The sequence below is a fragment of the Ascaphus truei genome, chromosome 19 (assembly GCF_040206685.1).
Source record: "Ascaphus truei isolate aAscTru1 chromosome 19, aAscTru1.hap1, whole genome shotgun sequence".
Lineage (NCBI taxonomy): Eukaryota > Metazoa > Chordata > Amphibia > Anura > Ascaphidae > Ascaphus > Ascaphus truei.
This window is the reverse complement of record NC_134501.1, coordinates 22,318,514-22,387,457: the sequence shown is the minus strand read 5'-3', so window position 1 is coordinate 22,387,457 and position 68,944 is coordinate 22,318,514. Positions and strand designations below refer to the sequence as shown.

Genomic DNA, 68,944 nt, shown 5'->3' with positions numbered 1-68,944 from the left:
TAATAAGGTTAGTTTGGCATGACCTAACCTTTATAAGTCCAAGCAATCACTAATAATGTTGTTTTCCATTAGGTATGCCTGAATATTATCCTGTACTAAACCTTCAAGTTGCTTCCCCACTATTTATGTCAGGCTTACAGGTCTGTAATTCCATGGTTGTGATCTAGCACTCTTTTTAAATATAGGCACCACGTCTGCTTTACACCAGTCTTGTTGTATTGAGCCTTCGGAAATTGAGTCCTTGAATATTAAATATAATGGTTTGGCTATTACTGAGCTTAACTCCTTGAGAACTCTTGGATGTATGCCATCGGGGCCTGGTGCCTTATTTACTTTCATTTTATCAAGCCGCCTATGAACTTCTTCCTCAGTTAACCAATTGTTCATTAATATGGAGGTTGTGGCTTCCTCCTGCGGCACTACTATTACAATTGATTCTTCCCTGATAAATACAGAGGCAAATAATTTGTTTAATTCCTCTGCTTTTTCCTTATCTCCAATAATCTGCCTACCCATCTCCCACTGAAAGGGACCTATATTTTCTTTTCTCATTTTTTTGTTATTAAGGGGCTTCAAAAACTTTTTATGGTTGATCTTACTTTCTATTGCAATCCCTTTTTCATTATCCATTTTTTCTCATTTGATTGCCCTTTTGCAATTTTTGTTACATTCCTTATAATTGATACGATGTCTCCGTCCCTTCTGACTTTAAGAATCTAAACGCCTTCCTCTTCTTGTCCATTTCCTCCCCAACCTGTTTATTTAGCCACATTGATTTAGACTTATTTATTTTATATTTATTACCCCAGGGTATACACTGATAAGTGTGCTTTTCTAACAATGTTTTAAAGACTGCCCTTTTGTCTTCCACATTTTCCCTGTATAAACATCATCCCAATTTATTTCTTGTAGATTAGACCTCAGTTAATTAAAATCTGCCTTTCTAAATTTAAAGTTTTAGTTGAACCCAAGTAATCTGTTTTTTGATATTTTATTTCAAACTAGCTGAGAGACCCGGCGTTGCCCGGGATGTAAATGCGTAATAGGTAGTATTATTTATAAATGGTGGAACAATAGGTGAGTATTTGTTGTAAAGGTTGGATAATAATGTTGAAAAGAAAGATGGAAGAAAATGTAATACGATGTTGTTTAAAAATGGTTTATTGTAAACACACCACAGTACAATGTATATTTTGGTGACATAACAGATGTAAAAATGTGAGGCGTGTGTCCTGCTAGGGTGTGAGGCAGCAGGTGGCGCGTGGGTTGTGAGTGCTGTCTATGAGTGGGGGTCCTGCTAGGGTGTGAGGCGGCAGGTGGCGCGTGGGTTGTGAGTGCTGTCTGTGAGTGGGGGTCCTGCTAGGGTATGAGGCGGCGGGTGGCACATGGGTTGTGAGTGCTGTCTGTGAGTGGGGTCCTGCTAGGGTGTGAGGTGGCAGGTGGCGCGTGGGTTGTGAGTGCTCTCTGTGAGTGGGGGTCCTGCTAGGGTGTGAGGCGGTGGGTCAGTGATGTCGGTGCGTAGGGGCGGGAGGCAGCAGGTGTGTGTGGCGGCAGGTATGTGTCGAGTGTGGCGGGTGTCTGTTGAGTGCATGCAGCGGCTGTGAGGCGGTGGGTGAAAGGCAGAGGCGGGTGGGCGCGAAAGGGGGGAGGGGAGGCGGTGGGAAGGGGGGAGGGGAGGCGGTGGGAAGGGGGAGGGGAAGCGGTGGGAAGGGGGAGGGGAGGCGGTGGGAAAGGGGGGTGGCAGTGGACAGGAAGGGGGGGCAGTGGACAGGAGGGGGGGGCAGTGGACAGGAGGGGGGGGGCAGTGGACAGGAGGGGGGGCAGTGGACAGGAGAGGGGGGGGGCAGTGGACAGGAGGGGGGGGCAGTGGACAGGAGGGGGGGCAGTGGACAGGAGGGGGGGGGCAGTGGACAGGAGGGGGGGGCAGTGGACAGGAGGGGGGGGCAGTGGACAGGAGGGGGGGGGGCAGTGGACAGGAGGGGGGGGGGCAGTGGACAGGAGGGGGGGGCAGTGGACAGGAGGGGGGGGGCAGTGGACAGGAAGGGGGGCAGTGGACAGGAGGGGGGGGCAGTGGACAGGAGGGGGGGGCAGTGGACAGGAGGGGGGGGGCAGTGGACAGGAGGGGGGGGCAGTGGACAGGAGGGGGGGGCAGTGGACAGGAGGGGGGGGCAGTGGACAGGAGGGGGGGCAGTGGACAGGAGGGGGGGCAGTGGACAGGAGAGGGGGGGCAGTGGACAGGAGAGGGGGGGCAGTGGACAGGAGGGGGGGCAGTGGACAGGAGGGGGGGCAGTGGACAGGAGGGGGGGCAGTGGACAGGAGAGGGGGGGCAGTGGACAGGAGAGGGGGGGCAGTGGACAGGAGGGGGGGACAGTGGACAGGAGGGGGGACAGTGGACAGGGGGGGGCAGTGGACAGGAGGGGGGCAGTGGACAGGAGGGGGGGGCAGTGGGCAGGAGGGGGGGGCAGTGGACAGGAGGGGGGGGCAGTGGACAGGAGGGGGGGCAGTGGACAGGAGGGGGGGCAGTGGACAGGAGGGGGGGGCAGTGGACAGGAGGGGGGGCAGTGGACAGGAGGGGGGGCAGTGGACAGGAGGGCGGGCAGTGGACAGGAGAGGGGGGGCAGTGGACAGGAGAGGGGGGGCAGTGGACAGGAGGGGGGGGACAGTGGACAGGAGGGGGGGGGCAGTGGACAGGAGGGGGGGCAGTGGACAGGAGGGGGGGGCAGTGGACAGGAGGGGGGACAGTGGAGAAGGAGAGGGGGGGCAGTGGACAGGAGAGGGGGGGCAGTGGACAGGAGAGGGGGCAGTGGACAGGAGAGGGGGGGGCAGTGGACAGGAGAGGGGGCAGTGGACAGGAGGGGGGGCAGTGGACAGTGGACAGGAGGGGGGACAGTGGACAGGAGGGGGGGGCAGTGGACAGGAGGGGGGGCAGTGGACAGGAGGGGGGGCAGTGGACAGGAGGGGGGGCAGTGGACAGGAGGGGGGGCAGTGGACAGGAGGGGGGGGGCAGTGGACAGGAGGGGGGGGCAGTGGACAGGAGGGGGGACAGTGGAGAAGGAGAGGGGGGGCAGTGGACAGGAGAGGGGGGGCAGTGGACAGGAGAGGGGGCAGTGGACAGGAGAGGGGGGGGCAGTGGACAGGAGGGGGGGCAGTGGACAGTGGACAGGAGGGGGGACAGTGGACAGGAGGGGGGGGCAGTGGACAGGAGGGGGGGCAGTGGACAGGATGGGGGGCAGTGGACAGGAGGGGGGGTAGGGGGGGGCAGTGGACAGGAGGGGGGGGCAGTGGACAGGAGGGGGGGCAGTGGACAGGAGAGGGGGGCAGTGGACAGGAGAGGGGGGGCAGTGGACAGGAGGGGGGGCAGTGGACAGGAGGGGGGGGCAGTGGACAGGAGGGGGGGCAGTGGACAGTGGACAGGAGGGGGGACAGTGGACAGGAGGGGGGACAGTGGACAGGAGGGGGGGGGGCAGTGGACAGGAGGGAGGGCAGTGGTCAGGAGGGGGGGGCAGTGGACAGGAGGGGGGGGCAGTGGACAGGAGAGGGGGGGGCAGTGGACAGGAGGGGGGGGCTGTGTACAGGAGGGGGGGGCAGTGGACAGGAGGGAGGGGCAGTGGACAGGAGGAGGGGCAGTGGACAGGAGGGGGGGCAGTGTCGCACACACTCAGTCACACACACACACACACACAAAGTCACACACACACACAGACACACCGTCACAGACACACACACAAAGTCACACACACTCATGTCTCAGTCCCGTGATGCGCCCTTTCTCAGTTCCGTGCGGCGCCGCAGGTGGGGGGGAGGTGGGGGAGCGACACACGCGACACCTACCTGTACTTCCGGCCGCCGCCATCTTCTCACTCGGCGCCTCGAGGGAGGAAGGGGGTCCGCCATCTTACGCGCCGCGTGGCAGCCTGTTCCCCCGCCGGGGAGGGAGTGGAGCGGGAGGGAGGTGAGTGGAGCGGGAGGGAGTGGTGTGTAGCGGGAGGGAGGTGAGTGGAGTGCGAGGGAATAGAGCGGGAGGGAGGTGAGTGGGGAGGGAGGTGAGTGGAGCGCGAGGGAATGGAGCGGGAGGGAGGTGAGTGGAGCGGGAGGGAATGGAGCGGGAGGGAATGGAGCGCGAGGGAGGAAGGGGGTCCGCCATCTTAGGCGCCGCATGGCAGCTGCCTGTTCCCCCGCCGGGGAGGGAATGGAGCGGGAGGGAGTGGTGTGTAGCGGGAGGTAGGTGAGTGGAGCGGGAGGGAGTGGAGCGGGAGGGAGGTGAGTGCGGGAGTGGAGCGGGAGGTGAGTGCGGGAGTGGAGCGGGAGGGAGTGGTGTGTAGCGGGAGGTGAGTGCGGGAGTGGAGCGGGAGGGAGTGGTGTGTAGCGGGAGGGAGTGGTGTGTAGAGGGAGTGGAGCGGGAGGGAGGTGAGTGCGGGAGTGGAGCGGGAGGGAGGTGAGTGCGGGAGTGGAGCGGGAGGTGAGTGCGGGAGTGGAGCGGGAGGTGAGTGCGGGAGTGGAGCAGGAGGGAGTGGTGTGTAGCGGGAGGGAGGTGAGTGGAGCGGGAGGTGAGTGCGGGAGGGAGTGGTGTGTAGCGGGAGGGAGTGGTTTGTAGCGAGAGGGAGTGGATTGGGAGGGAGGTGAGTGCGGGAGTGGAGCGGGAGGGAGGTGAGTGTGGGAGTGGAGCGGGAGGGAGGTGAGTGCGGGAGTGGAGCGGGAGTGGAGCGGGAGGGAGGTGAGTGCGGGAGTGGAGCGGCTTCCGGGCGCGTCTTAGGTGGGCGCGTGTCCCCCCGCCGGGGAGGGAGTGGAGCGGGAGGGAGGTGAGCACCGGGGAGGGGGGGAGGTGAGTGTGATGGGGGGGAGAGGACAGAGATAGATGTGTGTGTGTGTGTGTGTTTTTTTTATTTTTTTTGGACCTTTGGCCCATCACTCCGCCTCAGGCCAATGAGAGGTGTGGGGGGCGGGCCAAGGGGGTGGTGTGAGTATGTGAGCCCAATGAGAGGTGTGCGGGGGCGGACGGGCCAAGGGACCAATGAGATTGCCGCTAGGGACGCAGACATACAGTGCTTTCAGAAATATATAGTAGATGAGACCATGTTATGATCACTGTTACCCAAATGTTCCAGGACTTGAATATTTGTTATTACTTCTACATTGTTTGATATAACCAAATCCAGTACTGCCCCTCTCCTGGTTGGTTCCTCAATAATTTGGGTCATGTAATTATCTTTGAGCACCCCCAAAATCCTGTTTCCTTTGATGTAATGCTAACCTCATTGCCCCAGTCTATGTCTGGATAATTAAAATCCCCCATTAGGCAAACATGACCCAGTTTTGATGCCTTCTCCATTTGCAAAAGTATTTTAGCTTCCTCTATCTCACAGATATTTGGCGGTTTATAACATATCCCTACAAACATGTTCTTTGTACTTATACCTCCACTGCTAATTTCTATCCACAAGGTCTCTACATTTTCATAATTCATTCATAAACATCATCCCTTATAATAGGTTTTAGATCCGGTTTAACATGTGTAACACTCCTTCTCTCCTTCTTAGGGTAATTTGGGCGATACGGGTGTTATGGTGCTAACCTGTTAGGCTTACAGGAGGCCTAAGCCTCCGTGCTTGGGGGGTGGGGGCTGGTGCAGCGCCTCCATCAGTGAGGATCCCTGCGTTGGCAGGATAGCCCCACACAGGAACCGGTATGCCTATATGGTATGCCTCCAATAACCACAATCCACACAAAGTATATGCAACTATGGTACCATAGTAGGAAACACAAAATGGACCTGCTACAGCTAAATAGAGTGGAGTGAGGTGCTCAGTAGGTAAATACTTAATGAATACACGAGAACAGAAAACCTAGTTTCTGAGCACTTAGTCACTGATATGGTTCCTGAATTTATTAAAAAATATTGTTTTCATGTCACAAAATAATGGGTATTAAAACTATGAGTAGTGTAAGCCGTCTGTGACTCAAGGAATCACGTACTGTGAGCTGTATCTGCTCTAGAGTATATGGTATAAGCGGAGTACGTAGGGATATACCCGGTCAACCGCTTGTCCGTGAGGGGGTGTTGAGAGCAGACCCGATCTATGCGGGATGTAGCTGCAATAACGGTAACGGTATGGAGTGCAAGTACTCACTATTGTACCCGTAGATCCCTTCCTCTGTCGGCGTAGCGGAGCACTTGGGCTGGGAACCGGTATCCCCTGGCGTGACCAACTAATATGTGTCTCCAAATAAGCTATATAGATAGACTTTCCCTCATATAGGCATAAGGTGTCAGGTCAAGTACACACACATACCTCATAATCCTGCAGTGGTGATTCTTATAAGTCCATAGGCTCTCTCTAAAGGTGAGTGGAGATGATACAGTGGCACGCTCCTATACCAATGCTCAGTGTTCGACAAACCTATACATTTGCACGCCCCGGGCAAGTGGATTTAACATCGTGGCGAGCTCCTATTGGCCCAAGCAGCACACGTGTGGTACTAGGTGGCGAGTTGATTTTTTTGTTCGGCGAGTTGATTTTTTGGTGATTTGTCGACCACTGCCAATGCTGATTCAGGATCTTTATCAGTATCGGTGATACGTGAGAAGGTGCAGTAATAACAATACTGTGTTGGTTTAGATGGCTGATGTTATTATCAATATGTCGATACATGTCCGCCTCATGCCCCTTAGGCCGTGTTAATAGTGCCGTCGACGGCGACGAGAATTCGCCCAAAAACAAAAGCATCGCCGTCGCCGCGTGCGCTGATAGTGCACGCAACGGCGCGAAAACCCGCCGCCGGCAAAATGTGATTTTTCAAAGGACGGCCCTTTAACAAATCAAATTGCGGGAATCCCGCGATGCCGCCGACCGGCGAAACATAACTTTCGCCGGTGGCGACGGGTGATGTCACCCATCGTGTCGCCGTCGGCGGCACTATAGGCAAAGCCTTAGTCAGGGGTTATGTCTGTGTAGATAGCAATAAATGCATGTATCACAGTGGCTCGTAGGCTTGTAAACATCAGGAGGAACATTTCAGTGTTGTGCATATGTCCAACACAGTATCTGATGAGCTTGTAAACAGCTGGCTACCGAGACAGAGTTACAAATAGAGGCAGCTAAGTGAACACTGCCACAGGATGCGGTAGTACAGAGCACAGCGAACAACAGGACTCCACAGGACAGCAGTGATGAAGATAAAAAGTTTTCTTTATTGGCACGTCATGGTGCAGACAGGTATGGGTGCAAAATCTCCTCTTACGCGTTTCACGCCTGTGTTAGGCGCTTCGTCAGAGACTCTCTGACGAAGCGCCTAACACAGGCGTGAAACGCGTAAGAGGAGGAGATTTTGCACCCATACCTGTCTGCACCTGTCTGCACCATGACGTGCCAATAAAGAAAACTTTTTATCTTCATCACTGCTGTCCTGTGGAGTCCTGTTGTTCGCTGTGCTCTGTACTACCGCATCCTGTGGCTACCAGAATATCCATTTTACCCAGCAGAAGCACGCATATTCAGGAGGAAAACGGGCATGGTTCACGTGAGTTTTTGGCATTATTGCATTACTGGGAGGTACTATACAGGTGACTTGAGGCGGTCTGAGACTGTGTCCTTATTGGGAGTGATGTGGTAGGGTTTATATATCTCTGCTAACAACACTCACCAGGGCTACATACATACATGTCTCTTATATACGCCCACCTGCATACCCCAGCACTCACTTGTGTACAACCTACCGTTGATTAACGCTCTTGTTTATATATATTGCCATCAAACCCGGTCATTTGTAGCACTATACTAGAACATTGTTCTTTTACCCTACAGGAAGTGAACACTGCCCAATGAGCCCCTTTGCATCCACGGTTTTGCGCTCTGTGGTTAAACAGTGACAGTCTCACATAACGGAGCCCAATACTATTATCCCGCAGCCGGATCCCTCCTCATCACACCGACCCGGCGTTTTCAGTATATAAGAAGTTACTTTCATTAATAGTGAACAGTGCACAGTACGACTATTACCCCCATTACTGCTAACACCACGCCTTTATTTTATGTTGTGTTTCTATTAATTATCACATTTATTTTAATAGTTATTATTAAAGATGATTTTAATTACTAACATAGTATCACATTCTAATTAGGCTATTGAGTGCAATAAGAGCAGTGATCTTGATTGTGTGTGTATATGTGTGTGTATATTTGTATATATGCATGCATGCATATGTGTGTATGCATGCATGTGTATGTATGCATGCACATATACATACATACATACATACATATATATAGATATATACACACATACATACATATACATATATACACACATACATACATATACATATATATACACACCATTTCCAAGCAGAGAAAATGATTGTATAACATATGGAGCGCCTGGTTTTACAAGGCAAACTCGCCACACGCCATGCAACATGTGGAATGAATGGTCACCCTAGAAATGGTCACCCTAGGAATGAGGCCTCACTTGGCCGAGTCAGTAACTCCTCAGGTGACCGGGGCAAGATCTAAAAGCCGAGCCCTTTATCAGAACACAGCGTGAGCCAGACGAACTCAGTGAGAAAAGAAAGTTTATTGCATTTGGGCTGTCTGTAAAACTATACAAATTTACAGCGTAGTGCAAACATGTGGCACACAGGCAGTCGCTTCAAGTAGAATTATCAGTGTTTGTAAGGCCGTCAGAACACAGTCACACACACAGAGGGACACCCTAACCCCTGCAGTGCCGGAGGAGCGTGCAACGCCCTGCAGAGCAGACAAAGGGATAAACATTTCAACAAAACCTGAAGGAGAAAGAATTGGGATTACAAATGGAAGTTAATGCACCAGTCCCACAAAGCAGGTGATATGGATTATGTATATAGGCAAAGCACTCAGCCATTTAACACACACACACACTGAAACTTCATGTACGTTTAATAATGTTGAAACACTACACCTCAAAAAGTCCTGGCTAGTCCAGAAAATAACACATAACGCCCAGCTGTTCATTAGCATGCAGATTAACTATAGATCAGTGTGCTGATTTCCAAGGACGCAATGGGGCAGCCATCTTTAAAGATCCCGCTGACTACTATTTTCAGCAAGTTTTCTCCGAAACATGCAATGTTAGTATTAGGATGAAATAGTCACGGGAGTTAGTAGCACAGGTGTGGGCGGGGTACAAGTGAGCGGTGCAGTGACAGGTATAGCCGTTAAACCAGATTCGGTAAAAGGTCTTTCGGTGCGGCATTACACACGCCTCTGAACTGATCAGCAATCTGGGCCGTGCTGAAGAGCTTACACTTTAATCTTTAGCACCGAAGGCCAATAAAGGCTGCCCAGAGGGGGCTCCCACTTCAGAGGGCAGTGCATTAAACAAAAGGCTCCTCCCTTGTCATTATCCCTTTTTACCATGCAGCTGTTCACCCCCCCACTGCTGCAAGCCCCCCTGATTTCTAACGACCCCTCTCGTACAGAGAGAGCTCGCTCCAGGATTGCAAATGCGTAATAATAATAGTAAAAACAATAATTAACCCGTTCAAGGCCAGAATGCGGGATGGAAGGGCCGTGTACTTGGAGCGTGCGGGCGTCGCGGTAAACGCCGTTACATTTTTCACAGTCTTAGCAGCTGAAATGAAGATTTGCGCACTCGATCCTTAATACAATTAGCCGGATCCGTTCCTGCTGACTCCAGGTCAGCGGAGGGACTTGCATCCAGTCCGGGATTTCTGCTCCATTCTCTGGCCTCTCCAGAACGTCGGTGCCAGCGGGGCGAGTTATGACGAACACCCGGCCTGGATCATGGTGACGCTGTGACCCGGCGTCCGTCGGCAGGCGAGAAAATGTCATTATGACGAGACTGCAGTTGGCAGTGCCGTTGTTTAACTCTTTGGCTGCCAGCAGGGAGACTGTTAAGGCTGTGTCTGCCACAATGTGTTAATCAGAATACTTGAATACTGCAATAGGTAAAAGATCTCACTGTATATTAGGATATAGTCCAGGGCTGGGCAACTCCAGTCTGCAAGGGCCACCAACAGGTCAGGTTTAAAGGATATCCCTGCTTCAGCACAGGAATATCTGCTGAAGGGACTGATTGAGCCACCTGTGGCCCTTGAGGACTCGGGTTGTCCCCATGATATAGTCATAAAGTCTTAAGTACAAGTGCTACCGTTCTGCAGGTAAATATATATAAATATACAAAGAAAACAAAGCTCAGCTTTGTTAAAGCGGAAAGTTATATCTAACCTTAATCTTCAGAAACCACAAGAAAAAAAAAAGTCCCCTTTCCCAGAATCCTCAGCAGCCGGCGGCAGGTTCCGCGTTACATTCACCCTCAACCTGTCGCTGCGGCATCACCGGGGGGCGATGCGGGTCACACAGGCAAAGAGCAGGTGCGGAATTAACCCCGTCAGTGCCAGGCGGAAACCCAGCGTCGCAGCTGCTTCCGGCTCTGATGGAGGTTACGCCGCGTTGTGGGGGGGGTCGGACTTTTCGCGTTCTCTTGGTGACCTGCGCCGGTTTCAGAATCCCATTCTTTTTCATACATTCAAATCTGTGCGGGCTCAGATTTCCCCATTTGGGGGAACCCCCTCTCCCCCATTTGGGGGAACCCCCTCCCCTACGGCTGGAAATGAACATAATGCGAGATAAACAAATGGCAAACCCTTTATAATGTCACCTACTTAGAGATCAGTGACACTAAGCCAATTACTGGAGTCCTAATTACAAGCGTTGCTCTCCACTGCCACCGGTAATGCCCTACACCAGGACTGGCCAAATCCAGTCCTCAAGGGCCACCAACAGGTCAGGTTTTCCAGATATCCCTGCTTCAGCACAGGGGGTGCAGTCATTATGACTGAGCCACCTGGGCTGAAGCAGGGATATACCGAAAACCTGACCTGTTGGTGGCCCTTGAGGACTGGAGTTGACCCCCCCTGTGCTACAGCTCTGCTCGATGGGGTGGGACCCTGGGGTTTGAAGATAGTAGGGGTGTGGGGGAAGTTAACACTCAAAATTAACAGGAGCAGACCCAGCAAGGGTCCGCGGCAGGGGGCGTTCAAACTCCGCCTTCAAGGGCCAGCAGCAGGTCAGGTATTAAGGATATCCCAGGACAGTTGGCCTCACTTGGTCAGAGGCTGGGACTGTCCTGAAGCCGGGACATCCTAAAAACCTGTCCTGTTGGTCTCCTTTGAGGACTGAGTTTAGGCCCCACTGGTCCAGGTGTTGGGGCTAATTGGAGATCTAGAGGTGAGGAAGTGCAGAGGGAGACTCGATATAATTATACGGCGCAGTATGTTCATTTCCAGCCATCAAACATGCAGTGCTCTTGTATGAAGGCACCACGCGTGTGTGTGTGTGTGTGTGTGTTAACGTCACTCGATCCTTTCGTCTGCAGAGCGCAGGCTGAGGGCGATGTCCCCGTGAAGAACCCCGGAGGAGAGGTAGGACACCACGGTCTCATCCGCCGCAAACAGAGACGACGTCCCAGCCTCGTTCACCATCTCCTCTGCCAGGAAAGAGGGCGAGTCCTGGAGGGTCGGATCTCTCCCTGGGAGGAGACGGGGGGGGAAAATACAGATCAATTCGGAACGAGGCGAGGAGGGTCAATTGTGCGCGTTCTGCCGGCGCGGAGCCGGGAAGTCACATAACCACGTCCCCGTGTTACTATCTCTGCCCCGAATACTTCCAGCATAAATGCAGGAGGGGAGCACGTCTCCGTATAATGACCTCTGAACATTAGGATTAGTGGAAGCACTGAGTAGCCTCCCAGCGGAGGTGGTAGGGCATTCATGGGTAAATAGGATAGACACAAAGGGGAACACAACATGGCCAGGAATACAGTGTATATATCAATATGGAACATGTAATCTGAATGCCTCGCTCAAAGAGCTTGCAATCTAAATCCTGGTGTTTAAGGCACAGTGATAGAGGGAATTTTATTAGGAATTGCCTCAGGCACCAAAAACATAGATTGTAAGCTCCACGGGGCAGGGACTGTGCCTGCAAAATGTCTCTGTAAAGCGCTACGTAAAACTAGCAGCGCTATACAAGAACATGCTGTTATTATTAGGAACCGGAGCGCTTGCACTGCACAAAAATCCGGGCCCATGAACAGACAACATTTCCTGATCAGCCCAAGGGATTGTCCTGCCGCACAGTAACAGCTCAGGAGAGCGCACCGTGCTCCCATCAGTCACGCAGCAGTCCTGTGATACAATGTAACCACACCAGGACTTCTGGTACCCAGCAATCACCGACGCTTCAGCACACAGTGCGAGCCACTACCCTCAGCTGCGACGCTTCAGCACAGTGCGAGCCACTACCCTCAGCTGCGACGCTTCAGCACACAGTGCGAGCCACTACCCTCAGCTGCGACGCTTCAGCACACAGTGCGAGCCACTACCCTCAGCTGCGACGCTTCAGCACACAGTGCGAGCCACTACCCTCAGCTGCGACGCTTCAGCACACAGTGCGAGCCACTACCCTCAGCTGCGACGCTTCAGCACACAGTGCGAGCCACTACCCTCAGCTGCGACGCTTCAGCACACAGTGCGAGCCACTACCCTCAGCTGCGACGCTTCAGCACACAGTGCGAGCCACTACCCTCAGCTGCGACGCTTCAGCACAGTGCGAGCCACTACCCTCAGCTGCGACGCTTCAGCACACAGTGCGAGCCACTACCCTCAGCTGCGACGCTTCAGCACACAGTGCGAGCCACTACCCTCAGCTGCGACGCTTCAGCACAGTGCGAGCCACTACCCTCAGCTGCGACGCTTCAGCACACAGTACGAGCCACTACCCTCAGCTGCGACGCTTCAGCACAGTGCGAGCCACTACCCTCAGCTGCGACGCTTCAGCACACAGTGCGAGCCACTACCCTCAGCTGCGACGCTTCAGCACACAGTGCGAGCCACTACCCTCAGCTGCGACGCTTCAGCACAGTGCGAGCCACTACCCTCAGCTGCGACGCTTCAGCACACAGTGCGAGCCACTACCCTCAGCTGCGACGCTTCAGCACACAGTGCGAGCCACTACCCTCAGCTGCGACGCTTCAGCACACAGTGCGAGCCACTACCCTCAGCTGCGACGCTTCAGCACACAGTGCGAGCCACTACCCTCAGCTGCGACGCTTCAGCACACAGTGCGAGCCACTACCCTCAGCTGCGACGCTTCAGCACACAGTGCGAGCCACTACCCTCAGCTGCGACGCTTCAGCACACAGTGCGAGCCACTACCCTCAGCTGCGACGCTTCAGCACACAGTGCGAGCCACTACCCTCAGCTGCGACGCTTCAGCACACAGTGCGAGCCACTACCCTCAGCTGCGACGCTTCAGCACACAGTGCGAGCCACTACCCTCAGCTGCGACGCTTCAGCACACAGTGCGAGCCACTACCCTCAGCTGCGACGCTTCAGCACACAGTGCGAGCCACTACCCTCAGCTGCGACGCTTCAGCACACAGTGCGAGCCACTACCCTCAGCTGCGACGCTTCAGCACACAGTGCGAGCCACTACCCTCAGCTGCGACGCTTCAGCACACAGTGCGAGCCACTACCCTCAGCTGCGACGCTTCAGCACACAGTGCGAGCCACTACCCTCAGCTGCGACGCTTCAGCACACAGTGCGAGCCACTACCCTCAGCTGCGACGCTTCAGCACACAGTGCGAGCCACTATCCTCAGCTGCGACGCTTCAGCACACAGTGCGAGCCACTACCCTCAGCTGCGACGCTTCAGCACACAGTGCGAGCCACTACCCTCAGCTGCGACGCTTCAGCACACAGTGCGAGCCACTACCCTCAGCTGCGACGCTTCAGCACACAGTGCGAGCCACTACCCTCAGCTGCGACGCTTCAGCACACAGTACGAGCCACTACCCTCAGCTGCGACGCTTCAGCACACAGTGCGAGCCACTACCCTCAGCTGCGACGCTTCAGCACACAGTGCGAGCCACTACCCTCAGCTGCGACGCTTCAGCACACAGTGCGAGCCACTACCCTCAGCTGCGACGCTTCAGCACACAGTGCGAGCCACTACCCTCAGCTGCGACGCTTCAGCACACAGTACGAGCCACTACCCTCAGCTGCGACGCTTCAGCACAGTGCGAGCCACTACCCTCAGCTGCGACGCTTCAGCACACAGTGCGAGCCACTACCCTCAGCTGCGACGCTTCAGCACACAGTGCGAGCCACTACCCTCAGCTGCGACGCTTCAGCACACAGTGCGAGCCACTACCCTCAGCTGCGACGCTTCAGCACACAGTGCGAGCCACTACCCTCAGCTGCGACGCTTCAGCACACAGTGCGAGCCACTACCCTCAGCTGCGACGCTTCAGCACACAGTGCGAGCCACTACCCTCAGCTGCGACGCTTCAGCACACAGTGCGAGCCACTACCCTCAGCTGCGACGCTTCTCTCATAAGATTTCTACACCCCTTATATTTTATACTAGACTACAGGCATACCCCGCATTAACGTACGCAATGGGACCGGAGCGTGTATGTAACACAGGCATACCCCGCATTAACGTACGCAATGGGACCGGAGCATGTATGTAAAGCGAAAATGTACTTAAAGTGAAGCACTACCTTTTCCCCACTTATCGATGCATGTACTGTACTGCAATCGTCATATACGTGCATAACTGCTGTAAATAACGCATGTGTAACAGGCTCTATAGTGTCCCCGCTTGCGCACACCTTCGGTACAGGTAGGGAGCCGGTATTGCTGTTCAGGACGTGCTGACAGGCGCATGCGTGAGCTGCCGTTTGCCTATTGGGCGATATGTACTTACTCGCGAGTGTACTTAAAGTGAGTGTCCTTAAAGCGGGGTATGCCTGTATTACAGATTATTTTGAAGTAACACTAGTATTGAGGACAAATTACATTGGGGCAATCTACAGTATGTGATCAAACCTCCACGCTCACTACTGTACCATACCCCATTTATGTGGGATACTGAGTGCATGTAACTTTGGGGACACTCTGATATTCTGGAGCTCCTTCGCTGAAGCAGGACATATCAGCCCTCTCTCGACTGAACCTTCCCCTAATGCACCTACCCCACATCACTACATCACAGAAGTGCTGATGTTACCTTCTCTAACGATTGTCCGGCAGGCCGCAGATTAGGGAGATAAGAGCAGAATCTTCTTCTGAGCACTGGGAGATTATAACGCATTCATTGCCTCCCAACCCCCCTCGTTACCTGGGCAAGGGTGGCGAAACGTCGGGGGTAGTTCTCCTCTGTTCTTCTCCAAATCCACCGTGAGCTGCTGCATCTGGGGGCAAAAACACACACCACCGCGTGACGTTTCCCAGCGTTAACACCGTGTGGGGAGAAAGTATTCAAGCAGAGAGAGCAGCATTGGCGTAAGAACTAGCAACCCATTCAAGGACAGCCGCTGAGCGATGAGTTGGGGCAGCGTTTAGGTTTAGCAATGAGGGCCCCCTGATGGAGGATATTATTATTATTATTATAGAAGGTACCGTTGCCGCTTCTCACCGGGGAGAGGTTGGTTTCCAACCCAGAGAGGTTCCACTCGCTCGCAGACAGACCCGCGCTGAAGACCTGCAAAGAGAATTACTCACTATTACCAGTATTCCTCCAGGGGGACCCCAAACCAGAGAGGGGGTGATGGTGTCATCGCACAGTAGTGCGCGGGGGTGGGGACACCCCAATATTCCCAGAGCTCAAACTCCAGGATTTCAGGGCCGGGAGGAGGGGAAGGAAGAGAGGAGGGGGAGAGGGGGAGAGGGGAAGGGGGCAGGGGAGAGGGGAAGAGGGCAGGGGAGAAGAGAAGAGGGCAGGGGAGAAGAGAAGAGGGCAGGGGAGAGGGGAAGAGGGCAGGGGAGAGGGGAGAGAGATGAATCCCACAATGCTGGGAGGGAAGTATATACCAGTGGGTTTGGAACGTGGACAATGTGTTGTGTCCGTGGATAGATTTGCATGTTTGGAAGGGACAGTCGCCCCCATAAGGGCTAAGTGCCATTTTGGGGGGTTCACCACCATACCATGAGGCTATTTAAGTCTGGCACTCGCTAACAGGGGGAGGAAACCTTCTGACTACAGGCAGGCCCGGGGACAACTGGTAGCCCAGGGCCTCCCCAGTCCACGGCCAGGTGTGTAAGACAGACGGGGCTTAAATACCCAAGGTGCCAGCTTTAGGGACTAATAATGCTCTGAGTTTCCCACCCATCCCCAGAAAGGTGTTACTTTATGTTGCACCAATATGTTTACGTTTGTGCCAACAGGTCTATCATCACAACGTCAGCGGCAGTCTCGCCAGCCTGCGTAATGGCAAGAAGAAAGGCGCCAGCTGTACGGTCGGGCCCGTGGTCAGTCCCCAGAAGAGATTGGGCAGGCAGGTGGCTGCGGTCAGTCCCCAGAAGAGATCGGGCAGGCTGGTGGCTGCGGTCTGTCCTGTGGTCAGTCCCCAGAAGAGATTGGGCAGGCTGGTGGCTGCGGTCAGTCCCCAGAAGAGATCGGGCAGGCTGGTGGCTGCGGTCAGTCCCCAGAAGAGATTGGGCAGGCTGATGGCTGCGGTCAGTCCCCAGAAGAGATTGGGCAGGCTGGTGGCTGCGGTCTGTCCTGTGGTCAGTCCCCAGAAGAGATTGGGCAGGCTGGTGGCTGTGGTCAGTCCCCAGAAGAGATTGGGCAGGCAGGTGGCTGCGGTCAGTCCCCAGAAGGGATTGGGCAGGCAGGTGGCTGCGGTCAGTCCCCAGAAGGGATTGGGCAGGCAGGTGGCTGCGGTCAGTCCCCAGAAGGGATTGGGCAGGCAGGTGGCTGCGGTCAGTCCCCAGAAGGGATTGGGCAGGCAGGTGGCTGCGGTCAGTCCCCAGAAGGGATTGGGCAGGCAGGTGGCTGCGGTCGGCTGGGCCCCTCTCCAAGTAAGTTGGAAAAGCCGGGTATCAACTGTGCGGTTGGGCTCAGGCAGCCACAAGGGGGGGACTGAGAGTAGAGCATTGCTGAGCAGGGCAGGAAGGGGGGGCGCGGCAGGGATCAGCCTGTTGAGGGTCTCCCCCTATACTAATTGCAGGACGCACGGGTCATATGTGGGCTAGCGCCTGATGGACAGGTTATCACATCATGTTAAGCCTTTCTGCGTGTAACAGGAGACACACCTGTGTTAATCTCTGCAGGAATCTCCCCAAACAAGCATTGTGTATTCTGTGTCCATACACAGGGCATATACTCCGGTGTACATACTCAGTGCACATACTCCGGTGTACATACTCAGTGCACATACTCAGTGCACATACTCCGGTGTACATACTCCGTGCACATACTCCGGTGTACATACTCCGGTGTACATACTCAATGCATATACTCCGGTGTACATACTCTGTGCATAACCTTGGCCCCCGCAGACACACTTACCAGAACACCCTCCTACTGTCTCTGTACGTTCTTCCTACCTACCAATTAGATTGTAAGCTCTTAGGAGCAGGGACTCCTCTTCCTAAATGTTACTTTTATGTCTGTAGCACTTATTCCCATTATGTGTTATATTATTATGTGTTATTTATATGATTGTCACGTGTATTACTGCTGTGACGCGCTATGTACATTAATAGTGCTATATAAATAAAGACATACACTCCGGTGTGCTGTGTGCATATACTCCGGTGTGCTGTGTGCATATACTCCGGTGTGCTGTGTGCATATACTCCGTTGTGCTGTGTGCATATACTCCAGTGTGCTGTGTGCATATACTTCGGTGTGCATACTGTATACTCCGGAGAACATATACTCCGGTGTGCAGTGTGCATATACTCCGGTGTGCATACTGTATACTCCGGAGAACATATACTCCGGTGTGCAGTGTGCATATACTCCGGTGTGCATACTGTATACTCTGGAGAACATATACTCCGGTGTGCGGTGTGCATATACTCCGGTGTGCATACTGTATACTCCGGAGAACATATTCTCCGGTGTGCGGTGTGCATATACTCCGGTGTGCATATACTCCGGTGTGCATATACTCCGGTGTGCATATACTCCGGTGTGCATATACTCCGGTGTGCATATACTCCGGTGTGCATATACTCCGGTGTGCATATACTCCGGTGTGCATATACTCCGGTGTGCATATACTCCGGTGTGCATATACTCCGGTGTGTTTTTAGGGCGGGGGATACTCACATCAAGAACACCAGAAGAGTCTAGATTATAATGCTGACTCCTCAGCAGTAACTGGAGACCGTCCAAACTCACATCAGCGCTGTCCAGGGTGTCTGGCATCTCCGGCCTGGCAGGACACACACAATGGATGCTTACAGTATATACATACACATACAGATGCATATACATACAGTACATATAAACATATATACAGCTGCATACATCACAAATACAGAGACATGCATGTATATATACACTGTACATACATACAGATGCACACATACATACATGCATTATTGCACTCCTCTGCCCCACCATATATCTCCCCTCTGATCCCTCGTTACCCTGCTCTGCACTTCCATATATATCACCTGATTCCTTGTTACACCCCTCTGCACCTCCATATATCTTATCTCCGATCCCTCGTTACACCCCTCTGCACCTCCATATATCTCACCTCTGATCTCTCGTTACACCCCTCTGCACCTCCATATATTGTATCTCACGTTACACTCCTCTGCACCTCCATATATCTCACCTCTGATCTCTCGTTACACGCCTCTGCACCTCCATATCTCCCCTCTGATCCCTCGTTACACGCCTCTGCACCTCCATATATCTCCCCTCTGCACCTCCATATATCGCCCCTCTGATCTCTGTTACACCCCTCTGCACCTCCATATATCGCCCCTCTGATCTCTGTTACACCCCTCTGCACCTCCATATATCTCCCCTCTGATCTCTGTTACACCCCCTACTCGTCTCTTACGTTACCAACAAGGTTGTCGCAACTTTGCACCGTTTACCTCTACAGCCCTCTCCCATCTTAAACCTCTCTCCCTAATCTCTCCCTACGTATGGAGCGCTCTTCCACTCAATATTCGGCATACTGTACACCTTCACGTTCTCCGCTCAAAGCCCAGCTGAAAATCCACCTCTTAAAAGAAAGCATCTCATTCAATTATCCCCCCCCCCCCCCCACCGCTATGACCTCCAGATGTCCTTGACATTCCTGACTGCACTTCTACTCCTAATGTGTCTGTAAGCCTCCCAACATACCACTTAGATTGTAAGCTCTTCGGGGCAGGCATCCCTTTGCCATATGTTGCCATTCACCTGTACTTCATTTTGTGCCACAATATGTATGTATATCTTTATTTATATAGTGCGCACAGTGTACTACAGTACTAATAAGTGCATCACAAAAAAGGAAATGAAATCCCTGCCCCGGGGAGCTTACAATCTAAGTGCTATGTTGGGAGAGTTACAGAGGCAGCAGGTGAGGGAATGAGTGCAGTAGATGGCAGGGCTTGGGCACAGTGGTTGGTAGGAGAGACTGTGGGTGTGGGACAGCGGCCATGTGTCCAGGCTATTCATACGCTTCATGTAAGAGGTGAGGTTTAAGGTTTGCCTTAAGGGTGGGGAGAGACGGTGCTCGGCTTATACTGAGTGTGAGAGAGTTCCACAGGGAAGGGGCAGTGAGGGGAAGGGGTTTAAGGCGAGAGAGCAGTAGAGGTGAAAGGGGTGGAGAGGAGACAGTTATGGGCAGAACGCAGGAGACGAGCCGGGATATAGCGAGAGATCAGAGCTGATATGTAGGGAGGAGCAGATGAGCGGAGAGATGAAGGTAAGGAGGAAGACTTTGTAGGTGATCGGACACTTGATGGGAGGTGAGGAGAGGGATTTAAGGAGGAGATGACCGTTTAAATAAATAAATATGTATGTATGAATAAAATTATACACACACATTACAATAAACTATGTTAGAGACACGGTGTGGGTCTGGATAAGCAGAGGTACAGTATGGGCTGTGACTATACTATACTCTATATACTATACCCACATCCCCTTTACATTATCAGAATATTAGAAAAAATATGAAATGTTTTAATATAAAATCATTAAATATTATATGAAATTGGTAGGGTTTTAATCTTGGAGTTTAATGTTTTGCTGTCGAACATGGATCGGAAAATCTACAAACACTCCACGTTATATAGAGGTGGGCACCCCCGCTCACCTCTCCAGTAGAATCTTCCGACCGTGTCCCTCCAGCTGCTGAGGGGGGCTCTCTTTCCCTTCCAAAACAGACTGAACCATTGCAACCGGCAACACGGGAGGATCCAAGCAAGCACTGCACCCACTCAGAGATATGTCTGAGTCTGCGGCCCCCTTCACTCCAGGACTTATGGGCTCCTCCTTAATCAGCATCGAACCCCTAGCCCTAAATTACAGGAGAGACGTCAGGAACCCAAATCACACAGATACTCTGTATATACTGCCCTGTGTGTAACATATACCGAGTGTGCACTGCTCTGTGTGCAACATATACAGTGTGCACTGCTCTGTAACATACTGTATACCGAGTGTGCACTGCTCTGTGTGCAACATATACCAAGTCTGCACTGCTCGGTGTGCAACATATACCGAGTGTGCACTGCCCTGTGTGTAACATACCAAGTGTGCACTGCTTTGTGTGTAACATATACCAAGTGTGCACTGCTTTGTGTGTAACATATACCAAGTGTGCACTGCTCTGTGTGTAACATATACCGAGTGTGCACTGCTGTATGTGTAATATACAGAGTGTGCACTGCTCTGTGTAACATATACTGAGTGTGCACTGCTCTGTGTAACATATACTGAGTGTGCACTGCTCTGTGTGTAACATATACCGAATGTGCACTGCTCTACGTGTTACAGATACTGAGTGTGCACTGCTCTAAGTGTAACATACAGAGTGTGCACTGCACTGTGTAACATATACCGAGTGTGCACTGTTCTGTGTGTAACATTAATATAAACCGAGTTTGCACTGCTCTGTGTGTAACATATACTGAGTGTGCACTGCTCTGTGTGTAACATATACTGAGTGTGCACTGCTCTGTGTGTAACATATACTGAGTGTGCACTGCTCTGTGAGTAACATACTGAGTGGACTGCACTGTGTGTAACATATACCGAGTGTGCACTGCTGTGTGTAACATATACTGAGTGTGCACTGCTCTGTGTGTAACATATACTGAGTGTGCACTGCTGTGTGTAACATATACTGAGTGTGCACTGCTCTGTGTTTAACACATACCGAGTGTGCACTGCTCCGTGTGTAACATATACCGAGTGTGCACTGCTCTGTGTGTAACATATACCGAGTGTGCACTGCTCTGTGTGTAACATATACTGAGTGTGCACTGCTGTGTGTAACATATACTGAGTGTGCACTGCTCTGTGTGTAACATTAACATATACCGAGTGTGCACTGCTCTGTATGTAACATATACCAAGTGTGCACTGCTGTGTGTAACATATACCGAGTGTGCACTGCTCTGTGAGTAAAATATGGCGTGTGCAGTGCTCTGTGTGCTACAGATTCCGAGTGTGCACTGCTCTGTGTGAAACATATACTGAGTGTGCACTGCTCTGTGTGTTACAGATACCGAGTGTGCACTGCTCTGTGTGTACACATAACATACACACAATGCTCTGCACACCGACACACACACACACATACAGACGTTGCTCTGCACACACTGCTCAGATCACACACACACTGCTCTGCACATGCTGATTGCTCTGCCCACACACACACACACACACTGCTCTGCACAAGCTCATTGCTCGGTACATGCACACTAATCTGCACTTGCTCATTGCACTGCACACACACACACACACAGCTCTGCACATGCTCATTGCTCTGCACACACACACACACACACACACACACACACACACACCAGCTCTGCACATGCTCATTGCTCTGCACACACACACACAGCTCTGCACATGCTCATTGCTCTGCACACACACACACACACACAGCTCTGCACATGCTCATTGCTCTGCACACACACACACTGCTCTGCACATGTTGATTGCTCTGCCCACAAACACACTGCTCTGCACAAGCTCATTGCTCTGTACATGCACACTAATCTGCACATGCTCATTGCTCTGCACACACACACACAGCTCTGCATATGCTCATTGCTCTGCACACGCTCATTGATCTGCCCCACACACGCTCATTGCTCTGCACACTCTGCTCTAACCCCACACACACGTTGCTCTACACATGCTCATTGCTCTTCACACACACACTGCTCTGCACACACACACTGCTCTGCACAGACACACTGCTCTGCACAGACACACTGCTCTGCACACACACTGCTCTGCACACACACTGCTCTGCACACACACTGCTCTGCACACACACACTGCTCTGCACACACACACACTGCTCTGCACACACACATACTGCTCTGCACACCACCTGACCTCATACGCTCTGATCTCAGTTACCTCTCCCCGTCTGTCGTGGGCGGAGCAATCCCTGGATTAGTGGGCGGAGCCTCTGTCACGTCCGATATGATTGGCCCAGCGCTGCTCGCGGGGCTCCTCAGACAGGGGGCGGGATCTGTCGATGGCTACAAGGAGGAGGAGCATTGTATGTGAGACCCGCCCGACACACGCGAGTGCCACGTGCCAACCGCGCTCCCTACTCTGCAACGCCAGACCCTCCCCCCAGCCCCACGTCATTATCTTAGGCCTGGGACATAGTAGTGTGAGCAAGGCTGAGCCGTGCTCACACTCGGCACTGAGCCCCTGCAGTCGCAAAGAGAGCGTTTTTAGCAGGGGCTCGCGCACGCGTCCGCACGCTTGGGGAAGTGTGTGTCTCATGAAGTTTTCAAATTTGGCGCTTGCTGGAGCGCAGGGCCGGTCACGTGAGCGGTTCCGTGATGTCACTGGCCCGCCCCCAGACCTGCCCCCGACACGCCCACGGACGGCCAGGGAAAGCACCGCTTTCCCTCAGCCTCAGCGTGCCTCCGCCCGGATAAAATGACTATCTCCCAGGCCTTAGGCCTTGTTCAGGGTGCCAGAGGCAGGAGTTGGAGGGCGGGCGTTCGCGAGGGAGGGCGGCAGTCTGCTGGGCGATGTGTGTTCATCCTCGCAGCAGACTTTTTCCAGAGTTGAGGAGGCGGGGAGGGGGAGGGGAGGGGGCGGGGCTACAGACCTGAGGTTAGGGATCCAAGTTGCAGTCTTGAAATCATTCTCAAGAATGATTTCATTGGCTGCCGAGGTCCCAGTGACGCTGCTGCAGCTTCAAAAAACAAGTTGGTTTGTTTATTGAAACTGTAGCCAGCGTCAACTCCCTACTTCGGAGACAGGGCAGCTGCTACCCTGACAACCGCAATTCCCTTTAAATACATTGTGTCGGACGGCCGCACGCACGTCAGCACGCCCTCCCTCCGAAGCCTGCACCCTGAGCGAGGCCTTAAAGGTTTAGCCCCAAAGAGATTGGGCCAGATTTACTAAGCGGTGCTATTCTATAAATCACCATCCCGCCCATTCACTTAAATCCGAGTCCCAGCGAGAATGTCGCTATCTCTGTATTAATATGTCCCTCTTCCACGGGATCTCCGGCTCAGTCCCAAGGCTTCCTTCCGGATATAAAGTAACAATGTCAGGCACTTCAGACATTATGCAGCCGTCCTGGACTGTGAGAGGGATTTCTATATGTCATGTTATCAGAACAATAAGACCCGTGCTCAGCTAGTACACGAGGTGCTTAGCTAGTACGCGGGGTGCTGCTCAGCTAGTACACGAGGTGCTTAGCTAGTACGCGGGGTGCTGCTCAGCTAGTACACGAGGTGCTTAGCTAGTACGCGGGGTGCTGCTCAGCTAGTACACGAGGTGCTTAGCTAGTACGCGGGGTGCTGCTCAGCTAGTACACGAGGTGCTTAGCTAGTATGGGGGGTGCTACTCAGCTAGTACACGGGGTGCTGCTCAGCTAGTACACGAGGTGCTTAGCTAGTACGCGGGGTGCTGCTCAGCTAGTACACGGGGTGCTGCTCAGCTAGTACACGAGGTGCTTAGCTAGTACGCGGGGTGCTGCTCAGCTAGTACACGGGGTGCTCAGCTGGTACACGAGGTGCTCAGCTGGTACACGGGGTGCTGCTCAGCTAGTACACGAGGTGCTCAGCTAGTACGCGGGGTGCTGCTCAGCTAGTACACGGGGTGCTGCTCAGCTAGTACACAAGGTGCTCAGCTGGTACGCGGGGTGCTGCTCAGCTAGTACACGAGGTGCTCAGCTAGTACACGAGGTGCTGCTCAGCTAGTACACGGGGTGCTGCTCAGCTAGTACGCGGGGTGCTGCTCAGCTGGTACGCGGGGTGCTGCTCAGCTAGTACACAGGGTGCTGCTCAGCTAGTACACGGGGTGCTGCTCAGCTAGTACACGGGGTGCTGCTCAGCTAGTACGCGGGGTGCTGCTCAGCTAGTACGCGGGGTGCTGCTCAGCTAGTACGCGGGGTGCTGCTCAGCTAGTACGCAAAGTGCTGCTCAGCTAGTACACAGGGTGCTGAGTGAGTGCTGTCTGTGTGTGAAGTTACAGAGTGAGTGTTGTGTGTGAGGTTACAGAGTGAGTGCGGGCGGTGTGTGAGGTTACAGAGAGAGTGCTGGCTGTGTGTGAGGTTACAGAGTGAGTGCTGTCTCTGTGTGTGAGGTTACAGAGTGAGTGCTGGCTGCGGGTGAGGTTACACAGTGAGTGCTGTCTCTGTGTGAGGTTACAGAGTGAGTGCTGTCTCTGTGTGTGAGGTTACAGAGTGAGTGCTGTCTCTGTGTGTGAGGTTACAGAGTGAGTGCTGTCTCTGTGTGTGAGGTTACAGAGTGAGTGCTGTCTCTGTGGGTGAGATTACAGAGTGAGTGCTGTCTCTGTGTGTGAGGTTATAGAGTGAGTGCTGCGTTTGAGGTTACAGAGTGAGTGCTGTCTCTGTGTGTGAGGTTACAGAGTGAGTGCTGGCTGTGTGTGAGGTTACAGAGTGAGTGCTGCGTGTGAGGTTACAGAGTGAGTGCTGTCTCTGTGTGTGAGGTTACAGAGTGAGTGCTGGCTGTGGGTGAGGTTACAGAGTGAGTGCTGGCTGTGGGTGAGGTTACAGAGTGAGTGCTGGCTGTGGGTGAGGTTACAGAGTGAGTGCTGGCTGTGGGTGAGGTTACAGAGTGAGTGCTGGCTGTGGGTGAGGTTACAGAGTGAGTGCTGGCTGTGGGTGAGGTTACAGAGTGAGTGCTGGCTGTGGGTGAGGTTACAGAGTGAGTGCTATCTGTGTGTGAGGTTACAGAGTGAGTGCTGGCTGTGGGTGAGGTTACTCACACGCAGTAGAACATGTCATTTCTCTGCCTGTACGAGGGAAGTATGAGGAAGTGCAGCTCCAGTGTCTATCATTAGCGCCTCAAATGACAAAGCCTCAGTAAATCATTGCAGGGAAGAACAGACTTTAAGATGACACGGCTCAGCACCATTTAGCGAATAAGGCCCTTAATGTCCAATTACATTCAAGGTTCAGGTGTAAAGCGATACGCAGGTGCAGGTGAAACCCCCAGGGGTCCCTGGAGACACACTCACACGTCCCCCGCTGAGCTGGGCTCCCACTGGAGAACGTGCGTCCGTTACACGCGTGTTCACTGCATTTTTCACATGTAAAATGATCACTTTGGTAACGTTCACGTTTCACACATCAGCTTCTTCTTCCTTTAACCCAGGGATGCATCACAGCTACGTGTAAATGGCTGGCCATACCCAGGGGACATTGTACTGCCCATTCGGACACGGATTCTGTCCGCGCCCTGCCCGGGATGTCAAAACTGACAAGTATGTATCTCTCACCGGAAAAATGAAAAAGATGTGCGCTCCGTAACTAGACACTGGTTTGGTGATGGGTTACCTCCCGGCACAGGGGAAACTCCGACCACAGAAGCCGGATACACGCAGCCACAACGTCACTTCCGGTACAACGGAGGATGAGCCAGAGAGACCAGCCGCAGCGCAAACAAGCTCCAGGCAGGAGCGCGACACCCCCTGAGTAAGGCTGCGCTTATAGTGCTGGCGACGGTGACGCGGCGTCGCTTCAAAACAATTGTATTGGTGCCATCGCATGCGCTTATAGTGGACGCGACGGTGCTACCAAAATCCTTGTAGTCACTAGAATTTTGCAGAGACGGTCTCCCCATGTGACTGCCTATAAGCCAATCACATGGCCCCTCTGCCTTCCCCCTGGCTGACGTCACTCCCTTTGTAGCCAGCGACGTCTCCAAACCAGATTACAGCTTTCGCAATGGCGACGGGTGACGTAATCGGTCGCGTCGCCATCGCCGGCACTATAAGTGCGGCCTAAAGCAACCCAGAGGACAAGCGCTACAGCAGGAGAGAGAGAGTGCAGCGGTATAACAGAGGAGCTTAATCAACTCACAGGCAAAGGTTTTATATTTTCCATGTTATTATTCAGCGTGTCAAATTAAATCCAGATATAAATAAATATTTGATACAAAAGCGCCCCTTTTCTTGTTTGGTTTTTGCTATGTATGTATATCTTCCTTTATATAGCTTCATCCATGTACACAGCGCGTCACAGCAGTAACACACGGGACATAATAATATAACATAGTGGGAATAAGTGCTTCAGACATCAAAGTAACAATAGGAAAGAAACGTCCTGCCCCGAAGAGCTTACAATCTAATTGGGAAGTAGGTGGAACGTACAGAGGGAGTTCTGGTAAGTGCGTCTGCAGGGGGCCATCTTTATGTATCGTGTATAATATCAGCCACAGAGCTATTCACATGCTGCGTTACAGAGGCGCATTTAAGAAAGATCCTAAAGGTGGTTAGAGAGGGTGCTAGTCGGGTATTGAGGGGAAGGGCATTCCAGGGGTGCGGGGCAGTCAGTGAGAAAGGTTTAAGGAGGGAGAGGGCTTTAGATCAGCTGTGCGCAAACTGGGGGGCGCGAGACAGCTGGCGGGGGGCGCGGGGTTTACAGAGGCCCCTCGCGCTTCCCGAAGGCACTTAAATTAAGTGCCGGGGGAGCTGCAGGGCCTCTGTAAACCTTTACTTACCTTGGCTCCGGCGGCTTCCTTCCCGCGTCACCATGGCAACGTGGCATCAAGGTCATGTGACGTCAACGTGCCGGCAGGTTGCTATAGCAACATAGCGTCACGTTGCTATGGCAACGTAACGTCATGACGCAGGAGCGGAGGTAAGTGGGGGTTAGGGGGGGGGGCGCAGGAGTGAGGGGACTGCCGGCAGGGGGGCGCAGGGAAAAAAGTATGCACCCCCCTGCTTTAGATACAAAAGGGTAGAGAGAAGATATCCTTGTGCAGAACACAGGAGTCGGGCAGGTGTATAGCGAGAAATGTAAGCTAAGATGTAAGGAGGGGCAGAGGAGGGTATAGTGAGAGATTAGGGTGAGATGTAAGGAGGGGCAGAGGAGGGTATAGTGAGATATTAGGGTGAGATGTAAGGAGGGGCAGAGGAGGGTATAGTGAGATATTAGGGTGAGATGTAAGGAGGGGCAGAGGAGGGTATGGTGAGATATTAGGGTGAGATGTAAGGAGGGGCAGAGGAGGGTATAGTGAGATATTAGGGTGAGATGTAAGGAGGGACAGAGGAGGGTATGGTGAGATATTAGGGTGAGATGTAAGGAGGGGCAGAGGAGGGTATGGTGAGATATTAGGGTGAGATGTAAGGAGGGGCAGAGGAGGGTATAGTGAGATATTAGGGTGAGATGTAAGGAGGGGCAGAGGAGGGTATGGTGAGATATTAGGGTGAGATGTAAGGAGGGGCAGAGGAGGGTATGGTGAGATATTAGGGTGAGATGTAAGGAGGGGCAGAGGAGGGTATGGTGAGATAGGGTGAGATGTAAGGAGGGGCAGAGGAGGGTATGGTGAGATATTAGGGTGAGATGTAAGGAGGGGCAGAGGAGGGTATGGTGAGATATTAGGGTGAGATGTAAGGAGGGGCAGAGGAGGGTATGGTGAGATAGGGTGAGATGTAAGGAGGGGCAGAGGAGGGTATGGTGAGATATTAGGGTGAGATGTAAGGAGGGGCAGAGGAGGGTATAGTGAGATATTAGGGCGAGATGTAAGGATGGGCAGAGGGGGGTATAGTGAGATATTAGGGTAAGATGTAAGGAGGGGCAGAGGAGGGTATAGTGAGATATTAGGGTGAGATGTAAGGAGGGGCAGAGGAGGGTATGGTGAGATATTAGGCTGAGATGTAAGGAGGGGCAGAAGAAGGTATAGTGAGATATTAGGAGATTAGGGTGAGATGTAAGGAGGAGCAGAGGGGTGTATAGTGAGATATTAGGGTGAGATGTAAGGAGGGGCAGAGGAGGGTATGGTGAGATATTAGGGTGAGATGTAAGGAGGGGCAGAGGAGGGTATAGTGAGATATTAGGGCGAGATGTAAGGATGGGCAGAGGGGGGTATAGTGAGATATTAGGGTAAGATGTAAGGAGGGGCAGAGGAGGGTATAGTGAGATATTAGGGTGACATGTAAGGAGGGGCAGAGGAGGGTATGGTGAGATATTAGGCTGAGATGTAAGGAGGGGCAGAGGAAGGTATAGTGAGATATTAGGAGATTAGGGTGAGATGTAAGGAGGAGCAGAGGGGTGTATAGTGAGATATTAGGGTGAGGTGTAAGGAGGGGCAGAGGGGTGTATAGTGAGATATTAGGCTGAGATGTAAGGAGGGGCAGAGGAGGGTATAGTGAGATATTAGGGTGAGATGTAAGGACGGGCAGAGGGGTGTATAGTGAGATATTAGGGTGAGATGTAAGGAGAGGCAGAAGAGTGTATAGTGAGATATTAGGCTGAGATGTAAGGAGGAGCAGAGGAGGGTATAGTGAGATATTAGGGTGAGATGTAAGGATGGGCAGAGGGGTGTATAGTGAGATATTAGGCTGATATGTAAGGAGGAGCAGAGGACGGTATAGTGAGATATTAGGGAGAGATGTAAGGAGGGGTAGAGGAGGGTGTAGTGAGATTAGGGTGAGATGTAGGGAGGGGCAGAGGGGTGTATAGTGAGATACAAAGCTCTATCCTGGAGCTCATCCTACCTCTCCCATCGTACTTTCAGTGTCTCTTCTGCTAACACCTCCTCCTCCTCTATTGATCTCTCTGTGGGGGTACCCCAGGGCTCTGTCCTGGGACCTCTTCTCTTTTCTCTGTACACACTCTCTCTAGGTGACCTAATAACATCTTTTGGGTTTAAATATCACCTCTATGCTGACGACACACAAATATACTTTTCAACACCTGACCTTACACCTGCTATACAGACCAAAGTTTCTGAATGTCTCTCTGCTATATCATCCTGGATGGCCCTCCGTCGCCTTAAACTCAACATGGCTAAAACAGAGCTCCTCATACTTCCTCCCAAACCTGGCCCTACTACCTCCTTCCACATTACTGTTGGAACTACGATCATCCACCCAGTAGCCCAAGCACGCTGCCTAGGGGTCACACTCTACTCCTCTCTCACATTCGCCCCTCACATTCAAAACATTTCTAAAACTTGTCGCTTTTTCCTCCGCAATATAACAAAGATACGCCCTTTCCTCTGTTGCTCAGAATAAAGGGTGGAATGTCCTCGGGCGCGTCACTCTGCTTGCGGCTCCACGGCGTGTATTATATGCAAGGCAAAGGAGAGAGAGAAGGGCCACAGTGAAAAAAGACAGCTCAAAGTTTTGCACACTTTTTCAACAGGGTGGAGGGAAGGGGGGGGGGGGGGTTTGGAGGGGTGAGAGATGAAGACAAGGGATGGCTGTTATTAATTCAAACTTGTTGACTGGGGACACACTCACATTAAAAACTCTCAAAACTTGAATTGATGTCTCCTCCTCTTCTTGTACTTGGTGTCTTCAACAGATGTCTTCTCTTCTATGTGCAGGTGAATGGATTGAGGCCGAGGAAATGCCTCCTAAAATCTTCCTTAGTAAAAAATAAAAGGGAAAAAATAGTGCAGAATCCTGCAATAGAAGAGAATCCTTCTGGATTTTCACACTCCAATCCCTGGCACCTCCGGAAGTCTTGTTTGAAGAAGCCACTGCAGATCCATATGACGCCCTCATGGAGATGTGTGTGATTCAGGATTCAACGGTTGCCTCAACCATGGATGATACTGTGTGCCTTCCTGCAGCGAGCACTTGCTGCCAAATCAGTTTTGACTTCTCAGTAGTAATTGAGTGACTGTCCCAGTCTTCCGAAATCCACAGGAGATGAGTAAAGATCCCAAGGAGGTCCAGGCAGGAGCAGCATACAATGGTAGGACATGCAGGAACCGGAGGTGCCAGGGATTGGAGTGTGAAAATCCAGAAGGATTCTCTTCTATTGCAGGATTCTGCACTATTTTTTCCCTTTTATTTTTTACTAAGGAAGATTTTAGGAGGCATTTCCACGGCCTCAATCCATTCACCTGCACATAGAAGAGAAGACATCTGTTGAAGACACCAAGTACAAGAAGAGGAGGAGACATCAATTCAAGTTTTGAGAGTTTTTAATGTGAGTGTGTCCCCAGTCAACAAGTTTGAATTAATAACAGCCATCCCTTGTCTTCATCTCTCACCCCTCCAAACCCCCCCCCCCTTCCCTCCACCCTGTTGAAAAAGTGTGCAAAACTTTGAGCTGTCTTTTTTCACTGTGGCCCTTCTCTCTCTCCTTTGCCTTGTATATAATACACGCCGTGGAGCCGCAAGCAGAGTGACGCGCCCGAGGACATTCCACCCTTTATTCTATTCAAATCCACACAGAGGTTGGTGAATAACCTCTGAAAGACTCAGGCAGCGAAATCACTCTGTGGAAAGGACTGGAACCACATATTGAACAGTAGGAAAAATTCTTTTTTTGGCGCAAACTTTCCCCCCTTTTTTCCTTCCTCTGTTGCTCGACTGCTAAAACTCTGACTCAGGCCCTCATTCTCTCCCGTCTTGATTACTGTAACCTCCTGCTGTCCGGCCTTCCTGCCTCTCACCTGTCTCCCCTACAATCTATCCTAAATGCTGCTGCCAGAATCACTCTACTCTTTCCTAGATCTGTCTCAGCATCTCCCCTCCTGAAATCCCTCTCCTGGCTTCCAATCAAATCCCGCATCTCACACTCCATTCTTCTCCTCACTTTTAAAGCTTTACACTCTTCTGCCCCTCCTTACATCTCAGCCCTAATTTCTCGCTATGCACCATCCCGACTCTTGCGTTCTGCTCAAGGATGTCTTCTTTCTACCCCCTTTGTATCTAAAGCCCTCTCCCGCCTTAAACCTTTCTCACTGACTGCCCCACACCTCTGGAATGCCCTTCCCCTCAGTACCCGACTAGCACCCTCTCTATCCACCTTTAAGACCCACCTTAAGACACACTTGCTTAAAGAAGCATATGAATAGCACTGTGGATATTCTGAACACATGATACATAAAGCTTGGCCCCCTGCAGACGCACTTACCAGAACTCCCTCCTACTGTCTCTGTACGTTCTCCCTACCTACCAATTAGATTGTAAGCTCCTCGGGGCAGGGACTCCTCTTCCTTAATGTTATGTTTGTCTAAAGCACTTATTCCCATGATCTGTTATTTATATTATCTGTTATTTATTTGATTACCACATGTATTACTACTGTGAAGCGCTATGTACATTAATGGCGCTATATAAATAAAGTCATACAATACAATACAATATTAGGGTGAGATGTAAGGAGGGGCAGAAGAGGGTATAGTGAGATATTAGGATGAGATGTAAGGAGGTTATAGTGAGATATTAGGATGAGATGTAAGGAGGGGCAGAGGGGTGTATAGTGATATATTAGGGTGAGATGTAAGGAGGTTATAGTGAGATATTAGGATGAGATGTAAGGAGGGGCAGAGGAGGGTATAGTGAGATATTAGGGTGAGATGTATGGAGGGGCAGAGGAATGTATTGTGAGATATTAGGGTGAGATGTAAGGAGGGACAGAGGAGGGTGTATAGTGAGATGTAAGGAGGGGCAGGTGTACAGTGAGATATTAGGGTGAGTTGTAAGGAGGGGCAGAGGAGTGTATTGTGAGATATTAGGGTGAGATGTAAGGAGGGACAGAGGAGGGTGTATAGTGAGATGTAAGGAGGGGCAGGTGTACAGTGAGATATTAGGGTGAGTTGTAAGGAGGGGCAGAGGAGTGTATTGTGAGATATTAGGGTGAGATGTAAGGAGGGACAGAGGGGTGTAAGTGAGATATTGGGTTGAGATGTAAGGAGGGGCAGAGGAGGGTATAGTGAGATATTAGGGTGAGATGTAAGGAGGGACAGAGGGGTGTAAGTGAGATATTGGGTTGAGATGTAAGGAGGGGCAGAGGAGGGTAGAGCCTTACAAGTGAGGAGGCCATGCAAGGTAACGCTAACTGCTAAAGTGCCTGAAACGGAAAGAGAAGACTCACCGACTGGATGTAATATGGATCTTGCAGAGAATCCATCGGCAAGTGGCGGCTGAATTTGGACATCGGGAGAGCAGTATTTCCATCGTCCAACATGAGAGCGCTGCAAAGAGACAGCAGAGTTACATCATCCAACATGAGAGCGCTGCAAAGAGACCGCAGAGTTACACCATCCAACATGAGAGCGCTGCAAAGAGACAGCAGAGTTACATCATCCAACATGAGAGCGCTGCAAAGAGACCGCAGAGTTACACCATCCAACATGAGAGCGCTGCAAAGAGACAGCAGAGTTACATCATCCAACATGAGAGCGCTGCAAAGAGACCGCAGAGTTACACCATCCAACATGAGAGCGCTGCAAAGAGACAGCAGAGTTACATCATCCAACATGAGAGCGCTGCAAAGAGACCGCAGAGTTACATCATCCAACATGAGAGCGCTGCAAAGAGACAGCAGAGTTACATCATCCAACATGAGAGCGCTGCAAAGAGACCGCAGAGTTACATCATCCAACATGAGAGCGCTCCAAAGAGACCGCAGAGTTACACCATCCAACATGAGAGCGCTGCAAAGAGACAGCAGAGTTACATCATCCAACATGAGAGCGCTGCAAAGAGACCGCAGAGTTACATCATCCAACATGAGAGCGCTGCAAAGAGACCGCAGAGTTACACCATCCAACATGAGAGCGCTGCAAAGAGACAGCAGAGTTACATCATCCACCATGAGAGCGCTGCAAAGAGACCGCAGAGTTACATCATCCAACATGAGAGCGCTGCAAAGAGACAGCAGAGTTACATCATCCAACATGAGAGCGCTGCAAAGAGACCGCAGAGTTACATCATCCAACATGAGAGCGCTCCAAAGAGACCGCAGAGTTACATCATCCAACATGAGAGCGCTGCAAAGAGACCGCAGAGTTACATCATCCAACATGAGAGCGCTGCAAAGAGACCGCAGAGTTACATCATCCAACATGAGAGCGCTGCAAAGAGACCGCAGAGTTACATCATCCAACATGAGAGCGCTGCAAAGAGACAGCAGAGTTACATCATCCAACATGAGAGCGCTGCAAAGAGACCGCAGAGTTACATCATCCAACATGAGAGCGCTGCAAAGAGACAGCAGAGTTACATCATCCAACATGAGAGCGCTGCAAAGAGACCGCAGAGTTACATCATCCAACATGAGAGCGCTGCAAAGAGACCGCAGAGTTACATCATCCAACATGAGAGCGCTGCAAAGAGACAGCAGAGTTACATCATCCAACATGAGAGCGCTGCCCCCTCTCTGTCCCTTTTGTGTATCTCCCTGCCCCCCCCCCCTCTCTTAGTTTGGGATATCTCCCTGCCCCCCCCTCTCTCTTAGTTTGGGGTATCACCCTGCCCCCCCTCTCTAAATGTGGGGTATCTCCCTGCCCCGTCTCAGTTTGGGATATCTCCCTGCCCCCCTCTCAGTTTGGGATATCTCCCTGCCCCCCCCTCTCAGTTTGGGGTATCTCCCTGCCCCCCTCTCTCAGTGTGGGGTATCTCCCTGCCCCCCTCTCTCTCAGTTTGGGGTATCTCCCTGCCCCCCCCCCCCCCTCTCTCTCAGTTTGGGGTATCTCCCTACCCCCTCTCTCTTAGTTTGGGGTATCTCCCTGCCCCCCTCTCTCAGTGTGGGGTATCTCCCTGCCCCCCCCTCTCTCTCAGTTTGGGGTATCTCCCTGCCCCCCCCCTCTCTCTTTCTTAGTTTGGGGTATCTCCCTGCCCCCCCTCTCTCTCAGTGTGGGGTATCTCTCTGCCCCCCCTCTCACTCTGTTTGGGGTATCTCCCTGCCCCCTCTCTCTCTCAGTTTGGGGTATCTCCCTTCCCTCCCTCTCTCAGTGTGAGGTATCTCCCTGCCCCCCTCTCTCAGCGTGGGGTATCTCCCCGCCCCCCCTCTCTCTCAGCGTGGGGTATCTCCCCGCCCCCCCTCTCTCTCAGCGTGGGGTATCTCCCCGCCCCCCCTCTCTCTCTCAGTTTGGGGTATCTCCCTGCCCCCCCTCTCTCTCTCTTAGTTTGGGGTATCTCCCTGCCCCCTCTCTCTCTCTTAGTTTGGGGTATCTCCCTGCCCCCCCTCTCTCTCTTAGTTTGGGGTATCTCCCTGCCCCCCCTCTCTCAGTGTGGGGTATCTCCCTGCCCCCCCTCTCTCAGTGTGGGGTATCTCCCTGCCCCCCCCTCTCTCAGTGTGGGGTATCTCCCTGCCCCCCCTCTCTCAGTGTGGGGTATCTCCCTGCCCCCCCTCTCTCAGTGTGGGGTATCTCCCTGCCCCCCTCTCTCTTAGTTTGGGGTATCTCCCTGCCCCCCTCTCTCTTAGTTTGGGGTATCTCCCTGCCCCTCTCTCTCTCAGTGTGGGGTATCTCCCTGCCCCCCCTCTCTCAGTGTGGGGTATCTCCCTGCCCCCCCCCCTCTCTCTCTCAGTGTGGGGTATCTCCCTGCCCCCCCCCTCTCTCTCTTAGTTTGGGGTATCACCCTGCCCCCCCTCTCTCTCTTAGTTTGGGGTATCTCCCTGCCCCCCGCCCTCTCTCTCTTAGTTTGGGGTATCTCCCTGCCCCCCCCTCTCTCTCTTAGTTTGGGGTATCTCCCTGCCCCCCCTCTCTCTCTTAGTTTGGGGTATCTCCCTGCCCCCCCTCTCTCTCTTAGTTTGGGGTATCTCCCTGCCCCCCCTCTCTCTCAGTTTGGGGTATCTCCCTGCCCCCCCCCCTCTCTCTCTTAGTTTGGGGTATCTCCCTGCCCCCCCTCTCTCTCTTAGTTTGGGGTATCTCCCTGCCCCCCCCCTCTCTCTTAGTTTGGGGTATCTCCCTGCCCCCTCTAACGCTTCAAATTCAGTTTTTTTGTCTCCTCAAGCGCCAAGGTTGCACGTGGGCGGGGACGTCAACATAAAGAGTACAAGAAGTAAAAGCGGCGAGCGCAGAGCACACAGCACGCTCAGCACCAGCAGGGACGCAGCCTTAGCTTGGGATATCTCCCTGCCCCCCTTCTCTCAGTTTGGAGTACATCCCTGCCCCCCCATTATCTTAGTTTGGGGTATCTCCCTGCCCCCCCTCCCTTAGTTTGGGTTATCTCCCTGCCCCCCCCCCCCCATCACTCTCAGTTTGGGGTATCTCCCTGCCCCCCCCCCCCCCCATCACTCTCAGTTTGGGGTATCTCCCTGCCCCCCCCTCTTAGTTTGGGGTATCTCCCTGCCCTTACCCCAAACTAAGAGTGATGGGGGGGGTATCTCCCTGCCTCCCTCTCTCAGTTTGGGGTATCTCCCTGCCTCCCTCTCTCAGTTTGGGGTATCTCCCTGCCCCCCTTTCTCTTAGTTTGCGGTATCTCCCTGCCCCCCCCCCTCTCTTAGTTTGGGGTATCTCCCTGCCCCCCCCCCCTCTCCTAGTTTGGGGTATCTCCCTGCCTCCCTATCTCAGTTTGGGGTATCTCCCTGCCTCCCTCTCTCAGTTTGGGGTATCTCCCTGCCCCTCTCTCTTAGTTTGGGGTATCTCCCAGCCCCCTCTCTTAGTTTGGGGTATCTCCCTGCCCCCTCTCTCTTAGTTTGGGGTATCTCCCTGCCCCCTCTCTCTTAGTTTGGGGTATCTCCCTGCCCCCTCTCTCTCAGTTTGGGGTATCTCCCTGCCCCCTTCTCTCAGTGTGGGGTATCTCCTTGCCCCCTCTCTCAGTTTGGGGTATCTCCCTGCCTCGCTCTCTCTTAGTTTGGGGTATCTCGCTGCCTCGCTCTCTCTTAGTTTGGGGTATCTCCCTGCCTCGCTCTCTCTTAGTTTGGGGTATCTCCCTGCCCCCTCTCTTAGTTTGGGGTATCTCCCTTCCCCCCTCTCCTAGTTTGGGGTATCTCCCTGCCTCCCTCTCTCAGTTTGGGGTATCTCCCTGCCTTGCTCTCTCTTAGTTTGGGGTATCTCCCTGCCCTCTCTCTCTCTTAGTTTGGGGTATCTCCCTGCCCCCTCTCTGTTAGTTTGGGGTATCTCCCTGCCCCCTCTCTCTTAGTTTGGGGTATCTCCCTGCCCCCTCTCTCTTAGTTTGGGGTATCTCCCTGCCCCCTCTCTCTTAGTTTGGGGTATCTCCCTGACCCCTCTCCCTCAGTTTGGGGTATCTCCCTGCTTCCTCTCTCTCAGTTTGGGGTATCTCCCTGCTTCCTCTCTCTCAGTTTGGGGTATCTCCCTGCCTCCCTCTCTCAGTTTGGGGTATCTCCTTGCCCCCTTCTCTCAGTTTGGGGTATCTCCATGCCACCTCTCTCCTAGTTTGGGGTATTTCCCTGTCGCCTCTCTCCTAGTTTGGGGTATCTCCCTGCCCCCTTCTCTTAGTTTGGGGTATCTCCCTGCCCCCTTCTCTTAGTTTGGGGTATCTCCCTGTCTCCCTCTCTCAGTTTGGGGTATCTCCCTGCCTTGCTCTCTCTTAGTTTGGGGTATCTCCCTGCCCTATCTCTCTTAGTTTGGGGTATCTCCCTGCCCCCTCTCTCTTAGTTTGGGGTATCTCCCTGCCCCCTCCTAGTTTGGGGTATTTCCCTGTCGCCTCTCTCAGTTTGGGGTATCTCCCTGCCCCCTCTCTCTTTGTTTGGGGTATCTCCCTGCCCACTCTCTCCTAGTTTGGGGTATCTCCCTGCCCCCCTCTCTCTCTTAGTTTGGGGTATCTCCCTGCCCCCTCTCTCTCAGTTTGGGGTATCTCCCTGCCCCCTCTCCTGGTTTGGGGTATTTCCCTGTCGCCTCTCAGTTTAGGGTATCTCCCTGCCCCCTTCTCTTAGTTTGGGGTATCTCCCTGTCTCCTTCTCTCAGTTTGGGGTATCTCCCTGCCCCCCCTCTCTCAGTTTGGGGTATTTCCCTGTCGCCTCCCTCTCTCAGTTTGGGGTATCTCCCTGCCCCCTCTCTCTTAGTTTGGGGTATCTCCCTGCCCCCTCTCCTGGTTTGGGGTATTTCCCTGTCGCCTCTCTCAGTTTGTTGTATCTCCCTGCCCCCTCTCTCTCAGTTTGGGGTATCTCCCTGTCGCCTCTCTCAGTTTGGGGTATCTCCCTGTCGCCTCTCTCAGTTTGGGGTATCTCCCTGTCGCCTCTCTCAGTTTGGGGTATCTCCCTGCCCCCTCTCTCCTAGTTTGGGGTATTTCCCTGTCGCCTCTCTCAGTTTGGGGTATCTCCCTGCCCCCTCTCTCTTAGTTTGGGGTATCTCCCTGCCCCCTCTCTCTTAGTTTGGGGTATCTCCCCGCCCCCTCTCTCTCAGTTTGGGGTATTTCCCTGCCCCCTCTCTCTCAGTTTGGGGGATCTCCCTGTCACCTCTCTCAGTTTGGGGTATCTCCCTGCCCCCTCTCCTGGTTTGGGGTAACTTCCTCCCCTCACAATAAGGCAGTGAGCTGAGAGGGCAGTTTGTCTCCAGCTCTGAAAGCCACCGGTCAGCAGATCTGACTCAGCAGGTCCATTCAGCGCGGTCACCACGGTGACCGGGTCAGGTGACCGGCGTGCTGGCCGCGCTGAGCTTGTGGTTTTGGGGCTTTGTGTTCGGGGGTCGCCCCAGGCACTCACCTCTTTCTCTTTATTCCAGCGCAGCTGGGGCCGGACTGCAACTGTCCGAACAGAAACTGGATTAACTGTCAGAGAGAAGCACAAGTCATATGCCAATCACCGACCCTTCCCCCATCCTTATCCCTAACTATACGTGCTGCATTATACAGCAGTGCTGAGTCTCTGCAAACTTCCCAACACCTGAGGTGCCCTCAGCTTGCAGAATGTATATTATTGGGGCTCTTTGTCCTTAACCCGCAAGTAACAACAAGGAAACCCCACAACCCGTGTGTCTCATGTACAACCCGAGTATGTGTGTCTGTGTGTGTCTCATGTACAACCCGAGTATGTGTGTCTGTGTGTGTCTCATGTACAACCCGAGTATGTGTGTCTGTGTGTGTCTCATGTACAACCCGAGTGTGTATGTGTCTGTGTGTGTCTCATTTACAACCCGAGCGTGTGTGTCATGTACAACCCGAGTGTGTGTGTGTCTCATGTACAACCGGAGTGTGTGTCTCATGTACAACCGGAGTGTGTGTGTCATGTACAACTGGAGCGTGTGTCTCATGTACAACCCGAGCGTGTGTCTCATGTACAACCCGAGCGTGTGTCTCATGTACAACCCGAGCGTGTGTCTCATGTACAACCCGAGCGTGTGTCTCGTGTACAACCCGAGCGTGTGTCTCATGTACAACCCGAGCGTGTGTCTCATGTACAACCCGAGCGTGTGTCTCATGTACAACCCGAGCGTCTGTGTCTCATGTACAACCCGAGCGTGTGTGTCTCATGTACAACCCGAGTGTGTGTCTCATGTACAACCCGAGTGTGTGTGTCTCATGTACAACCCGAGTGTGTGTGTCTCATGTACAACCCGTGTGTGTGTGTCTCATGTACAACCCGAGTGTGTGTGTCTTATGTACAACCCGAGTGTGTGTGTCTCATGTACAACCCGAGTGTGTGTCTCATGTACAACCCGAGCGTTTCTCATGTACAACCCAAGCGTGTCTCATGTACAACCCGAGCGTGTGTGTGTCTCATGTACAACCCGAGCGTGTGTGTGTCTCATGTACAACCTGAGTGTGTGTGTCTCATGTACAACCTGAGTGTGTGTGTCTCATGTACAACCTGGGTGTGTGTGTCTCATGTACAACCCGAGTGTGTCTCATGTACAACCCGAGTGTGTCTCATGTACAACCCGAGTGTGTCTCATGTACAACCCGAGCATTTCTCATGTACAACCCAAGCGTGTCTCATGTACAACCCGAGCGTGTGTGTCTCATGTACAACCTGTGTGTGTGTCTCATGTACAACCTGAGTGTATGTGTCTCATGTACAACCTGAGTGTGTGTGTCTCATATACAACCCGAGTGTGTGTCTCATGTACAACCCGAGCGTGTGTGTCTCATGTACAACCCGAGTGTGTGCGTGTGTCTCACGTACAACCTGAGTGTGTGTCTCATGTACAACCCGAGTGTGTGTGTGTGTCACATGTACAACCCGAGTGTGTGCGTGTGTGTCTCATGTACAACCTGAGAGTGTGTGTCTCATGTACAACCCGAGTTTGTGTGTCTCATGTACAACCCGAGTTTGTGTGTGTCTCATGTACAACCCGAGTTTGTGTGTCTCTCACTCTAAAGTCACAAACAATACTCACTGTAGCTTCACACATACAGCACTCACTCTGTATCCTCACAGACAGCACTCTCAGTAAACTCACACACAGACAGCACTCACACTGTAACCTCAGACAAAGCCAGCACTCACGCTGTAACATCACACACAGACAGCACTCACTCTGTAACCTCACACAGAGACAATACTCACTATATAACCTCACACACAGACAGCACTCACACAAACCTTACACACACACACAGTTTTCCCTCTGTAAAGGGAAGGTTTTTGTTAGTCTTATTCAATAGGAGTATTATATTTTATCACAATGAAACACAATCATTATAGACTGAAACTCTTTACAAGACAGCCAGAGACAGGATAAAGTAGGAATCCCTCCTTGTCTGAAGAGCTGACAATCTAAGGAGTGTGGCATTAAAAGATGTGCAGAATGATCAGCCAAGCTCTATGTCACGAGACTGTGATCCAGTTCACGTTTTATAACTTGCAATGCCCCAGCCCTGCGATCCTACAGAGACTCACAGAGACACCAGGCTCGGTGACAGGGTTTCATTATATGGGAGGACGGGGGTTAATCTTTGCACATCAGTAATCTGGCGCCAAGGAAGATATTCCGAGAGGCGCGACGGAACCAGAACTGGGGTCTCACTGATGTGATCTCTGCGACACTGACCTTGTTGATTATCTTCTGCTGCTGGGAGTAGTTCTGCCTGAGGGACACAACCTCACGCCACAAGACCTCATTCTGTCTGCGAGTGGAAGCAGAACACAAGGGGTTAAAACAACAAAAATCACAGATATTAAAACCAGTTTTCTTTTTATTTTAAGTAGAAAAATAAGGCAGTGCACTGCCCAAAGTAACAGAAGGAGGCTCACGGTTTTATTTTACATTTTTATTAGCCTTTCTAACCTCCGTGCAGATCATATTATATTCTACAGACAGGGATATTATAAAAGGATTAACTCTACTCTAATCATTTGGTCTCTCGGCTTCGCACGCGGTTACCAGTGATGTCACAAGGCCGGCGCCCCGAATGAGCTGCTTCAATTTCAGCTCTGACAAAAACTTTTAGGAATAAAATAAATATACTGAAAAGCACAAAATCACTGAAAAATCGGAAAAGCCACATCAAAAGTATGTATGGGATTTATTTGTACACCCTGCAGTGTGGCCATAATCCTAATTATTCTGTATGATGGGTTAAGTAAGGCTTTAGCAGTCATTATATTCTGCCCCTGTCTTCCTTTACACTGACTGTTGTCTTTTATAAAAAAGAAAGAACAAGACCAAGGTGTCCTCTATCATCTCTACTACTCACTGTTTCATGTCCTGCATCTGACACTCTGTATTCTCCTGCTGTCCCCGCAGGATCTGCACCTCATACAGGAGCCGGCTCACGTCCTCGTGACGAAGCTTCGTCTCCTCGTTTTTCACAACTGACACCTGCAGACAGTCACAAGGCATATATCAGTCTGAAAGTGATATGTATTCTATTTGCTGACTCGTCACCATATATTTCTCTATTTTTTATTTGATCAAATTTATCAATCTTAATAACCTCTTCACTGCCAAAGGGAGCTGCGCTGCTCTGAACAGTACAGATACACACCGCTCTGCACAGTACAGATACACACAGCTCTGCACAGTACAGATACACACAGCTCTGCTCTGTAAAGATACACACCGCTCTGCACAGTAAAGATACACACCGCTCTGCACAGTACAGATACACACCACTCTGCATATCGCACATATACACTGCTCTGCATATACAAACACACACACACAGTTGTGTGAAAAAGAAAGTACACCCTCTTTGAATTCTATGGTTTTACATATCAGGACATAATAATAATCATCTGTTCCTTAGCAGGTCTTAAAATTAGGTAAATACAACCTCAGATAAACAACAACACATGACATATTACACTGTGTCATGATTTATTTAACAAAAATAAAGACAAAATAGAGATACTATGTGTGAAAAACTAAGTACACCCTTACTGCTTCCATAGGAATTAAGATGCTAAGTAGCAGACAGGTGCTGCTAATCAAATGCCCTTGATTAATTGATCATCAGCAAGTGTGACCACCTCTATAAAAGCCGAAGTTTTAGCAGTTTGCTGGTCTGGAGCATTCAGGTGTGTGTTAACACAATACCAAGGAGGAAAGACTTAGAGAAGCAAGTGTTGCTGCCCATCAATCTGGGAAGGGTTATAAGGCCTTTTCCAAACAATTTAAAGTCCATCATTCTACAGTGAGAAAGATTATTCAAAAGTGGAAAACATTCAAGGCAGTTGCCAATCTTCCCAGGAGTGGACGTCCAAGCAAATTCACCCCAAGGTCAGACCGTGCAATGCTCAGAGAAATTGCAAAAAACCCAAGAGTTACATCTCAGACTCTACAGGCCTCAGTTAGCATGTTAAATGTTAAAGTTCATGACAGTACAATTAGAAAAAGACTGAACAAGTATGGTTTGTTTGGAAGGGTTGCCAGGAGAAAGCATCTTCTCTCTAATAAGAACATGGCAGCACGGCTTAGGTTTGCAAAGTTGCATCTGAACAAACCACAAGACTTCTGGAATAATGTCCTTTGGACAGACGAGACCAAAGTGGAGATGTTTGGCCATAATGCACAGCGCCACGTTTGGTGAAAACCAAACACAGCACATACACCTCATACCAACTGTCAAGCACGGTGGTGGAGGGGTGATGATTTGGGCTTGTTATGCAGCCACAGGACCTGGGAACCTTGTCGTCATTGAGTCGACCATGAACTCCTCTGTATACCAAAGTATTCTAGAGTCAAATGTGAGGCCATCTGTCCGACAGCTAAACTTGGCCGAAATTGGGTCATGCAACAGGACAATGATCCCAAGCACACCAGCAAATCTACAACAGAATGGCTGAAAAAGAAAAGAATCAAGGTGTTGCAATGGCCCAGTCAAAGTCCAGACCTCAACCCGATTGAAATGCTGTGGCAGGACCTTAAGAGAGCTGTGCATAAACAAATGTCCACAAACCTCAATGAACTGAAGCAACATTGTAAAGAAGAGTGGGCCAAAATTCCTCCACAACGATGGGAGAGACTGATAAAGTCATACTGAAAACGATTACTTCAAGTTATTGCTGCTAAAGGTGGTTCTACAAGCTATTGAATCATAAGATGTACTTAGTTTTTCACACATGGCTTCTCCATTTTGGTTTTATTTTTGTTAAATAAATCATGACACGGGGTAATATGTCGTGTTGTTGTTCATCTGAGGTTGTATTTACCTAATTTTAAGACCTGCTAAGGAACAGATGATTGTTATTATGTCCTGATATGTAAAACCATAGAATTCAAAGAGGTGTGTGTGTGTGTGTGTGTGTGTGTGTGTGTGTGTGTGTGTGTGTGTGTGTGTGTGTGTGTGTGTGTGTGTGTCCCCGATGAAGCAGTGAAGGGAATAAGACATTAGAGGACAGATCCCAAGTCGTCCCATCCTTCCCCACACAGACCCTGGCCTCAGGAGGTTGGTATCTCACCTTCCTCTTGATGTGTTCCAGGAGATGTTCGTGTCCCTGCAGAAAGTACAGGTGCTGAAACTCGGTGTCATCTCGCTCCGGCTTCACCAGGCCGCCCTGCTCAATATTCACCACCTTCCTGAAGCCATCTGCAACACGAGAGCGACGGGCTGAGGTCACAGGGCACTCGGGGGACGTTCCTCACACCGGCAACTCACTCAGGGGACGTTCCTCACACCGGCAACTCACTCAGGGGACGTTCCTCACATCTGCAACTCACTCAGGGGACGTTCCTCACACCGGCAACTCACTCAGGGGACGTTCTTCACACCGGCAACTCACTCAGGGGACGTTCCTCACATCTGCAACTCAATCAGGGGACGTTCCTCACACCTGCAACTCACACAGGGGACGTTACTCACACCTGCAACTCACTCAGGGGACGTTCCTCACACCTGCAACTCACTCAGGGGACGTTCCTCACACCTGCAACTCACTCAGGGGACGTTCCTCACACCTGCAACTCACTCAGGGGATGTTCCTCACACCGGCAACTCACTCAGGGGACGTTCCTCACACCTGCAACTCACTCAGGGGACGTTCCTCACACCTGCAACTCACACAGGGGACGTTACTCACACCTGCAACTCACTCGGGACGTTCCTCACACCTGCAACTCACTCAGGGGACGTTCCTCACACCTGCAACTCACTCAGGGGACGTTCCTCACATCTGCAACTCACTCAGGGGACGTTCCTCACACCGGCAACTCACTCAGGGGACGTTCCTCACATCTGCAACTCAATCAGGGGACGTTCCTCACACCTGCAACTCACACAGGGGACGTTACTCACACCTGCAACTCACTCAGGGGACGTTCCTCACACCTGCAACTCACTCAGGGGACGTTCCTCACACCTGCAACTCACTCAGGGGACGTTCCTCACACCTGCAACTCACTCAGGGGATGTTCCTCACACCGGCAACTCACTCAGGGGACGTTCCTCACACCTGCAACTCACTCAGGGGACATTCCTCACACCTGCAACTCACACAGGGGACGTTACTCACACCTGCAACTCACTCAGGGGACGTTCCTCACACCTGCAACTCACTCAGAGGACGTTCCTCACACCTGCAACTCACTCAGGGGACGTTCCTCACACCTGCAACTCACTCAGGGGATGTTCCTCACACCGGCAACTCACTCAGGGGATGTTCCTCACACCTGCAACTCACTCAGGGGACATTCCTCACACCTGCAACTCACTCAGGGGACGTTCCTCACACCTGCAACTCACTCAGGGGATGTTCCTCACACCGGCAACTCACTCAGGGGACGTTCCTCACACCTGCAACTCACTCAGGGGACGTTCCTCACACCTGCAACTCACTCGGGGGATGTTCCTCACACCGGCAACTCACTCAGGGGACGTTCCTCACACCGGCAACTCACTCAGGGGACGTTCCTCACACCGGCAACTCCCTAAGGGGACATTCCTCACACCTGCAACTCACTCATGGGACGTTCCTCACACCTGCAACTCACTCAGGGGACGTTCCTCACACCTGCAACTCACTCAGGGGACGTTCCTCACACCTGTCCCTCACACAGGGGACGTTCCTCACACCTGTTACTCACACAGGGGATGTTACTCACACCTGTTACTCACACAGGGCATGTTACTCACACCTATCACTCACACAGGGGACGTTCCTCACACCTGTTACTCACACAGGGGATGTTACTCACACCTGTCACCCACACGGGGATGTTCCTCCACACAGGGAACGTTACTCACACCTGTCACTCACACAGGGGACGTTCCTCACACCTGTCACTCACACAGGGGACGTTCCTCACACCTGTTACTCACACAGGGGATGTTACTCACACCTGTCACCCACACGGGGATGTTCCTCCACACAGGGAACGTTACTCACACCTGTTACTCCCACAGGGGATGTTACTCACACCTGTTACTCACAGGGGGATGTTCCTCACACCAGTCACTCACACAGGGATATTCCTCACACAGGACATTCCTCACACCTGTGTTTTACACAGGGACGTTACTCACACCTATCACTCATACGGGACATTCGTCTCACCTGTCACTCACACGGGGGACATTCCTCACACCTGTCACTCACACAGGGGACGTTCCTCACACCTGTCACTCACACGGGGGACGTTCCTCACACCTGTCACTATCACAGGGATGTTCCTCCACACAGGGAACGTTACTCACACCTGTCACTCACATGGGACATTCCTCCCACCTGTCACTCACACAGGGGATGTTCCTCACACCTGTCACTCACACGGGGGATGTTCCTCACACCTCTCACTCACACATGGGACGTCACTCACATAGGACATTCCTCACACATGACACACATGGGTACTTTCTCACACATGTCACTCACACAGGAAAGATTCACACACCTGTCCCTCACACAGGGACGTTACACACACCTGTCACTATCACTGGGAACCTTCCTCACACCTGTCACTCACACAGGGGACATTACTCACACAGGAGACATTCCTCACACCTGCCACTCAAATCGAGACATTCCTCACATCGGTCTCTCACACTTGGTACATTCCTCACATCTGCCACTTACTGCATAGCACCATTAACTGCCCCAGGTGTGCACTCCATAAGGTCACTAACTGTCCCAACTGTGCACTGAATAGGGTCACTCACTGTCCCAGGTGTGCACTGAACAGGGTCACTCACTGTCCCAGGTGGGCACTGAATAGGGTCATTCTCTGTCCCAGGTGGGCACTCCATATGGTCACTCACTGTCCCAGATGTTCACTCCATAGGGTCACTCACTGTCCCAGGTGGGCACTGAATAGGGTCACTCACTGTCCCAGGTGGGCACTGAACAGGGTCACTCACTGTCCCAGGTGTGCACTGAATAGGGTCACTCACTGTCCCAGGTGTGCACTGAACAGGGTCCCTCACTGTCCCAGGTGTGCACTGAATAGGGTCCCTCACTGTCCCAGGTGGGCACTGAACAGGGTCACTCACTGTCCCAGGTGGGCACTAACTATGTATCAGAAATATTGTAATATATTTATCAAACATTTTAAATAAAAAGGAAATGGACAGGAAGCCGCTGGTTGAGGGAAAATGTTCGGGGAGATAAGTGAGCCCTGTGCTGATCTCTGATCCATTCTGCGAGAGGCGAGCAGGTCTATCTCTTTGCTTACACCAAACCATATGGATGGGTTTTAGATGGAAACTGTATTAACAGATGCTTTTCTCTCTCATTTTTCCTCTTCTGTTCCTCTGATGCACTAAAATGTCTAAGAATACATAGTACTATTGTCACAGTGACCATTCTCTGCTTCTATACAAGTACTGTATATACCTTTGCCATAATGCACAATCATACTCCGTATTATACTTATTGGCATCATTAAACCTATTTTTAAACTTCACAGCGCTTGATATTATAATATATAATGAGTCTCCTTATGATATATAATATATATTCATCAGTATTAGGTGATACCTTTTTTATTTGGACTAACAATTGATGTCATAGGACAAGCTTTCGAGAGTTTTCCTCTCTTCCTCAGGTCAGCAATACTGATATATGAAGGTTTCTATGACTTAGACAGGGATTGGGAAGGGAAATATATATATATATATATGCAAATACAACTGTATGCTCATCTGCATGTCTTAGGCAGGTCTGCAACCCCGCCTTTCCCCATCATCACCCAGCATACAGCACTTCCACTGCAGCAAGGGATTCTGGGAAATGACATGCAAATGAGAACACACAGTGTCACTTTTTGCCTCAATAACCATTTTTAACATGGTTCCCTATAGGCTTAAGCTTGCTGCATGGTCACAGCTTTGAGCACAGCCAGGGTTAAGGTGCATACCCAGAAAACCACCCTATATATATATACAGTGGTTGACAAATCACCAAAAAATCTACTCGCCACACAAAAAAATCTACTCGCCACCTAGTACCAAACGTGTGCTGCTTGGGCCAATATTTACTCGCCCGGGGGTTAAATCCACTCGCCCGGGGCGAGCAAACGTATAGGTTTGTCGAACACTGTATATATACACATAATTGTATCAATGGTAAAGCCTAATTACAGCCCCTGTTGGAGCGCTGCCTGTAATGTTTCTGACGTCATCGGCGAACGAGAATTTAGGAAGGAACTTTTCTCAGACACTATCAGGAGCCCCTGAGGAAGCTGCATTCGCAGCGAAATGCGTTGGGTGCCAATAGATGAATGGACAGGACTGTAAGGAGTGTCAGAGCTGAAAAAGGCTGGGGGCGCCAACACGAGTTCCAGCAGCCGGGGTTCAGTTTGGGCGCTTTCTGAGCGCCCGACCTACCTGATAGTCACATATGTTTGGGTGGGAGATTTTCAGACTTACACATGTTCAGCTGCCTCACAAAGCTGGCCATGTTGTTGTGCTTGAAGTACTTGGGCAGAACCTCCTTGGCAAACCTGCCCTGGTCAAACACGTGGAAACTGGTTCCATTCTAGAAGAAAGACAGAGAAAGGGAGCGAGAGAGAGGGAAGGAGAGAGAGCAAGAGAGGGGGGTGGGAGAGAATGAGAGAGAGAAGGAGAGAGAATGAAGGAGAGAGCGAGAGAGGGGGGTAAGGTGAGAGCGAGAGGGAATGAAATGGGGAGCAACAGAGAGAATATTAGAGAGGAGGAAGTGAGACAGAGATAAAAAGTGGGGGAGCAAGAGAGAGGGAGAGAGGGGGGCAGGAGAGAGAGGAAGATTATTATTAGGACATTTGAGAAAATTGGGTTACAAAAAAAAAATCTTCCTTGTGTATCGGGCTTTGACCAGGACACACTTAGTAATATCACACTATAGTAAGAATAACTAAATACCCATTCACTAACCACTAAACTATCCAGGAAACTATTACAGCATCACAGTCAGTTGTGATTGGAGTAATGACCCGTGAGTGTGATGTCAGACAGCCCACTTCCTGTGCAGCCAGGCGCATTGTAATGATGTCATTATGAAGTAGAGCTGCTAGGGAAGTGGATGCATATAATTCAGTGGTTCCCAACCTTTCTAGGCCTCGCTGCTGTGGATGCAAAGCATTGTGGGAAGCGACTTTGGAAGCTCTTGCTGGGACAGCGTTACCCCCCACACTAAGGTGCAGTTTGGGGCCTTACTAAGTGCGCAGTCCCCACACATCCTCAGTACCCCGCTATAGTGCCTGGATCCCCCATTATATTCGGCGGACCCCTTGTTGGGAATCACTGATGCAAAACAATATGTGCTCCCCCAACACCCGATCTCCCACTGCAAAGACTGAGACTTATCTCACAGAAACTAACCGCCCTTAATAAGTCTGCAAAGTAGTCCAAGTCTCTCTTTGTGTGAGGCTAACCCCCCTCTCCCTCTGTATAAGGATAACCCCCTCTCACTGTCTCTCTCTGTGTAAGGATAACCCCCTCTCACTCTCTCTCTCTCTGTTTAAGGATAACCCCCCTCTCTCTTTGTAGAAGGATAACCCCCCTCTCCCTCTCTTTCTGTATAAGGATAACCCCCCTCTCCCTCTCTGTGTAAGGATATCCCCACCTCTCTCTGTATAAGGATAACCCCCCTCTCCCTCTCTGTGTAAGGATATCCCCACCTCTCTCTGTATAAGGATAACCCCCCTCTCCCTCTCTGTGTAAGGATATCCCCACCTCTCTCTGTATAAGGATAACCCCCCTCTCCCTCTCTGTGTAAGGATATCCCCACCTCTCTCTGTAGAAGGATAACCCCCCTCTCCCTCTCTGTGTAAGGATATCCCCACCTCTCTCTGTAGAAGGATAACCCCCCTCTCACACTCTCTCTTGGTGTAAGGATAACCCCCCCTCTCTCTTTGTAGAAGGATAACCCCGCTCTCCCCCTCTCTCTGTATAAGGATAACCTCTCTCTCTGCGTAAGGATAACCTCTCTCTCTCTCTCTCCATCTGTGTAAGGATAACCTCTCTCTCTCTCTCCATCTGCGTAAGGATAACCTCTCTCTCTCTCTCTGTGTAAGGATAACCTCTCTCTCTCTCTCTCTCTCTGTGTAAGGATAACCTCTCCCTCTTTCTATATAAGGATAACCTCTCCCTCTCTCTGTATAAGGCTGAGTCCATAGAGACTTCAGCGGTGCGGAGGCTGAGGGAAAGCGGGTGCTTTCCCTGGCCTTAGACTGCGCGCCGTCCGGGGGCGTGTCGGGGGGGTGGGGGGGCGGCTGTGATGTCACGGAGCTGGTTCACCCTCATTGGGCGAGCCGCTCACGTGACCGACCCTGCGCTCCGGCGAGCTCAGAAAACAAAAGATTTCTTAAGACACACGCTTCCGTAAGCGTGCGCGAGCCCCTGCTAAAGCCGCTCTCATTGCGGCTGCAGGGGCTCACTGCCGATCAGCAGCGCGCCTCAGCACGGGTCAGCACCTAAGCGCTGACCATGCCCGAGACCTAAGGATAACCCCTCTCCCTCTATGTAAGAATAACCTCTCCCTCTGCGTAAGGATAACCTCCCTCCCTCTCCCTCTCTGTAACGATAACCCCTCTCCCTCTGCGTAAGGATAACCCCCACCTCTCCCTCTCTCTGTGTAAGGATAACCCCTCTCCCTCCATGTAAGAATAACCTCTCCCTCTCCCTCTGCGTAAGGATAACCCCCCCTCTCCCTCTCTCTGTGTAAGGATAACCCCTCTCCCTCTGCGTAAGGATAACCCCCCTCTCCCTCCCTCTATGTAACAATAACCTCTCCCTCTCTCTCTGCATAAAGATAACCTCCCTCCCTCTCTATAAGGATAACCTCTCCCTCTCTGTAAGGATAACCCCTCTCCGTAAGGATAACCCCCCTCTCCCTCTCTGCGTAAGGATAACCTCCCCTCTCCCTCTCTGCGTAAGGATAACCCCCCCTCTCCCTCTCTGCGTAAGGATAACCCCCCCCCTCTCCCTCTCTGCGTAAGGATAACCCCCCCTCTCCCTCTCTGCGTAAGGATAACCCCCCCCCCTCTCCCTCTCTGCGTAAGGATAACCCCCCCTCTCCCTCTCTGCGTAAGGATAACCCCCCCTCTCCCTCTCTGCGTAAGGATAACCCCTCCCTCTCTCTCTCTTTGTGAGACGCCTCATAATAAATTGGGTGCGGTTTCCCCGATTTCCCAGCCTAAAGTTATGAGACCAATAATTAAAAATGGCAGTGTTATATGGCCGAGCGTCTTCACATTGTCCTGGCTAATGTCACTGTGGCACATTAGCAGTGACAAATCCCGCATCTCACACTCAATTCTCCTCCTCACTTTTAAAGCTTTACACTCTTCTGCCCCTCCTTACATCTCAGCCCTAATTTCTCGCTATGCACCATCCTGACTCTTGCGTTCTGCTCAAGGATGTCTTCTCTCTACCCCCTTTGTATCTAAAGCCCTCTCCCACCTTAAACCGTTCTCACTGACTGCCCCGCACCTCTGGAATCCCCTTCCCCTCAATACCCGACTAGCACCCTCTCTATCCACCTTTAAGACACACCTATGAAAGAAGCATATGAGTAGCACCGTGGCTAATACTATAGTATACACGATACATAAAGCTTGGCTCCCTGCAGACGCACTTACCAGAATTCCCTCCTACTGTCTCTGTACGTTCTTCCTACCTACCAATTAGATTGTAAGCTCTTTGGAGCAGGGACTCCTTTTCCTAAATGTTACTTTTACGTCTGAAGCACTTATTCCCTTTGTGTTATTTGGTATTTATATGATTGTCACGTGTATTACTGCTGTGACGCGCTATGTACATTAAAGGCGCTATATAAATAAAGACATACATACATACATACACACATACATACATACATATACTAGACCGCACTGGTTCATCAGACTGTCAGCTTCCAGTGATACAAAGTATCTCAGTAACATGAACCAGTTTAATGGCAGAACCGGCACCTGGGAGCAAAGCACAGACCGGGAGCCGGGGAGCAAAGCACAGACCGGGAGCCGGGGAGCAAAGCACAGACCGGGAGCAAAGCACAGACCGGGAGCCGGGGAGCAAAGCACAAACCGGGAGCCGGGAGCAAAGCACAGACCAGGAGCCGGGGAGCAAAGCACAAACCGGGAGCCGGGAGCAAAGCACAGACCAGGAGCCGGGGAGCAAAGCACAGACCGGGAGCAAAGCACACACCGGGAGCCGGGAGCAGAGCACACACCGGGAGCCGGGAGCAAAGCACACACCGGGAGCCGGGAGCCGGGGAGCAAAGCACAGACCGGGAGCCGGGGAGCAAAGCACAGACCGGGAGCCGGGAGCAAAGCACAGACCGGGAGCAAAGCACACACCGGGAGCCGGGAGCAAAGCACACACCGGGAGCCAGGAGCAAAGCACAGACCGGGAGCCGGGGAGCAAAGCACAGACCGGGAGCCGGGGAGCAAAGCACACACCGGGAGCAAAGCACACACCGGGGAGCAAAGCACACACCGGGGAGCAAAGCACACACCGGGGAGCAAAGCACACACCGGGGAGCAAAGCACACACCGGGGAGCAAAGCACACACCGGGGAGCAAAGCACACACCGGGGAGCAAAGCACACACCGGGGAGCAAAGCACACACCGGGGAGCAAAGCACACACCGGGAGCAAAGCACACACCGGGGAGCAAAGCACACACCGGGGAGCAAAGCACACACCGGGGAGCAAAGCACACACCGGGGAGCAAAGCACACACCGGGGAGCAAAGCACACACCGGGGAGCAAAGCACACACCGGGGAGCAAAGCACACACCGGGGAGCAAAGCACAGACCGAGAGCAAAGCACACACCGGGAGCAAAGCACACACCGGGGAGCAAAGCACACACCGGGGAGCAAAGCACAGACCGAGAGCAAAGCACACACCGGGAGCAAAGCACACACCGGGGAGCAAAGCACACACCGGGAGCAAAGCACACACCGGGAGCAAAGCACACACCGGGGAGCAAAGCACACACCGGGGAGCAAAGCACACACCGGGGAGCAAAGCACACACCGGGGAGCAAAGCACACACCGGGGAGCAAAGCACACACCGGGGAGCAAAGCACACACCGGGGAGCAAAGCACACACCGGGGAGCAAAGCACACACCGGGAGCAAAGCACACACCGGGGAGCAAAGCACACACCGGGGAGCAAAGCACACACCGGGGAGCAAAGCACACACCGGGGAGCAAAGCACACACCGGGGAGCAAAGCACACACCGGGGAGCAAAGCACACACCGGGGAGCAAAGCACACACCGGGGAGCAAAGCACAGACCGAGAGCAAAGCACACACCGGGAGCAAAGCACACACCGGGGAGCAAAGCACACACCGGGGAGCAAAGCACAGACCGAGAGCAAAGCACACACCGGGAGCAAAGCACACACCGGGGAGCAAAGCACACACCGGGAGCAAAGCACACACCGGGGAGCAAAGCACACACCGGGAGCAAAGCACACACCGGGGAGCAAAGCACACACCGGGGAGCAAAGCACACACCGGGAGCAAAGCACACACCGGGGAGCAAAGCACACACCGGGAGCCGGGGAGCAAAGCACATACCGGGGAGCAAAGCACACACCGGGAGCCGGGGAGCAAAGCACACACCGGGAGCCGGGAACCGGGGAGCAAAGCACAGACCGGGAGCCGGGAGTCTGGCAGTGACAGAGTGGGACACGGTTACTAGGCGGCATCAGACATTCGGCCGGACATTTATCTGTGTCCCGCCTGCTTTACTTCTCTCTCGGCCGAGCCACAGACTCTGTAACTAACCTCCCCCCAGAGCTAAATAACCCTGCACGCTCTCACCCCGATACTCACCCCAACCAGGGGCAGAAATGACTATTCTTCCATTATCGTTTATTTCCTGAGATTTTCGGGGCGATCCCACTTTTTAGCTTTTTGATTGTTCCTGTTCATAATTTTACTATTATTTAAAATAAGGAACAAGTAATAAAGAAACTAAAGCAGATCCCTGACAGCGAAAGCTTTTTAGTTGTAGATGGGGTAACAGGGTTGTGCTCCAAGCTTGTGCTCCGGGTAACGGGGTCGTGCTCCAGGGTAACGCTCCGGGGTAACGGGGGTCGTGCGACCGGGGTAACGGGGGTCGTGCGACCGGGGTAACGGGGGTCGTGCGACCGGGGTAACGGGGGTAACGCTCCGTGGTAACGGGGTCATGCTCTGGGGTGAAGGGGTTGTGCTCTGTGCGCATCGATCTCCCGTTACCTTTCCCCGTATACAATTTATCACCTGCTCATTGATCACAGGTGATATATATTGATTAGAGGTGTATAACGAGTTGCTGTGTGGTGAGCAGGTAATTACCTGTCCGACTTAAATCATTTCTAATTAATAACCCTCATAAACATTTGATAATTTGTCTCAGATGAAATAATAAGCTCCGTAGGCTAAGAGGGGCAGTTAGTTGGCATGGGGCATAGTGATGGAGCAGAGACGGGGGTTATATTGACAAGTAGTTATTTGGTGAGGGATTTAGTGAGGGGGCAGTTATTTTCTATGTAGAGGGGCAATCATTTCATATGAAGAGGGAGTAGTTATGGGGCAAAATGAAGGTGGTGGTTATGGGGTATAATGAAGGGGTAGTTATGGAGTATCGTGAAAGGGAAGTTATGGGGTATAATTAAGGGGGTAGTTATAGGGTATTGTGGGGGGCTAGTTATGGAGTATAGTGAGGGGCTTGTTATGGGGTATGATGAGGGGGTAGTTATGGGGTATAGTGAGGGGGTAGTTATGGGGTATAGTGAGGGGTTAGTTTTTGGTAGTTATGGGGTATAGTGAGGGGGTAGTTATAGGATAAAGTAAGGAGGTACTTATGGGGTATAGTGAGGGGGTAGCTATGGGAATTAGTGAGGGGGTAGTTATGGGGTATAGTAAGGGGGTAGTTATGGGATATAGTGAGGGGGTAGTTATGGGATATACAGTAGTGAGGGGGTAGTTATGGGGTATAGTGAGGGGGTAGTTATGGGGTATAGTGAGGGGGTAGTTATGGGGTATAGTGAGGGGGTAGTTATGGGGTATAATGAGGGGGTAGTTATGCGGTATAGTGAGGGGGTAGTTATGGGGTATAGTGAGGGGATAGTTATGGGGTATAGTGAGGGGGTAATTATGGGGTACAGTGAGGGGGTAGTTATGGGGTATAGTGAGGGGGTAAGTATGGGGGTATAATGAGGGGGTAGTTATTTGAATTAGTGAGGGGGTAGTTATGGGATATAGTGAGGGGGTAGTTATTTGAATTAGTGAGAGGGTAGTTATGGGATATAGTGAGGGGGTAGTTATGGGGTATAGTGAGGGGGTAGTTATGGGGTATAGTGAGGGGGTTAGTTGTGGGATATAGTTGAGGGGGATAGTTTAAAGGGTATAGTGAGGGGGTAATTATTTGAATTTGTGAGGGGGGTAGTTATGGGATATAGTGAGGGGGTAGTTATGGGATAACCCCCTCACTGCCCCCCCTTGTGCTCGCCTTCACTGCCCCCCCCTTGTGCTAACCGTGCTCCTCCTCACTGTCCCCCCCCTGTGCTCACCCTCACTGCTCCCCCGTGCTCCCCCCTCACTGCTCACCGCACTCCCCTGTGCTCCCCCTCACTGCTCACCGCACTCCCCCCTCACTGCTCACCGCACTGCCCCCCCGTGCTCACCCACACTGTCCCCCCCATGTGCTCCCCCTCACTGCTCACCACACTCCCCCCCCGTGCTCCCCCTCACTGCTCACCACACCTCCCACCCGTGCTCCCACTCACTGCTCACCGCACTCCCCCTCACTGCTCACCGCACTCCCCCTCACTGCTCCCCCTGTGCTCCCCCTTCACTGCTCACCGCACTCCCCCCGTGCTCCCCCTCACTGCTCACCGCACTCCCCCAGCAGATGAGATGGTTGGTTTCAGGGTCTTCCACCAGAGTCCACAGCTTGGTGAGGAAGGCTGGCACGTTGCTGCAGTAACCATCCATTGCCAGTGCGCTGGCAGACTCCTGCATGGTGACGGGCGCCTTGCTACTCACACTCCATGCCTGTGAGGTGGTGTAGTGAGGGGGGAGCTGAGTGTGTGAGACGGACAGAGATCATGTACTGAGGTCACAGTGTCACAATGACAGCGGCTGCAGCTGATTCACATCACCAGGTTCTCACTCCTAAAAACTCAGCACTAAAGTGCTGGTACCGACCCCCCCCCCCCCCCCCCGCACAGAACAATACACATAATGGGGAGGACTGAGTGATCCAGTCACAATGCTCTGAATAAACATGCAGAATCATGCAAAGGGAGCTCACACCGACCACACACTCACACATCCCTCACACACACCAACCACTCACACTCATCCCTGACATGCACCAACCACTCACTCACACTCATCCCTCACACACACCAACCACTCACTCATCCACACACCAACCACTCACTCACACTAATCCCTCACACCAACCATTCACCATTCACACTAACCACTCACTCATCCATCACACATACCAACTACTCACTGAAACTCATCCCTCACACCAACCATTCACCATTCACACTAACCACTCACTCATCCATCACACATACCAACTACTCACTCAAACTCATCCCTCACATCAACCATTCATCACTCACTCCAACCATTCATCATTCACACTAACCACTCACTCGCACATCCTTCACACCAACCATTCATCCTCAGACCTCACACCAACCATTCATCACTCACACCAACCACTCACTCGCACATCCCTCACACAAACCATTCATCACTCACACCAACCACTCACTCGCACATCCCTCACACCAACCATTCATCCCTCACACCAACCATTCATCCCTCAGACATCACACCAACCATTCATCATTCACACTAACCACTCACTCACACATCCCTCACACCAACCATTCATCACTCACACCAACCACTCACTCGCACATCCCTCACACCAACCATTCATCCCTCACACCAACCATTCATCCCTCAGACCTCACACCAACCATTCATCATTCACACTAACCACTCACTCACACATCCCTCACACCAACCACTCATCACATCACGGCCAGGAAGACCTGTAGCCCATTGGATAGCAGTGAGTATCTATCGGATGGAAGGATGGATGCCATCCTATACCTTCCCCCCAGCATCCTCTTCCCCCTCTGTGCTGCTGTGGATGTACAGCACCCCCTCATCCCTAATTCTCACCTTCCTTATCTCGGTTTTAACACCCTTCCAGTGCCTCTCTGTTCTTTATTCTATCTTTTTTCCCCCAATCCCTAAGTCGTAGAAACCTTTGTATATCAGCATCGCTGACCTGAGGAAGAGAGGAGAACTCTCGAAAGCTTGTCCTATGACATAAATTGTTAGTCCAAATAAAAAAGGTATCACCTAATACTGAAGAACTCATTTATTCTGCAACTGGACTAACACGGCTATTTCTGCTTTATTTATATATATATATATATATCTATATATATATCTATATATATCTATATATCTGTAAAGCAGTGCGTTGTTGGCCTGTCTGGCAGTTTAGGAGTTAAATGCATGCAGTGCAACCTCGCTGCCAAACAGACTTCATCTGAAAGAAGTCGGAGGCTTCATTGTGTAACACTTTCTCCTCTGTTACTGTAGTTCTCCGAGTGCGAGTGACCGCTGTCCCGAGTGCGAGTGACCGTGTGCGAGTGACCTCAGCTCTTCGAGGGCGAGTTTAATGCTAAATAATAAGTAGCCAAACCAACTGAGGCCGACACCAAACCCTTTGTATGGCTCCTGCACAAAGGGAACCATTAAACTGCGATAGTGCTGATCAGGCAGCTATCCCACGCAAACGCCTATTGAAGTCCAATTAGGAACGGAGAATTATTCTTGTCCATTCAGAGCTATGAATCAGACTAGAAACCCGATATATAGCAGTCACGTGTATGACTAAACACTTCCAGGTGTCTGAATCTTTTGTATGGTTGAGTAGAGACCCGAAAACACAGCAATTCCTGCCCGGGAGGCGTCCAGCAAACGAACTCATAACCAGCCGGTTTATAGGGTCAAGACTGCCACCAGGAGGCCAGGTGCAGGTACTGCACATAAAAAGCCAGAGAATGGAAACACACTCACTCATTGCAACCATTAGCCGCGTCATAACGACTTCTCGTTACTCATTGGCTCGCCGCGACATCGCTGCTGTTCGTTTAACCAAAGATCGGAGCAGTCACATGAATGTGTGTGTAATGTTTTATCATCCCCTCTATATATGACAATATTACAATCATACGGATAGAACTGCATTCAACACGGGGGAGAGGAGAGGTGGGACGGGGGGCGGTGGGACAGAGGGAGGTGGGACGGGGGGCGGTGGGACAGAGGGAGGTGGGACGGGGGGCGGTGGGACGGGGGGCGGTGGGACGGGGGGCGGTGGGACGGGGGGAGGTGGGACGGGGGGAGGTGGGACGGAGGGAGGTGGGACGGGGGGCGGTGGGACGGGGGGAGGTGGGACGGGGGGAGGTGGGACGGGGGGAGGTGGGACGGAGGGAGGTGGGACGGGGGGAGGTGGGACGGAGGGAGGTGGGACGGAGGGAGGTGGGACGGAGGGAGGTGGGACGGGGGGAGGTGGGACAGAGGGAGGTGGGACGGGGGGAGGTGGGACGGAGGGAGGTGGGACGGGGGGAGGTGGGACAGAGGGAGGTGGGACGGGGGGCAGTGGGACGGGGGGCGGTGGGACGGGGGGAGGTGGGACGGGGGGAGGTGGGACGGGGGGAGGTGGGACGGAGGGAGGTGGGACGGGGGGAGGTGGGACAGAGAGAGGTGGGACGGGGGGCGGTGGGACGGAGGGAGGTGGGACGGGGGGAGGTGGGACAGAGGGAGGTGGGACGGGGGGAGGTGGGACGGAGGGAGGTGGGACGGGGGGCGGTGGGACGGGGGGAGGTGGGACGGGGGGAGGTGGGACGGGGGGAGGTGGGACGGAGGGAGGTGGGACGGGGGGAGGTGGGACAGAGGGAGGTGGGACGGGGGCTGGGAGGGGGGACACTTTCAATTGTGACATTTCTCTCCCATCACTTTGGTATTTCCTCCGTATCTTTTATTTAGATTCATATCTACGGTGAAATAAATAACATGCCCCATCACTTTGTCACCAGCATCGCTCGTGTTTACAAAACCCGTAGTCATTTTGGCCGCAGATATAAGGGCACATTGTGCGTCTGTCCGGCGAGTTCATTAGGAACCTCTAAAGCGCGTTGGGATGTTTATACCCTGCCGGCTGAGACCCCGTGGCTCTTTGGTGACACGTTGGCTTCCAAGGGTGCCGTTCCTTGGTGACTTTCAGCGTGTAACGCTTCAGATCGGAGCACTGAGCCAGGAAGGCTCGGATAACCTCCGGCCCCACCACGCAGTAGCAGTGAATCTCCTCCAGTCCACAGCACTTCCCAGCCAGGTCAACGAGAGCCGAGTCCAGCACCGGGGAGGAGGTGGTCAGTATGACCAGCTTCCGCAGGGTCCGATGGTAATGGCTGCTGACGAATCGGATGTGGTGCACCATCTCATTGAACGTGTTGAGTTGTAATGTGGCCATCGGGATATTCGGCTTTAGGATCCGTGGGATTTTGAAGGCGGGGACCGTGTGGTCCATCGTTAGGTCCACGGAGAGAGAGGGGTGGCGCTGGCAGAGTGCCCCCCAAACCTCGTCAGAGATAGCGAGCGTGTATTTGTCCAGACGCTCACACAGGATGTCCAGGAGCTTGAAAGGCGTTCTGTCCGGCTTCATCAGCTCCCGGAATACATCTTCCGACAGACTGGAGCAGAAGGCGCCTAGAACGGACAGCTTGGGACAGAGCCGTAACACCTCCTTCAGGGTGTCAGGGGTCACTTTACAAACCAAAGTGCCATTGTTGATGTACAAGCTACGCAGGTTCGGGCTACCGGTAGCGATGAGTCGGACTAACCCATCACTGAGGGTGAACGGAAGCTTCCGGAAATCGACGTGGTACAGATCTATACGGCTGTCCTTCCGACACAGGCTCATGATGCTCTCCAAGATCTCCTGCCCAGAATAGAAGAGCGGGTTCTCCCCGCAGCAGGCCAGGCTCAGGTTCTCCAGCCGGCGGCTCTCCTTGGACAGGCAGTCGAGGAGCTGGGTCACATTGTTGCGGTTCGCTTCCTTTGATTGGTCGAAGACGATCTTTAGATGTTTAATCTGACCCAGAAAGTGGTGCAGTCCGTCTAAGCACAGCTCCTCCTCTTCCGTTACCCACCTGCAGGGGAGGAAAGGGTACAGGTTCAGTCTGTGGACACATCGGCGGCTTCTCTTTATTCCTTACTAGCTGAGAGACCCGGCGTTGCCCGGGATGTAAATCCGTAATAGGTAGTATTATTTATAAATAGGGGAAGAATAGGTGACTATTTGGTGTAAAGGTTGTCTAATAATGTTGAAAACAAACCTGGAAGAAAATGTAATACGATGTTGTTTTAAAATGGTTTATTGTAAACACACCACAGTACAATGTATATTTTGGTAAAATAAGTGATGTGTAAATGTGAGGTGTGTGTCCCGCTAGGGTGTGAGGCGGCGTGCCGGGTGTGTGTCGAGTGTGTCTGAGTGCGGGCGGCGGGTGTGCAGGGGTGTGAGGGTGAAAGGCAGAGGCGGGAATGTGGCGTGAGTGTGGGCGGCGGGTGGGTGAAAGGCAGGGGCGGGGGGGGTAAAAGGCAGGGGGGGGGGGGTAAAAGGCAGGGGGGGGGTAAAAGGCAGGGGCGGGGGGGGTGAAAGGCAGGGGCGGGGGGGGGGGGTGAAAGGCAGGGGCGGGGGGGGGGTGAAAGGCAGGGGCGGGGGGGGGGGGTGAAAGGCAGGGGGGGGTGAAAGGCAGGGGCGGGGGGGGGGGTGAAAGGCAGGGGCGGGGGGGGGGGTGAAAGGCAGGGGCGGGGGGGGGGGGTGAAAGGCAGGGGCGGGGGGGGGGTGAAAGGCAGGGGCGGGGGGGGGTGAAAGGCAGGGGCGGGGGGGGGTGAAAGGCAGGGGCGGGGGGGGGGGTGAAAGGCAGGGGTGGGGGGGGGGTGGCGGGGGGGGGGGTGAAAGGCAGGGGTGGGGGGGGGGTGAAAGGCAGGGGCGGGGGGGGGGTGAAAGGCAGGGGTGGGGGGGGTGAAAGGCAGGGGCGGGGGGGGTGAAAGGCAGGGGCGGGGGGGGTGAAAGGCAGGGGCGGGGGGGTGAAAGGCAGGGGTGGGGGGGGGTGAAAGGCAGGGGCGGCGGGGGGTGAAAGGCAGGGGCGGCGGGGGGTGAAAGGCAGGGGCGGGGGGGTGAAAGGCAGAGGCGGGGGGGTGAAAGGCAGGGGCGGGGGGGGTGAAAGGCAGGGGCGGGGGGTGTGAAAGGCAGGGGCGGGGGGGGTGAAAGGCAGGGGCGGGTGAAAGGCAGGGGCGGGGGGGTGAAAGGCAGGGGCGGGGGGTGAAAGGCAGGGGCGGGGGGGGTGAAAGGCAGGGGCGGGGGGGGTGAAAGGCAGGGGCGGGGGGGGTGAAAGGCAGGGGCGGGGGGGGGGTGAAAGGCAGGGGCGGGGGGGGGGGGTGAAAGGCAGGGGCGGGGGGGGGGTGAAAGGCAGGGGCGGGGGGGGGGTGAAAGGCAGGGGCGGGGGGGGGGTGAAAGGCAGGGGCGGGGGGGGGTGAAAGGCAGGGGCGGGGGGGTGAAAGGCAGGGGCGGGGGGGTGAAAGGCAGGGGCGGGGGGGTGAAAGGCAGGGGCGGGGGGGTGAAAGGCAGGGGCGGGGGGTGAAAGGCAGGGGCGGGGGGGTGAAAGGCAGGGGCGGGGGGGGGGAAAGGCAGGGGCGGGGGGTGTGAAAGGCAGGGGCGGGGGGGGGGTGAAAGGCAGGGGCGGGGGGGGTGAAAGGCAGGGGCGGGGGGGGTGAAAGGCAGGGGCGGGGGGGGTGAAAGGCAGGGGCGGGTGAAAGGCAGGGGCGGGTGAAAGGCAGGGGCGGGGGGGTGAAAGGCAGGGGCGGGGGGGGTGAAAGGCAGGGGCGGGGGGTGAAAGGCAGGGGCGGGGGGGGGTGAAAGGCAGGGGCGGGGGGGTGAAAGGCAGGGGCGGGGGGGTGAAAGGCAGGGGCGGGGGGGTGAAAGGCAGGGGCGGGGGGTGAAAGGCAGGGGCGGCGGGGGGTGAAAGGCAGGGGCGGGGGGGGTGAAAGGCAGGGGCGGGGGGGGTGAAAGGCAGGGGCGGGGGGGGGGTGAAAGGCAGGGGCGGGGGGGGTGAAAGGCAGGGGCGGGGGGGTGAAAGGCAGGGGCGGGGGGGGTGAAAGGCAGGGGCGGGGGGGGTGAAAGGCAGGGGCGGGGGGGGTGAAAGGCAGGGGCGGGGGGGGTGAAAGGCAGGGGTGGGTGAAAGGCAGGGGCGGGGGGGGTGAAAGGCAGGGGCGGGGGGGGTGAAAGGCAGGGGTGGGTGAAAGGCAGGGGCGGGGGGGGGTGAAAGGCAGGGGCGGGGGAGGTGAAAGGCAGGGGCGGGGGGGGTGAAAGGCAGGGGCGGGGGGGTGAAAGGCAGGGGCGGGGGGGGGTGAAAGGCAGGGGCGGGGGGGGTGAAAGGCAGGGGCGGGAGGGGTGAAAGGCAGGGGAGGGGGGGGGTGAAAGGCAGGGGCGGGGGGGGTGAAAGGCAGGGGCGGGGGGGGGTGAAAGGCAGGGGTGGGGTGGTGAAAGGCAGGGGCGGGGAGGGTGAAAGGCAGGGGCGGGGGGGTGAAAGGCAGGGGCGGGGGGGTGAAAGGCAGGGGCGGGGGGGTGAAAGGCAGGGGCGGGGGGGTGAAAGGCAGGGGCGGGGGGGGTAAAAGGCAGGGGCGGGGGGGGTAAAAGGCAGGGGCGGGGGGGGTAAAAGGAAGGGGCGGGGGGGTAAAAGGAAGGGGCGGGGGGGTAAAAGGCAGGGGCAGGGGGGGTGAAAGGCAGGGGCGGGGGGGTAAAAGGCAGGGGCGGGGGGGGGGTAAAAGGTAGGGGCGGGGGGGGGGTAAAAGGCAGGGGCGGGGGGGTAAAAGGCAGGGGCGGGGGGGGTGAAAGGCAGGGGCGGGGGGGTGAAAGGCTGGGGGGGTGTGAAAGGCAGGGGGGTGAAAGGCAGGGGGGGTGAAAGGCAGGGGCGAGGGGGTGAAAGGCAGGGGCGGGGGGGTGAAAGGCAGGGGCGGGGGGGTGAAGAGGGGGATGAAGGGCGGGTGGGGGGGTGAAAAGGGGGGTGAAGAGGGGGGGTGAAGAGCGGGGGAGGGTGAAGACTGGGGGAGGGTGAAGAGGGGGGGTGAAGGGGACAAGGGGTGAAGGGCGGGGGGGTGAAGGGTGGGGGGGTGGTGAAGAGGGGGGTGAAGGGCGCAGGGGTGAAGGTCGTGGGGGTGATGGTCGTGGGGGGTGAAGGGCAGAGGGGTGAAAGGCAGGGGCGCGGGGTGCGTGGTGAATGGGGGCATGGGGCTGAAAGGGGGGTTGTAAGGCAGGTGGGAGGGTATAAGGCAGGTGGGGGAGTGAAAGGCAGGTGGGGGGGGTGAAAGGCAGGTGGGGGGGGTGAAAGGCAGGTGGGGGGGTGAAAGGCAGGTGGGGGGGGTGAAAGGCAGGTGGGGGGGGTGAAAGGCAGGTGGGGGGGTGAAAGGCAGGTGGGGGGGTGAGGGGCGGGGGGGTGAAGGACGGGGGGGTGAAGGGCGGGGGGGGTGAAGGGCGGGGGGGGGTGAAGGGCGGGGGGGTGAAGGGCGGGGGGGTGAAGGGCGGGGGGGGTGAAGGGCAGGGGGGGTGAAGGGCAGGAGGGGTGAAGGGTGGGGGGGGTGAAGGGCGGGGGGGTGAAGGGCGGGGGGTGATGGGATATGGGCGGGGGGGTGAAGAGGGGGTTGAAGGGCGGGGGGGTGAAAGGCAGGAGCGGGGTGAAATGGGGCAGATGGAGGGGGGGTGAAAAGCAGGTGCGGGGGGTGAAAGGCAGGGGGGGGTGAAATGGGGGCAGGTGGGGCACGGGGTGAAAGGGGGCGGTGTGAAAGGGGGCAGGGGGGCCGCGGGGTGAAAGGGGGGCGTGGGGTGAAAGGGTGGCACAGGGTGAAAGGGGGGCGCAGAGTAAAAGGGGGGGCAAAGGGTGAAAGGGGGGCGCAGGATGAAAGGGGGGCGCGGGTGTGCGGGAGTGCTGCCGGCAGGAGTGCGGGCAGAAGAGGCGGCGTGCTGGAGTGCGTGCAGCCGGGAGCAGGCTACCGTGAGTGCGGGCGGTGATCTGGGGGTCCGGCGGCGGGCCGGAGCGATGCCGGGGTGAGGCTGCGGGGTTTGTGCCGGGGGGGGGGCTGAGCGATGCCGGGGTGAGGCTGCGGGGTTTGTGCTGGGGAGGGGGTGCTCCGGTGAGTGGGGACCTGTGGGATGGGGGCGGGGTCCGGGAGATGGGGACAGGCAAAAAGTGGTGGAATGGACCTGGGGAGCTGGCGGGCAGGAACAGCGGAGGCGAGGGTAGGTGGGTCCAAGGAAGCAGGGTGGCACTGGGGTCAGGAGGCGGGAGGGGGAGCGAGAGTGCCGGTCTGTCTGGCGGGCCGAGTGTGCCAGTGGGGTAGGTGTGGTCAGCAAAGCACGCAGGCCAATGAGAGGTGTGCGGGGGCAGGGGCGGGGCCACGGCCCGATCTGATTGGCCAGAGGCTGAGTGACAGACCGACGGACCAATCAGATTGGCCATAAGCACCGCTAACATACAACGTTTTCAATTATATAGATATAGATAGATAGATAGATAGATAGATAGATAGATAGATAGATAGATAGATAGATAGATAGATAGATAGATAGATTACTCAGTATATTCACCACTTGACTTGTTATAGAATTATCGGGTCCTGCGTTCTGCCCAATTTATCTATTTACTATAAAACCTCAGACCAGAAACTGTCACCAGGAAATAGGCCCAAGTGACATTAAAAAGATGATGACACATGACCTTGAAGCCTATCAGCTACCCCCCAACCCGTTACCTCCCCAAACGCAGCCTCCAAAGAATACCAGGTAGCCAAGATTGGGGGTAAAATTGGACGGCAGCTTTATTATCAACAATAATATATTTAAACCAAATGGAGACAGAAACTGCCCCCCCCCTCCCCACTCGACTAGTGTGTCCTTCCTGCCCCCACCCTGCCAGCATGTCCTTACTGCCCCACCTCCCTGCCAGCATGTCCTTCCTGCCCCACCACCCTGCCAGCGTGTCCTTACTGCCCCACCACCCTGCCAGCGTGTCCCTACTGCCCCCACCCTGCCAGCATGTCCTTCCTGCCCCCACCTGCCAGCATGTCCTTCCTGCCCCACCACCCTGCCAGCATGTCCTTACTGCCCCCACCCTGCCAGCATGTCCTTACTGCCCCCACCCTGCCAGCATGTCCTTCCTGCCCCACCACCCTGCCAGCATGTCCTTACTGCCCCACCACCCTGCCAGCATGTCCTTACTGCCCCCACCCTGCCAGCATGTCCTTCCTGCCCCACCACCCTGCCAACATGTCCTTACTGCCCCCACCCTGCCAGTGTGTCCTTACTGCCCCACCACCCTGCCAGCATGTCCCTACTGCCCCCACCCTGCCAGCATGTCCTTCCTGCCCCACCACCCTGCCAACATGTCCTTACTGCCCCCACCATGCCAGTGTGTCCTTACTGCCCCACCACCCTGCCAGCATGTCCCTACTGCCCCCACCCTGCCAGCATGTCCTTCCTGCCCCACCACCCTGCCAGCATGTCCTTACTGCCCCCACCCTGCCAGCGTGTCCTTACTGCCCCCCACCCTGCCAGCATGTCCTTACTGCCCCACCACCCTGCCCTAACTGCCCCCACCCTGCCAGCATGTCCTTACTGCCCCACCACCCTGCGTGTCCCTACTGCCCCCACCCTGCCAGCGTGTCCTTACTGCCCCACCACCCTGCCAGCGTGTCCTTACTGCCCCCACCATGCCAGCGTGTCCTTACTGCCCCACCACCTTGTCAGCGTGTCCCTTACTGCCCCCCCACCCTGCCAGCCTGTCCTTACTGCCCCCACCTTGCCAGCGTGTCCTTACTGCCCCACCACCTTGCCAGCGTGTCCCTTACTGCCCCCACACCCTGCCAGCCTGTCCTTACTGCCAACACCCTGCCAGCATGACCCTTACTGCCTCCCCCCCACCCTGCCAGCATGCCCTTACTGCCCCCACCCTGTCAGCGTGTCCTTCAGCAGATATCCAGCCCCATGCCACCCCACCATGGCCAACCTCCATCACCAGGTGCCACCCAGCACCCACAGAGGAGGGGACAGAGGGCTGCTTTCTCCTGGGTGCATGAGAAGAGGTGACCCTGCCCCTTAAAGCCCTCACCCTCTCACTACCACATCCCCCCCTAGGCGTGGGAAAGAGGAGGCAGGGCTCTGGGGGTCTCGGCCCCTCTCCCCTATAGGGTGAAGCTCCTATATGTGAGGTTTGTCTTCACATGGTATTAGCAGCAGCTGGGGGGGGGGGGGTTAGTGGTACACAGCGCTGCATGCGTGTTCTGTACTATGCATAATAATGTGGGTGCAGCCACCTCTGGGGTGGAATCCTGCCAGCTTTGCTCTCCAGCATCCAAAGGTGAAAAAGGCTCAGCGATATTATAAATACCCCAGTATACGCGAGGGACGGGGGTGCTGGGAGGGAAGGAGTAATGTACGTACCTGATCTCCGTGTAATGCCACACGGAGTTACATGCCACGGCAGATGCCCACAGGTGGCACACCCGGGACACGGCCCGCCTGTCTCGCAAGGGCAGGCAGTAAAAGATTTGTGCGAGTATTTCCTGCGGCAGGTACACCCAGCGCTCACACATGGCTGGTCACAGCTCAGGTAGCCGGGCAGGTGAGCAGCTCTCACACAGGACAAAGGTGATATGTAATCCTGCGAGGAGGTGACGCCACCACACATGGGCATGGCGTGCGAGATCCTCGCCCGCTGCTCGCAGGGTGAGCAGTTATCACACAGGGCGAGTTTATGGCCCCGCTGAACAAACAGCTCAGGAAACCAGTTCTGCAAGGAGAGGAAAGGTTGTGAGTGAGGGGGGGGGGAGCTGGAGAGGAGGAGCGCGGGGACCAGCGAGGGCGAACCTAGGCAATCACCTTCGGCACAAAGGTCCTAGGGGCGCAATAATAATAATTATTTTTTTTCCTAATTTTTTTAATTTATCTTTTTTTTTTAATTTTTTTTTTTGGGGGGGCGTTATTTTGGCGCCCTGTTATTTTTATTTTGCGTCGCGCTGGGGTGCAGTCGCACCCCCTGCGGCCCCAATAGCTACGCTACTATTTTATTTATCTTATTATTTTTTATACAACCGGGGCGCAAATTTTAAGTTTCACCTAGGGCGCATGAAACCTTTGCGCCGGCCCTGCCAGGAGGGGACGTGGGGGGAGGGGGGAAGCCCAGGAGTGGACATCCAGGGGGCAGCCTGGGAGGGTATGCGGGTGGGGGCGACTCAGCCTGGGAGGGTACACAGGGGGGTCGATCAGCCAAGGGGGGAAGTGAGGGGGGCAACCCTGGAAGGGACGCGGGGAGCAGCCCAGGAGGGGACCCGGGGGCGCAGCCCAGGAGGGGACGGGGGAGGAGAGGAGCTTGGGAGAGGTCATGGGGGGGCAGCCCAGGAGGGGATGTGGAAGCACAGGAGGGGGATGTAGGGTGGGGGATGTAGGGAGGGGAGCAGCCCAGGAGGGGATGTAGTGGGGGGCGGTGGAGCAGCCCAGGAGGGGATGTAGGGGGGTGGATCAGACAGGGGGGGGTGAGAGGTTACCCCAGGAAGGGACACGGGGTGAGCAGCTAAGGAGGGGACGAGGGGGGGGGCAGTCTGGGAAGGGAAGCGGGGGCAGCCCAAGGGAATGCGGGGGACAGCCCAAGAGATGCCGGGGGGGGGCGGGGCTAGGCAGCCCAGGAAGGCACGGGGGGGGGGGGGGGGAAGAGCAGCTAGGGAGGGCATGTGGGGGGGGGTAGCCCAGGAGTAGGGGGAGCAGCCCAGGAGGGGACCCGGGGAAGGGGGCAGCCCAGGAGGGGACACAGGGGGGTGGGATGCAGCCCAGGAGGGGATGCGGGGGGCAGCCCAGGGGGGAGCAGCCCAGCAGGGGACGCAGGGGGGGCAGCTGGGTGGGGGGGGCAGCCCAGGAAGGGCCGCGGGTGGGCAGCAGTCCAGCAGGGGGGGCAGCTGGGTGGGGGGGCAGCCCAGGAAGGGACACGGGGGGGGCAGACCAGGAAGGGACGCAGGGGGGGGACGCAGCCTGGGAGCAGTTACTAAGAGAGAATATACAGGAGCAGAACAGAGCGAGGAATTTAACTGTCCGCAGCCGGCAAACTTCCGCCTCCCGTGTCCGAGCCCCCCGGACCCCCGCTCTCCGGCATTCCATAGCACCAACACGCAGACAGGAAACCGCGAATCCCCCCCGTGATCACGACAGATACGAGCGCAGTAACGTCCCCGTTTCACGTCAGATTACATTAAATGCGGCAAACATGATTCGTGGAAATCCCATTTTAAATGGCGCTTGTGTTTGCGCCTACGCACTAACCAGACATTTCTCCATCCGCGCGAAAAGATTGGGGGTTTTTTGGCTCATCGAAATGGCGGCGCTGAGCGCACAGATGCTAATCAGATCTGTGTGCCAAAAAAGGAGAAAGTGCGTCAAAATTATCCGCCATGTTCAACTTGTCATAAACCCGAAAAAGACGGATTATATTATTAGCGCAGAATGACGTTTCTATGTATTAACGCAAACATGTATTCGACGCAGCGCGGACGTTATATAGGATATAAAGTGTATTACTTTGTCAATATGGCTATTATAAATAATATCACAACAATAGTTTATATTTACTTATCTTAGTTTTAAATACATTTGAAAAAATACACAATTCTAATATAAATTGTATCAATCAAGTGAGAAGGGGGAGTGAGATGAGAAGGGGGGGCGAGAGGTGAGAAGGGGGGGGGCGAGAGGTGAGAAGGGGGGGGGCGAGAGGTGAGAAGGGGGGGGCGAGAGGTGAGAAGGGGGGGGCGAGAGGTGAGAAGGGGGGGGCGAGAGGTGAGAAGGGGGGGGGCGAGAGGTGAGAAGGGGGGGCGAGAGGTGAGAAGGGGGAGTGAGATGAGAAGGGGGGGGCGAGAGGTGAGAAGGGGGGGCGAGAGGTGAGAAGGGGGGGGCGAGAGGTGAGAAGGGGGGGGGCGAGAGGTGAGAAGGGGGGGCGAGAGGTGAGAAGGGGGGGGCGAGAGGTGAGAAGGGGGGGCGAGAGGTGAGAAGGGGGGGGGCGAGAGGTGAGAAGGGGGGGGCGAGAGGTGAGAAGGGGGGGGCGAGAGGTGAGAAGGGGGGGCGAGAGGTGAGAAGGGGGGGCGAGAGGTGAGAAGGGGGGGGCGAGAGGTGAGAAGGGGGGGCGAGAGGTGAGAAGGGGGGGGCGAGAGGTGAGAAGGGGGGGGCGAGAGGTGAGAAGGGGGGGGCGAGAGGTGAGAAGGGGGGGGCGAGAGGTGAGAAGGGGGGGGCGAGAGGTGAGAAGGGGGGGGCGAGAGGTGAGAAGGGGGGGGCGAGAGGTGAGAAGGGGGGGGCGAGAGGTGAGAAGGGGGGGCGAGAGGTGAGAAGGGGGGGCGAGAGGTGAGAAGGGGGGGCGAGAGGTGAGAAGGGGGGGCGAGAGGTGAGGAGAGAAGGGGAAGTGAGAGGTGAGAAGGGGAGGTGAGAGGTGAGGAGAGAAGGGGAGGTGAAAGGTGAGAAGGGGGAGTGAGGGGTGAGAAGGGGGAGTGAGGGGTGAGAAGGGGGAGTGAGGGGTGAGAAGGGGGGGTGAGAGGGGGGGTAAGAGGTGAGAAGGGGGGGTGAGAGGTGAGAAGGTGTGATGGAGGTGGAAAGATGTGGTGGGGAAGGTGAGAGGAGGGGAGAATGGGGGGGTGAGAAGAAGGGGGTGAAGAGGTGGAAAGATGTGGGAGGGGAGAATGGGAGGGGGTGGGAGGGGAGAATGGGAGGGGGTGGGAGGGGAGAATGGGAGGGGGAGGGGAGAATGGGAGGGGGAGGGGGAGGGGAGAATGGGAGGGGGAGGGGAGAATGGGAGGGGGAGGGGAGAATGGGA

At 54.1% G+C, this 68,944-nt stretch overlaps 2 protein-coding genes across 3 annotated transcripts in view; both read right to left on the bottom strand.

Annotated features, from left to right (window-relative positions):
• Positions 1 to 8,552: 8,552 nt before the first annotated feature.
• On the bottom strand, positions 8,553 to 55,117 carry HSF4 (heat shock transcription factor 4). Its single transcript, XM_075576897.1, has 13 exons — positions 54,834 to 55,117; positions 47,389 to 47,497; positions 42,989 to 43,116; positions 40,783 to 40,907; positions 40,137 to 40,212; positions 37,850 to 37,914; positions 32,333 to 32,432; positions 22,411 to 22,535; positions 20,126 to 20,329; positions 18,127 to 18,232; positions 15,484 to 15,549; positions 15,187 to 15,259; positions 8,553 to 11,529 (listed from the first exon to the last, which is right to left on the bottom strand). The coding sequence occupies exons 1-13, from the start codon at positions 54,957 to 54,959 to the stop codon at positions 11,354 to 11,356; spliced, it is 1,479 nt and encodes a 492-aa protein (XP_075433012.1). The 5' UTR covers positions 54,960 to 55,117; the 3' UTR covers positions 8,553 to 11,353.
• Positions 55,118 to 57,845: 2,728 nt separating this feature from the next.
• FBXL8 (F-box and leucine rich repeat protein 8) overlaps positions 57,846 to 68,944 on the bottom strand; it is a 12,224-nt gene continuing 1,125 nt past the window's right edge. For both annotated transcript variants that reach the window (XM_075576895.1, XM_075576896.1), the window contains exons 2-3: positions 65,539 to 65,887; positions 57,846 to 59,191 (exon numbers count right to left, since the gene is read on the bottom strand). In XM_075576895.1, coding sequence (XP_075433010.1) covers positions 58,168 to 59,191; positions 65,539 to 65,690 — 1,176 coding nt within the window. In that variant the 5' untranslated portion in view covers positions 65,691 to 65,887 and the 3' untranslated portion in view covers positions 57,846 to 58,167. The remainder of the gene's footprint in view (positions 59,192 to 65,538; positions 65,888 to 68,944) is intronic.

Bases quoted from the DNA above. Each gene is read 5' to 3' on its own strand.
- HSF4 (XM_075576897.1), bottom strand. From the start codon at position 54,959: ATGCAGGAGTCTGCCAGCGCACTGGCAATGGATGGTTACTGCAGCAAC. The intron at 20,330-22,410 runs GTAACTGAGATC...CCTGTAATTTAG, and splicing joins CCCACGACAGACGGGGAGAG to GGCTAGGGGTTCGATGCTGA. The intron at 18,233-20,125 runs GTGAGCGGGGGT...GTGTCCTGCCAG, and splicing joins CGGAAGATTCTACTGGAGAG to GCCGGAGATGCCAGACACCC.